The 72,089-nt window shown below is 40.9% G+C and overlaps 3 protein-coding genes across 3 annotated transcripts in view; 2 read left to right on the top strand and 1 right to left on the bottom strand.

Annotated features, from left to right (window-relative positions):
- wnt2bb (wingless-type MMTV integration site family, member 2Bb) overlaps window positions 1-22,268 on the top strand; it is a 22,302-nt gene extending 34 nt beyond the window's left edge. The window contains exons 1-5 of the mRNA XM_056260852.1: window positions 1-794; window positions 4,319-4,539; window positions 14,928-15,205; window positions 17,367-17,631; window positions 21,088-22,268. The exon at window positions 1-794 is cut by the window's left edge and continues 34 nt beyond it. Coding sequence (XP_056116827.1) covers window positions 436-794; window positions 4,319-4,539; window positions 14,928-15,205; window positions 17,367-17,631; window positions 21,088-21,317 — 1,353 coding nt within the window. The 5' untranslated portion in view covers window positions 1-435 and the 3' untranslated portion in view covers window positions 21,318-22,268. The remainder of the gene's footprint in view (window positions 795-4,318; window positions 4,540-14,927; window positions 15,206-17,366; window positions 17,632-21,087) is intronic.
- A 14,073-nt stretch (window positions 22,269-36,341) lies between these two features.
- capza1b (capping actin protein of muscle Z-line subunit alpha 1b) lies at window positions 36,342-44,721 on the top strand. The gene is made up of 10 exons (XM_056260851.1): window positions 36,342-36,477; window positions 39,707-39,770; window positions 41,302-41,353; window positions 42,010-42,073; window positions 42,385-42,591; window positions 42,720-42,799; window positions 43,448-43,526; window positions 43,612-43,683; window positions 43,762-43,824; window positions 43,903-44,721. Exons 1-10 carry the CDS (start codon window positions 36,439-36,441, stop codon window positions 44,041-44,043), a joined length of 861 nt encoding a protein of 286 aa, XP_056116826.1. The 5' UTR covers window positions 36,342-36,438; the 3' UTR covers window positions 44,044-44,721.
- Window positions 44,722-45,720: 999 nt separating this feature from the next.
- cttnbp2nlb (CTTNBP2 N-terminal like b) lies at window positions 45,721-70,216 on the bottom strand. The gene is made up of 5 exons (XM_056260850.1): window positions 70,098-70,216; window positions 63,665-63,772; window positions 53,003-53,233; window positions 49,241-49,348; window positions 45,721-48,690 (listed from the first exon to the last, which is right to left on the bottom strand). Exons 1-5 carry the CDS (start codon window positions 70,101-70,103, stop codon window positions 47,383-47,385), a joined length of 1,761 nt encoding a protein of 586 aa, XP_056116825.1. The 5' UTR covers window positions 70,104-70,216; the 3' UTR covers window positions 45,721-47,382.
- Between the last annotated feature and the right edge of the window lie 1,873 nt (window positions 70,217-72,089).

Genomic DNA, 72,089 nt, shown 5'->3' with positions numbered 1-72,089 from the left:
CTTCCCCGGGGCTCCGGTCTCTGTGAGCTTTACCCAATAAGAGCGGAGAGACGGCGGGCTGTCAACATTCCTATCGCCCCTCTCTCTCTCTCCCCCCGTCGCCCACCCCTTCGGTCTGCAGTTCGCACAGTTCATCGCCCCGGTTTATCTCGCGCAGTCTGCTATCAGCGCTCGCAGACTCCAATGGAAAAACGGAGAGGCGCGTGTTTCACAGCCCTGCCTGAACGCAAAACGTGGGGAGAAAAAGTGGAAAAGTTGGCACTCTTGCTGATCAAATTGCACCTCACCGAGACTTCATCTGTTCTCAAGAGGAGGTGAAAAAAAAGAAAAGAAAGCGCTCTCTGAACCTGCCGTCTGGCTTGGATTATTTCTGCTGCGGTTGCCAGATCTCGGGGAATACTTTTATATGGCACACGCTAATATCCGGGCAGATACATGATATCCGTCCGTGCATCGTCCGCACGGAACTCCGTACATCTGTCCAGCTATCAGAAATCCAAACTTCAGCAGGTCCTCGCAGATCTAAACGTTCTTTACACCCGTTTCCTACAGTACAGAATCGTGTTTTCTTATCACCGCTGGAGGACACGCTCAACTATGTTTGGCTGCGGTAAAGTTCTTGGGTCGCCCCGGATTCTCAACAGATCTACCGCTGCTCCCGGGGGCTCGGGATTAAGACACATAATCAGAAACAGCGCAGGCTCATCCTACGGTCCCCGTGCGTCCTCGAGGTTGTGCTGCGCGTTCCTGTTACTCCTGCTCATCCTCACGCCGCGCGTGGACTCGTCCTGGTGGTGAGTAGAGTCCAGCATCCCCGCGCGCCGCCGCTGGCGCACACTCGCGCGCAGAAACCGAGCGTTTTTTTTCTGCTCCCGGTGATCGAGCTGCTATCATTTTGGGAGACTGGACATTTGCAAATGTCTGTTATTTGGATATATAATAGCTAGTGTTTTATTTAGTGACAGTTTTGAATAACAATGGTGTAGGTGTGCAATAGTCTGTTTTTACATTAGGATAATGAAAAACAGAGTTTTAAACCTTCGGGCAATGTTTTTAATTATATGCGTTTTAATGGTAATTTAAAGTATAGGGCTGGCTTGGTTCAGAGTGTTTGACTTAAAGCAATTTCTGTCGTTAGTGTTTAGGGCGAAATATGGTGAGGTTCGTCTCGCGCAGCTGAATTGCTTGGCAGCCCTAGTTTGCCAACAATCTTAAATAGGCCTATGCATCATATCCAATGTAAACATAATGAAGTGATAAACAAAGACAGTACGGAAATTTAGTAGCTACGGATCCTGACGGAAAGTGCTCGCGCAGCTGTTGCTATGGTTATCTTCTCAGGCGAACGCGACTTCTGTTCGCGAGCGTCTCTTTAGGGCGGTCTGACTCTGAATAACTTGTAGTCTAACTTTTGTGGTTTCTAAAACACCGTTTTTGTTTGACAACGCTGCTGAAATATGAATAAAGTTATACTTATCTTCGAAAGGATACATACTTTTGAGACCCCCGACCTTTTGTTTTTATTTTCTTTGGGGAGGTTTAAGCTTTAATTATGGGGTTCAGACCCCCCAAACTCCCCATAATTCGCACCCTGTTGTTGGACAGAGGTCTGGACTCGGAAGATGGCAGTCAACTCGAGTAGCTACTAAAATTAACACACACGTTGGTGCAGGAACGCAGCTCCACCGCCCTCTCCACCAAGATATTGGCATTTAAAATGCAATTATTCTAGAAACACACAAATCGTGCATTTCGCCTCCTCAAAATATAATTTTAAATGCTCATGAGGGATGGGGGTTTCCCCAGAGCTTGTGCTTATAACAGGCCCTGCACATCATTATATCAGAGTTATGGGTTGGGTTTTCATGGTGTGCTTGAGGTGTGGTGCCAGCCAATAACAGAAGAATAAATTAAATAACTGCAATATGTGTCAGGCCTCCTGCTTAGATGCACACACACACAGTGCAGTGAGTCTGAGCAATCATGAAAAAAACAGCCACATGCTCACGTATGTAGTTAAGGAGTGTTTGGGTTTTATGTATACTTAGAATATATATGCATGTGGTTTCCTGACAAATGTTAATTTAATGTTTTTGCTCAATATGCCTACCAAGTATAAAACATGCTGTATTCCAGCGCTCTGCCGCTCTCTGATGAAGATCATGTTATGTTACATACTGGACCCCTAAAAATTGCGTCAGTCCTTACTAACTGCTCAGAAATCAGTTTGATTTTAAGTTTGATTTGAACGGAAACTAAGAAAGTAAAAAATAAACCCGAGGAAAGCAAGTCCTTTGCTACTATCGTTGTGTAATAAGTCAGGCTGACATTCCCAATGCAAGGCACTCACCAGAGCCAGAGAGAAGGGGATCTTTTGCTCCCTCTTTCTCTCTCTGTGATCTGCTCATCCATCACTTTAAACAGACAGAGCAGGAATCCTCTTAAGCTACTGGGCGGCATGTTAGTGTCTCATACTAGTGAACTTATTTCACAGACACACACACACACACACACACACACACACACACACACACACACACACACACACACACACACACACACACACACACACACACACACACACACACACACACACACACACACACAGATGAACCCAGACGTAAGCCTGTCCTGGACTTCCACACAGATTTTACAGTAAGATGTGTGTGTGTGTCCTTTGAAGTGAACTTCATCTTTGACCTGTGAGCTTTTGTACTGGGTTAGGCATGGTCTTCCACCCTTGTCCACAAAAAGTTAATTAATTACTTAAATCATTACTTTTAAATCATATACATTTGCAGATTGGCTATCTATCTATCTATCTATCTATCTATCTATCTATCTATCTATCTATCTATCTATCTATCTATCTATCTATCTATCTATCTATCTATCTATCTATCTATCTATCTATCTATCTATCTATCTATCTATCTGTTTATCTATCTGTTTATCTATCTGTCTAACTGTCTGTCTGTAGTTCTATTGTTTTATCTACCGTCTATCTGTAAGGCATTTAACCTTCAAACTTAAGCTTTTAAAATGTGTTTTGATAAACTGCTTTTAGTTAGAAATGACAGTTATATGAATTTCTTTAAATTCTCAACTCATTTCTGAACGGCACACAAGCTAGTTTTTTAATCATCCAACCATATTGCAATTGGCATAAAGAATGTGATTAGACCAGAAAAAGACAAAGATGGGGAGATGCAGAGAGATGGAGAGAGGGGAAAGGACAGGGAGGAGAGGAGTTTTTACCACTATTTGGGTAATAGAAGCAAACAATTACTAGTTGTACATTCTTTACCCAGTCAAGCCTAACTACACACACACAGACACGCAGTGTAAATGAGAGCAGATTTTACTGTGTTTTTACAGCATGTGGTTGTGGTAGTGGTCCTGTGGATAATTAATAACCACCAATGTGTGAGACCAGCCTGGTGTGTGTGGGTGAGCGTTTCAAAACTCAAAGTATCGAACGCAAAGCGCAGGGTCCGATAAAGCCCTATAATCACAGTCAAATGAGGCATCGGAGTGGGAGGAACACAGTCATTATAAAAAGGTTGATCAACATTCACAAATATTTTTCAAAAAAACAGTTAAAAAACTTCATTTTCTCATAAGAAATGCAGAATAAAATATTTTTGGCAGATTATAATATTTAGAACTAAATCCTCCTTTAGTCTGACATGACCGAGTGTGTGTTAGTGTGAAGGCTTGATGTGAGATACGGTTTGGGTGAGAAAGAGTGGGATTTTATCCCAGTTTCTGTTGGCGTTAGACAAACAGTTTATCGAACAGTGATGGATTGAAAAAATCAGAACAGGAGTGAAAACTATACAGAGATTAAAAGAGAGACAGAATGCATCATAATTCATTAAATCTCCTTCTGTTCTGATTACCTGAGTAGAATCAAGTATGACATCACAGCAAATGATAATTGGAGCTAAAACATAATACTTCATATAAAAGAGCAATAGTCTAAAAAAATAAAGATTAACTCAGAATACAGGTTATCATTGAGGCTCAAAAATGTATCCCAAATTGGTTGATGTTGAACTTATTATGCATGTGCCTTGGCATAAATCATAAATAATGGCTGGTTTGTAAATGTCTGTTTATGACACATGCCAGTTTGCCAAACTTCCCTCTGAAATTCTACTAATGAGTGGTAAGATTCTGGGAATGATCATTCTCTTTGGCATCAGGCAATGCATAATCACTGAATGTTTACTGATTCAGCACTGATTCAGCACAAAAACTGTGACTGATTGGTTCAGTAATTCAGGTTTTAAACCTCTGTGTGTGTATATTTCAGGTATATTGGAGCCCTTGGTGCACGTGTGATCTGTGACAATATTCCCGGGCTGGTGAATAAACAGAGACAGTTGTGTCAGAAGTATCCAGACATCATGCAGTCGATCGGTGGCGGGGCTAAAGAGTGGATTCGAGAGTGCCAGCATCAATTCCGCCATCACCGCTGGAACTGCAGCGCTCTGGACAGAGACCATACTGTTTTTGGAAGAGTCATACAGCGCAGTGAGTACTAGAAATGTGTCTGTGCGTTTTGGAGACAGAAGGAGTCAAGGTTATTATTATCGCTGATGAAGAAATAAAAATGCTAAATCTTAAATGCAGAGAATGACTGAAGTTATAATGTTAAATGTAGCAGCAATGTCTAGTTTATAAGTAATATGTATTACTGCATGTGAGAAATACAATGCATAACATTTGAATTTTAACGGTGAATTTTACATTTGAATTTGAATGAAAAAAAAAATAGTTTTTAGCCATTATTCATTATTATATTAATTCTAGGTTACACTTTATTTCGATAGTCCACTTTAGATGAATTAGTAGAATAAGTTGTAGTAGAATAACTTATAGTAGAATAAGTTGACATGGACTTGCAAAGTTACTTATAGTTAGTAGAATGTCTAAAGTGGACTATTAGACATTAAACTAATAACAATAATGACAATACTATAATATTATAGCAGTCAATGCAAGTAAATTTGATCATTATTATTGTTAGTTTTTCTTTTTTTATGGAAACTATCAAAACTATATTAACTCTAGTGTCAGTGATCTCACAATCCTGAGGGGCTGGATTACACAATGCAAGAAGACCTTACATCCATTACCACCTGCTGGGAAACAGATATAAGGGGCTTTCGCACCGGGTACTTATAGCAAATCAATTATAGGAACTAGCGAGAACTAAAAGTTACCCTAGGGCCATTTTTCTGGTTGCATTCGCACCGCCAATAGGAACTCTGAACCCTGTAAGCTGACAGACAGCGACTTCATCTAAGCGCGGCATCCAACAACATAAAGAACTCCACCACATAAAGGTTAAGAAGTGCCTGGACTTTGGCATCAGTCCATCTATCGCTGTTTTCCATGTTTGTGGAGTTAGTTCGTAGAGTTAATATACGTAAACTGTGTGTTAATCAGTGTGCAGTTACGTCACTGGTAGTTCCTATTGTGCTGGGTTACACTTGTCTACACTGGATGCGACCGTTGACGCGTCTCATCGCGCAGCACCGCAACAGCTAGTAGCTGTCTACACTGGACACGATAAAGCGACCGTTGCAAATCCATTTGTCCTTCCTATGAAAAGTCCTTGGAGTACGTCATAAATGGGTCTATTGTCTTTTTTGTTAGAACCTACTTTGAAGCAGGAGTTAATTTAGTCCCCTCCCCAAAAGGTGTTCCTATAACTAAAATCATACCCAGTTCCTGCGGTGCGAACACGCCAAAAAGTGGGTACTTCCGGCAATAGTTATTGGAACGTGAGTACCAGTGCAAAAGCCCCTACAAACTGATTCTCAAACTTTCTCTCTCTTTAAATATCTCTCTGTGCATCTCATATGGTAAATACCTAGATCAGCATTCTGCACTGTCACCACATAAATCAGTATGGATCAGAATAGGATAATGACATTTTAAAGCTTTTTTTGGGTTAAAAATTATCCAAAATACATATTGGAGAAAATACATAACCAGTCAGTGTTCAAAACTATCTGCTTCCCTTAGCTCGATTCAAATCGGTAAGCTTGTAATAATGTTTTTAATTTCAGTGGTACTGGTGGATTTCCGCGGGAGATTCGAGCATGTCTTTGTGTCATTACGTCACATCTGTACACATAAAGAAGGAGTCTCGGCTAGTAGGCTATATTGCGTGTGAGGATGCTGGAGGTAGAGATTTACAGCCTTTTCTCACAGCACTTGATATAATTAAACTTATCAATTTGATGGCGGATCCAGAAAGGTTCAAACGACAATCACCAGTGACAACTGGAGACTCACCCGTTGTAAAATGCAAAAGACTTCGTTCGGACTTACAGAAAAAAAGAGACTGCAACCGGACCCATGCGAAAACAAGGATAAATCGGAAGGACATTACATGTAGTCACGCAATGCTTGCTTACGTTGTTAACATTAACAATTTGAGAACAAAGTATAATTTGCACGGTTTTGCGTGATATGATAACTTATAAGCGATTTTTAGATTTAATCAGCGCGATTTACTGCATTGTCAGAACCAGAACAAAAGTGGATGTTTCTTACTTGTTCAGATGACATTTTCCGGTGAAAATTATTATGTTGGTCATACTTCCAAAAAGAATAATCTGTGATTCTGAATGCCAGTATCCACACAGGCGCGGTGACTGACAGCTGCACACTCTCCTCAAACATTGTGTTCATCCGCGCTGTTGAGGGTGTTGAAGTACAACTCACGTAAAGTTGATAATTCCGCGAATGACTGCAATTGCAGATTTTGTACAGAGATGGCGACAAAGAGGAAAAACGCCGGACTGCAGCTTTAAACAGTTATTCTCTTGGACATGTCCATCACTGTTTATCACTGAGGGATATTAATGAAACGACTCGGATCTCACAAGAAAATCCAGCCACATTCACACAAATCCCAGGCCAGGTGTGATAAACAGACATAACCCCACAGGATCACTTATTTCAGTCTGAACCTGAAGTTTACTCAAGAAATCTGCACTGTAAATGTGCTTTCTGTTTGGCTTTCATACAGCGTTCCAAAGATCCCTGTGTGAAAATATCACCCCTCCAGCATTCTCTATGCCTCTTTACCACATAAACAGGCATAGTGGATGTAAATGTTTGGAGAGATGATTCTGGCAGCCGGACAGACTCTCGCAGCACTGCGTGTATTCAGTTTATGAAATGGAATTAGAATTGAAGCGGTTGCCAAGAGAGGATTCTCCTATAAACGGCAACTGTACTATTAAAAAAATATATTTTTCTTTAGAGACTATCTTGCTGTATGAATGATGGAGCGATTCAAACATAGATATCCTCCAGATGTCATTGCAATACATGAGCACAGATCATTGAAACACATTTTAGCCGCAACAGGAAACTGAAAACGACTGCAGTGCAGCGTGAGAAGGACAACTTTACGTGGAGATCTGGGCAGGGGGTCCTACAATAAAAGACTCCATTAAAACACAATTTAAGTTCTGCGGAAGTTATTCATATTCACTAGCATATAAATAACTTCAAGGTATTTAAATGCTACTCCACATTTAGCAGATTTAAGCATTTACATTTTTTGTAAAATCTGTGAAGCTTTTGGTTTAAAAAATCTAACTTAAATCTATTGATATGTCCTCCAATGTGGCCCAATTATTATTAATACTATACTATTATTAAATTAATGTGATAACAGGAACATCTTACCTTTCACAAACACTTTCTTAGAGTTTCTACAAGAAATGTCCATTCAAAAGTTTGGCGTCAGTAAGATTTTTGTCTGTTTTTGAAAGAAATCTCTTATGCCTATCAGGGCTGCGTTTATTTAATGAAAAACTGAAATATTGTGCTGGGAAATATTGTGAAATATTATTGCGATTTAATATAACTGTTTTCTATTGTAATATATATAAAAATGTAATTTATGAGATTTTTCTGCAGCCATTAACCCAACTGTTGAAAACGTCTCGGTTACTGATGTAACCCTCGTTCCCCGAAGGAGGGAACGGGAGACGTGACGTCGACGTGACGGCGTTAGGGGATTACTTCAGGGAGCCCTATCAACTTCGAGTATCTAAAGAACAAGCCAGTGAACGTTGGCGTGCGTGATCGCGTCACGCACCCCACCCCGCAGCGCGGGTATAAAACAGGAAGCGGGCGCGCGCACACACTGTTTTTCGCTGAGGAGCCGAGATAGTGACGGCCGTACAGCGATGGTCAGCAACTGTGGCGGCGGGACGTCACGTCTCCCGTTCCCTCCTTCGGGGAACGAGGGTTACATCAGTAACCGAGACGTTCCCCTTCAGTCGCTCACGTTCGACGTGACGTCGTTAGGGGGATCACATGGAAAACGCCATCGGTTGCTGCCACATCCAGCGCCCTACGCAAGACTCTCAGACCCCCAACTGCTGGGGCGGAAGACCTGCGTAGAGGGAGTTCAACTGCTGTTCCATATACCCATACAGTGAACTCTTGGATAACACTGGGAAGCGTGCCTTTCCAGGGGAGAGGGACGCTGCAGAGCCACATCCTGTCTGAAGGGAGGTACCATGTGGAGAATACACATATGGACTGGCCGGTTGGGGCAGTACAACATATGGAATGTCACTGGGGTGGCTCCAGCCTAAGAAGGGGGAGGCTACACCAGACAGTGATGGCAGAGCGAGCTCTGCCAAGGGAAAGACACGGGCTCATCGCAGGGAGCTGGTCGTGGAAGAATACTCATATGGGATCGCCGCAGGGATCACACATATGGAACCCAGCCTAGCACAAGTTACACGAGCATACTAGCACTAGGCCTGGCGTCGGACGCTCCGCAATGTCCGACTGCCGAAGGGGTGTGGAGGAACTCACAGGGTTCGCCTGGGTGGGGAACTCGAATGGAGCAAAAAAGCGCACGTATCCGCTCCGTGGAGGGGAGTGGCGCAGCAAGCCGACACTAGAGCGAGAACTTCGGTGTTACCGGCTGGTTGAAGCGAGCACACAGGAAGAAACCGGCTCAACACGTAGGCTATAAAACCTAGCGAACGTGTTAGGTGTCGCCCAGCCCGCAGCTCTACAGATATCTGTCAGCGAGGCGCCGTGTGCCAGCGCCCAAGAAGAAGCGACACTCCTAGTGGAGTGGGCTCTCAACCCGGGCGGGCAAGGCACGCCTTGGGCTTTGTAAGCCAAGGCAATGGCATCCACTATCCAGTGGGCCATCCTCTGCTTGGAGACAGCATTTCCCTTCTGCTGGCCTCCGTAACAGACGAAGAGCTGATCTGAGGTCCTGAGGCTTTGCGTTCTGTCCACGTACAGGCGCAGAGCGCGGACGGGACAGAGAAAAGCTAGGGCTGGGTCTGCCTCCTCCGAAGGCAGCACTTGCAGGTTCACCACCTGGTCCCGGAAGGGAGTGGTAGGAACCTTGGGCACGTATCCGAGCCGGGGTCTCAGGATCACGTGAGAGTTATCTGGGCCGAATTCCAGGCACGATTCGTCGACCGAAAATGCATGCAGGTCCCCTACCCTCTTGATAGAGGCCAATGCAACCAGGAGAACTGTCTTACAGGACAAGATTTTTAACTCAGCTGATTGCAGAGGCTCAAAGGGTGGTCTCTGAAGTGCCAAAAGAGGGTCCCAAAAAATCCCAAGAGGGTATAGAGAGTGGGCGAGGAGGATTCAGTCTCCACGCTCCCCTCAGGAACCTGACGATCAGCTCGTGCTTCCCCAAAGACTTACCATCAACAGCGTCGTGATGTGCGGCAATAGCAGCAACATACACTTTAAGGGTGGAGGGAGACAGCCTTCGCTCCAACCCATCTTGCAGGAAGGAAAGCACGGCTCTGTTCGAGCAAGATCGGGGGTTCTCCTCGTGAGAAGAACACCAATCAACGAATAGGTTCCACTTCAATGCATAGAGGTGCCTCGTAGAGGGGGCTCTAGCGGAAGTGATGGTGTCAACTACCGCTGGGGGTAGGTCACCTAGAACCTCCGCGTCCTGTCCAGGGACCAGACATGGAGCTTCCAGAGGTCTGGATGCGGGTGCCACAGGGTGCCCCGTCTCTGAGAGAGCAGGTCCTCTCTCAGATGGGTGGGCCAGGGAGGGGCTGTCGCGAGGAGCACTAGTTCCGGGAACCAGGTCCGGTTGGGCCAATACGGCGCAACTAACAAGACCTGCTCCTCGTCCTCCCTGACTTTGCACAAGGTCTGTGCCAGAAGGCTCACTGGGGGAAACGCATATTTGCGAAGACCCCGGGGCCAGCTGTGTGCCAGAGCATCCGTGCCGAGGGTCCCCTCGGTCAGGGAATAGAACAACTGGGAGTGAGACGTGTCCGGGGCGGCGAACAGATCTATCTGTGCGGTCCCGAAGCACCTGAAAATCAGCTGGACCACCTGGGGATGGAGTTGCCATTCTCCCGGTAGCACCTGCTGCCGTGAGAGCTCGTCGGCTGCACGGTTGAGCAGGCCCGGAATGTAAACGGCACGAAGCGACCTCAGATGCTTCTGACTCCAAAGGAGGAGATGGCGGGCGAGTTGTGACATGCGGCGGGAGCGTAGACCACCCTGGCGGTTGATGTACGCAACGGTCGCAGTGTTGTCCGTACGGACCAGTACATGCTTGCCTTGTAGCGACGTTTTGAAGCGGCCCAACGCAAGATGTACTGCTAACAACTCGAGGCAGTTGATGTGCCAATGCAGTTGAGGCCCTGTCCACTGACCTGAAGCTGCATGCCCGTTGTGCGTGGCCCCCCAGCCAGTGATAGAGGCATCCGTGGAGACCACAGAGTGCCTGGACACTTGTTCTAGGGGAACACCTGCCCGCAGGAACGAAGGGTCCGACCACAAGCTGAGAGTTTGGCAACAGTGCGGGGTCACTGGAACCCGGCATGAGCCGCTCTGCCACGCCCATCTCGGGACTCGATCGTGGAGCCAGTGTTGGAGCGGTCTCATATGCAGCAATCCGAGCGGCGTAACCGCGGCTGCAGATGCCATATGCCCCGGGAGCCTCTGAAATAGTTTCAGTGGTGCCGCTGTTCTGCGTCTGAGCGTACTCACGCAGTTCAACACTGACTGGACGCGGGCCTCGGTGAGACGCGCTGTCATGTTGATCGAGTCCAACTCCATACCGCGAAAAGAGATCATCTGCCCGGGGGTGAGTTTGCTCTTCTCCCAGTTGACCCGAAGCCCTAGGTGGCTGAGGTGACTGAGCACCAAATCCCTGTGTTCGCACAACTGCTCTCTCGACAGGGCGATAATAAGCCAGTCGTCGAGATAGTTGAGAATGCGAACACCACGCTCGCACATGGGAGCAATGGCCGCCTCCGCGACTTTCGTGAAGATACTCGGCGACAGGGCCAGCCCGAAGGGTAAGACTTTGTACTGATATGCCCGTCCCTCGAACGCAAAGCGAAGAAACGGTCTGTGTCGAGGGAGAATCGAGACATGAAAGTACGCGTCCTTCAGGTCGATCGCTGCAAACCAATCTTGGGGACGGATGCATTTAAAAATGCGTTTCTGCGTAAGCATCTTGAACGGTAGCCTGTGAAGGGACCGATTCAGGACGCGCAGGTCCAAGATTGGCCGTAACCCACCTCCTTTCTTGGGTACAATGAAGTACGGGCTGTAGAAGCCGGTCTTCATATCGGCTGGAGGGACTGGCTCGATTGCGTCCTTCGCCAGTAGGACTGCAATCTCCGCCCTGAGAACAGGGGCACTGTCCGCCAGAACACGGGTGAACAGGATGCCCCTGAAAACAGGGGGGCGCCGGGCGAACTGAATCGCATAACCGAGTCTGATGGTACGGATGAGCCAGTGGGACGGGCTGGGAAGCGTCAACCAAGCTCCCAGAGACCGAGCAAGCGGGATCAACGGCACCACAGACGTACCCGGAGTGGGGCAGCGTGGCGGAATGCAGGGACCTGACTCAGGCGGCATAGCGGCCCGAAGTGGGGTCTGAACGTGTGGTGCAAAACGTACCTGCTTCCGTCGGAGGGCAGAGTGAGTGTGCGGAGGCGATACTGCGTCCAGGACACAGCCACTGCTGCCCGCTGGCGATGAAAGAGCGGTTCGGGAGTGACAAGGCATGGCGTCGTCGACTGCCAAGCGCGCCCTCTTGGGGCCCAGAGGTTTCAGAAATTGACCCGTGGGTCAGTGGCGGAACAAAAAGAAAAGGAAACAAAGGATTCTCCGCCCGGCCCTCCACCGGGGGAAGGAGTGTCACGTTCGCCATCTCCTGAAGAGCAACTTGATCCACCTCTGGGCCGCCCGTCTCAGGGTCGTTTGCACCGACGCTTGCCTCCTGGATTAGCAGCGGCCTGGACGGGCGGGGTCGGCTTCCTGCGGCTTGCTCCACGCTGAGGCCTGGATGGTGGCTGCTGCTGGGGCTTAGCGGGAGCGGAGGACGCTGTAGGAGGCCGACCTCGGCGACGAGTAGACGGAGGGGCTGCGGCCAGCGGACGGGTGGGAGCAGCAGCGGTCCGCCGGGGCAGGATGTGTCGAATGGCCTCCGTCTGCTTCTGTGCGGCCGAGAACTGTTGGGCAAAGCTCTCGACCGCGTCGCCGAACAACCCAACCTGGGAGAGAGGGGCATCCAGGAACCGATATTTATCGGTGTCCCTCATGTCCGCCAGGTTGAGCCAAAGGTGGCGCTCCTGGACCACCAAGGTGGACATCGCCTGACCGACTGAAAGTGCGGTTTCCTTCGTTGCCCGGAGGGCGAGGTCAGTTGCCACACGGAGCTCCCGGAGGAGCTCTGGGTCAGAACCACCCTTGTTCATGTCCATGAGCGCCTGGGCCTGGTGGACCTGCAAGAGCGCCATGGCATGGAGGGCGGAAGCAGCCTGTCCACAGGCCTTGTAAGCCCTCGCCGTTAGACCGGACGAGAACTTACAGGCCTTGGACGGGAGGCGAGGATTACCCCGCCAGGAGGACGCCGGACACAACTGCATCGCGACAGCCCGCTCCACTGGGGGGATCTCCACATACCCCTTAGCTGCCCCGCCATCGAGGGTGGCGAGGGGAGAGGAGCCACTAGAACGGCTTCGGGCACTATACGGTGACTTCCACGTCCTAGAAAGCTCCTCATGCACCTCCGGAAAGAAAGGCGCACTGAGAACCAGCACGGCCCGCCCCGAGAAACCAATCGTCCAACCGAGAAGGTTCGGGACGTGGTGGAGGATTCCACGCAAGCCCGACCTTCTCGGCGGCCCGGGAAAGCATAGCCGCCCATTCTGGATCAGGCTCGGACAACGCTACACACCCCGAAGGGGGCAACGCAGCCGAGTCGTCATCTCCAGAGGACCGCTCCCCCTCCGATGTTGCGATCGACATCTGATCGTCAGCTGGCGGCCCAAAAGAAAACGACTGGCCGTTGCGGAGAAGGACCGAGCCGTTCACAAAGGGGCGCCGATGGCAACAGCACATGAGAGGCGTGAGGGGCCCGCGGAGATTGCCTCGGCGGGGAAGCCCTCACGGTGATCCTCAGATCACCCTGGCCATGCGCCGAAGTAGGCCTATTCTGCGGGGCAGAATAAGCACTAGATCGGGGCATAGGCGAGGGGACTGCACCTCCCTTGAGGTAAGCGAGTCTCGATCTAAGTGCTGCGATAGTCATATTCCCGCAATGGGAACATGAACTATCCACAAAAGCTGCCTCAGTGTGTTGAATGCCCAAACACGAGATGCAGCTATTGTGGCCATCTGCTGGTGCCAGGGAACGACGGCATCCAGAAACGCACAACCGGAATGCCATCTTGAAAAAGACGCTTGTGTTGCTCTTTTAGTAAAATAAAAAAGGTTGGAAAATGCTCTCACAGTGCTGAGGCGCCCAGGGGTAGCCACTGTGTGAACACACACACACAAACAATAGTGCTGTGAAAACAGCAGTTGAGAGCTGCACTGCTCACGGCCACCGTTGATCGCGCCGTCACACCAACACTGCAGGCAGAGAGATCTCCTTTGAAGTCTTCAAAGCGCTGAATTATTTTAGACAGAAGTCTCACAGAAACTCGGCTCCGAAGTGAAAGACAGTGTGTGCGCGCGCCCGCTTCCTGTTTCATACCCGCGCTGCGGGGCGGGGGCGCGTGACGCGTTCACGCACGCCAACGTTCATTGGCTTGTTCTTTAGATACTCGAAGTTGATAGGGCTCCCTGAAGTGATCCCCTAACGTCGTCACGACGACGTCACGTCGAACGTGAGCGACTGAAGGGGAACTGTTTTTGTGGAAACCATGAAACTTTTTTCCAGGATTTTTGTATAAATAAAAAGTTCAAAAGCATTTATTTGAAATGAAATTCTTTTGTGACGTTGTAAATATCTTTACTATCAGTTTTGATCAATTTAACGCATCCTTGCTTAATAAAGTCATAAATGTCTTTACAAAACATCTTACTGACCCCAAACTTTTGAACTGTAGTGCAAATGTAACAAAAAAATATATAACATACCAAATATGTTATATATTGTAATTTTATAATTATAATGGAAAATGCATATTTATAACAACTATAATACACGTTTTAAAGAACACACTTTTGGTTTCATCGCAAAACTGGAGTCTGTCCATGATGATTTACATTTCTTACATTCAGTCAGGCTAAAGGAATCAGTGTGAGTGGCGTGAGTCCAAACATGCAGGACGCTTAGAAAAAGCAGGTTAAGGTTAGAAAATAACTGTGGCAGTTCACTATCAGACTGCTAACCTTCAAACAATTTATCCTAGCAGAGAATGGCCCACCCTGGAGGGATTAGGCCTGTACTAATATTTAAACCAAACACTCACACTGGGGCAAGTCACACCCCTAGGCAGGTCTCTGGTGGACAAATCAGAAGTGCTGTTTGGGATTATATGAGAGCGGAGGGTGTGTTTAAATGTCTTGAGTGTCTGATTAAGGACCTGAATGTGTTTGTTGTGGCTTCATGATTTTTGTTTTCACAGGCAGTCGTGAGGCGGCGTTCGTATATGCGATCTCCTCGGCGGGAGTGGTTTTCGCTATTACCCGTGCCTGCAGTCAGGGGGACCTAAAGTCGTGCAACTGTGATCCCCACAAGCGTGGCCGGGCCAGCGACGAACGAGGAGAGTTTGACTGGGGTGGCTGCAGTGATAACATCAACTATGGAATAAAGTTCGCCAAAGCCTTCGTAGATGCAAAAGAGCGAACAGTGAAAGACGCACGAGCACTCATGAACCTTCATAACAACCGCTGTGGCAGAATGGTGAGAACAGAGACTATGTGACGCATTCATGGTGATATAACTGTATGGTGGAAAAGTCGAACGAATGAAGCCAGTATTACAACCAGGGTTTGAAATTAACACTCGCCAACTCACCAAATGCGGGTGAAAATCCACTGTGGCGGGTAACGCATATCAACACACTGGCCAATTTGGCGGGTTATGATTCATAAATTATGTTCTATCACTTTGCATGGCATTACTATCAGATCCCTTTCCATAAAAAGAGGCTCAATCATTAGCAAATCAAAGTGTAAAGAGGGTCGCATCCTGAGAGAAACACTGCGCTGCGCCACGTCTTTAATTTTGCATCCGAAATCACATACTTCCCTACAATATAGTATAGAAAAACAGTATGTCACAAAAGTATGATGGATGACCTACTTCTGGTGAGATTCTGAAGTGTGTGGTGGACACTTAACTATCCCATGATGCCACAGGAGAGGATTTGTGAATGGCAGTGAAGCAATGCAAGTAACGCTGGTAGGTCACATGATAACATGGCGAACGTAGTATGTCCTAGATTACATTCATAATACACATATTCATACTATATAGAACATACTTTTTTAACGGTCGCAAAGTAATTACTAAAGTACCTTCTCAAGAGAGTATGTGATTTCGGATGCAGACATTGCTTTCTATTACCATACGCATACCGGCGGCACCACTCACCTGAGGCACGGTGCTTACTGTCTGGTGTGTTTCGCTGGAGCCCTAGAAGACAGTTGAGAGGCCACTTTTTCTAACCCGTTCTTATAAATGCTGCATGTCCAAGACTTTTGGGCAAAAAGCGCCCTATTATTGCTACGTGCAGGTAAACTCAAGGCAATTATGCGAGAAGTCGCAGAGGATTTTGTTTTTATTTCTATTTTATTTTATTTGAATGGTATCTGCAAACAGTGATTGACTGTCATAAAGCTGAAAGCAATACAATGATTCAGAATCATAATATATGTATATATATATATGAATATATACAGTATATATATATATATATTTAAAAATAAATCTAATCTGTGCCATTGATAATCTGGTTTATTTGTGCGAATTTTGTTTTGGCTAGGCGACGTTCTGAATGGCCGGTAACTTAAAGGTTCTCTAAGCGATCCTGGGTGACGTCACTTCTTGTTGACGTTCGAACTATTGTCAAACAAAACGGAGGCTAGCTAGACCCTCCCTCCTCCGCATCTCGTCTCCTCCCCCTCCCTTCCGTAACAATCATTCACATAAATTGTCGCCCTACTATTAATTTGATTGATCATTTACAATACATATTGATCGCTAGCTGCTACAAACATATGTTGTATTCACCAAAGTTAACGCTGACAGCATAGTTCTAGCTAATTATATCCTTGTGTGGGTTTGGCGAACATAAGCGTCAATTTAGAACAAAAAAAAAGAATTTAACGTTACCCACCTGTCCAGCAAAAACAGAGCAACCTGAATGTCGGACTGGAAGCCCTTCTGCCGGCGGAGTTCTCGCCATCTTTCGAATGCTTTACCGATGTAAATTCGGTACTTCGCGCGTACTTTATCCTTTTCCCTCTTCTTTGTAAGTGGATCATCGGAACGTCGTCCCTTTTGTCGTTTGTCGGCCATTATTCAAACTTCCCTCTTGATGCTTCTCTCTCCTTCACACACACCCTTCATGTGCACGCGCACTAACACCCCAGACCCACCCTCAAATACTTCTTGCCAGTGATTGGCTGGAACACTGTTTGTTATGTTTCGTGGAGCGGGTCGCCGCAGTTTGTTTTTGTTGCCGTTTGTGGAGCCTGTGGTGTCTACAGAGACAACTTTTTTTTTACAGTGTGTTCAAGGGACAGGCAGCTAGCGGATGAGGAGATGTTTGCTGTATGTGACAAAAACTGTTTTGGCCTAAAAAACACGTGACATCGCTTAGAGCACCTTTAACAATTTAGTTGCCAAATTGGCTGGTGAGTGAAAAAGTTAATTTCAAACCTTGATTATAACTAAACAACTCAGAATATAAATACGGGCATAAATAACACAAAAACATTGTTCTATGATATAACGTTCCTGTGAAACTCTGTTTACATTCTGAGGCTATTCTTGGCCACATGGAATCTGTTCATATAATTACTACTAGGGATGTTTTCTCTGTTTCTCTGTTTTACAGGCTGTAAAACGGTTTATGAAGCTGGAGTGTAAATGTCATGGAGTCAGTGGGTCATGCACTCTGAGAACCTGCTGGTTGGCAATGTCAGATTTCCGTAAAACAGGAGATTACCTTCGCAAAAAATACAACGGAGCCATCGAGGTCACCATGAACCAAGATGGGACAGGATTCACAGTAGCCAATAAAGACTTCAGGAAAGCCACAAAAAATGACTTGGTGTACTTCGAAACCTCACCTGATTACTGCCTCATGGACAAAGCTGCAGGTAAGAATGAAAACGAAAACATGAAATAACTAAATATTTAATACCTGAAGGAATTATCAGTGCTTACAAGACACTAAGAGAGTGTTTAAAAAAGCTAGTGAGCTCCCTCATTGCCTATTACACAGCACAAATTAGGGGGCAATTCGTTTTACATGTTTCTGTCATTTTTAATTAAATGTATTATTTTAATTATTTACATTTAATTTATTATTAATTATTCTATTATTAGTATTTGATTAATATACACACACACACATATATATATATATATATATATATATATATATATATATATATAATGATAATTAAAAAAATTAAATTAAGTTTTTTTATTATTTCTTTCCTTCATCAATACATGCTTTCATTGGCCAGATGTTGCCTTCTTCACAAAGAATATATGCATAAAAAAAGCTTACAATAAAGTTTGACCACAAAGTTTACAATAAAAACAGAAGATACCACACTTACGACTGGGATTATTAGTTAAATTGGTTAAAGAATTTAGAACAAACCAAACCCGGATGTTTAAAGAATATCACTACAGCGATGCCTTTCAAGCTGTATAAATACTGACTCATTTAGTAATAATGCAATTAGCACTAACCTATACTGTGACTCATGCATTACTAATGTCACAAATAGTTAACTCTGACTAACTGCTGACGCACTCAGCATCTTGGTTTTTGCGTAGACTTCTCAGAATTAAGAGTTAGATTATATACCAGACGTGCAGAATGCAGGAAGTGCTTAGACTGCCTGATGAATAAAGGTAAAAAAGTGTGATAAATAAAATCCTGTTTATGAGAGACAGTAAAGTGTTTAATGAAGTCTAAGCGGGTGTTTACACAACACCATTTTCAACTAAGAACTGAAAACTTTTTATGCGTTTTGGGGGCCTGAAAACGCAAACTTTTGAAAACGGGTTTCAAATTGCAAGTTTTTGAAAACTATACCGTTATCATCTCAGTGTAAACTACAAAAATGCAAATTTGTGAAAACGGTCATGCGCATTCCGGTTAAATCTATAGCCACATAGTTTTTCTTCACAAAGTAATATCGCCAACTGCTGGCCTGGCAGCATAATGCAGCGTTTTTAGTCGTTTTCGTCAGTCCGTTTGAACGGCTATTGTTTTGACAACGTTGTCGTCTGTACACGGAAAACGCAAAGGAAAAACGTTTCTGTTTTTAGTACATGGCTGTTGTGTAAATGTACCGTAACAGGCTGGCCACTGAATCGCCTGCAGACCTCAGAGGATCCTCACTCCTGAGATCCAGTATGATGGTAGTAAGCCATGTTCATTTTTACATGACTTGATGTGTGGAGAAAGACAGGTTTCAGTAACTGAGGTAAATTGACTCTCACACCTGCCCTGCCCTGCCCTAAACCCAACCATAAACCTTAAGGGTAAAAAGGGCAATAGAGGCTTTGACAGGGTCAGAAGAGGTGGGATGGGATTTTTTTTGCTCCGTTAATCCTTGATGCTCTGACACACACTTCTGCATGTATCATCTGGACTAGCGGCACAAGTCCCATGTTCAATTGATGATGGGTCATAAATAGACTAACTTTATGACTCAATTTTTTTTTTATATATATTTGTTTAATTTGTAAAATATATGTATTTATTAATTCATTTATATATATATATTTTATCTGTAGTGTTTCACAGGGGATGAATCTAGAAATGCAACTTCTATGAAAGCATTTTAGTACGTGTTATGCTTTGCCGTGCTGCAATACATTTTTTGGGGGTGGTGTGCCACTCAACCATACATTTTGTTGTATTCTGTTCCATTTAGCTGTTTTTGAACACAAGGACACATCTTATGTGAACACCCCATGAGAAATGTAGCATATTGGACACAACTGATAAACCTAATTATCCAAGGCTTCCCTAAACCTAACTAGTCGACTAATAGTTTAGACAACATATTTCTACTGGAAACATATCACGTCACACTGTGTTACTCTGCTTTTTTGAGAATACTACTGCAGCTCATGCATCAGTGTGATGGTTTGAGTGTGTGTTTGGGTCAGACAGACAGCTCACAGCTCAGTGATTTTAGAGGGTCAATGCGCTTACCCCCGAACCACCACCAGCATCACCACCCCAGTGGAATTTGCACCCCAAGGATACAACAGGCTCATTTTTCAAATCCCATTCTTTCAAAGCTGCCAGCACAACCATCACTCTCTGGTTCTCATGGCCGCAGGGCAAGCAGATTTCCTTTTTTTTTTTTTTTAAGAAAGAGACCATCTCTGTCCACTGTGTGTTTAACCTTGCGAAACAACAACATGCAGACTCCAAAACACCAATCTGATTATTTATGGTCGGTCTTACTTTCTTTGTGACTTTGCGTTACAAGACTGTTGGGTAGGATGTTTCATAGAAGGTTTCACTGTGATACCGTTTTGGACTCCTCAAAGAACCTTTCATGAACACTACTTAAAATAACCATTTTGTCTTAGTGGTAAGACCTATTGTAATAATCCAAAGAATCTTTTGTCCACTATAAAAAAAATAAAAAAAAAACTTTAAATGGAAAGGTGGATGTTAAAGGTTCTTCATGGACTCATTGATGTCAATAAAGAACATTTATTTTTAAGAGTATTTTTCTGTATTTGTTCATAGAAATTTATTAGTTATTTTATATCATTATTATTTTGCAGATGTAATTTTGTGTGTCCAGTCAAATGGTATTTTGGCTGAATTATATGACCATTAACTCTGTAAAGCCTGAAATAGGAAATGCTAATCAGAAAAATCACTTTAAAAAAAAAAAGAATTAGACTGTCTGTTAAAACTTTAGACAAAATATGTAAAAGAAAAAAAAACGTTTACTTGTTTTTTACGTAAAACTTTTGTTTCATTTTATGCATCATATTTAGTACGTCAGGGTTTAATGGTAATTTATTGATTACAAAAATATGCATTTACAAATGTGAATCTTTTCTCTTTATTTAATTCTTTTTTGTTCATAATAGAAACTTTTAACTGTACTTTTTGGTAGTCAAAAGGAATGAAATATGGTTATAATATAATATAAATATAAATGTAGAAATATATATATATCAAATATGCATACTAAATATATTAACATAATTTATATGAATAAATAAATGATAGTGAATAATAATATAACTAAAAACATTATGGTAGCAGGAACATTGTAATAGTGAAATTTTAATAATGAAAGATCAGGGTGCATATATATATATATATATATATATATATATATATATATATATATATATATATATATATATATATATATATATATATATCATACAAATGTAATTTTCCACTAATATATTTAAATTTGTAATTAATTTGATTCTATGATTCTATAAATGATTCTAATGCATTATTACTTTTTGGGATATGTTACACCACTTGATGTCCAATGTAAAATCTTGGTCTTGAAACAAAACAATTTCCTTTTTTTGCATTCCAGGTTCATTGGGAACTGCTGGTCGGGTCTGTAACAAGACATCCCGGGGGACCGACGGCTGCGAGGTCATGTGTTGCGGACGGGGCTACGACACCACACGCGTAAAACGCATCACCAAGTGTGAGTGTAAGTTTAAGTGGTGTTGCGCCGTCGAGTGCAAAGACTGCGAGGAGGCTGTCGACATTCACACCTGCAAAGCTCCTAAACGTGCCGAATGGCTGGACCAGACCTGAGACACCCCCACTTCCTCCCGTTCCTCAGGATTTTGTCCACGGCAATCTGGGATATGAAGTCCATCCCTTGCGATTTGTACCCCTCCCCCAATCCCTCTTCTTTGTTGCATGGCTTTATTTGAACTTATTTTGTGAAAGCACTACAACTGAAATCTACATTTCTCATGAGCGCCTTGCACACTTTGCCCGATATGGCAGATGTATCTCTCTTTCTTCTTCTCTCTCTTTTTTTTGTTGTTGTTGTTGTTTTGAATTGATCGGAGGATGGTAAAGGTTTAGGATTCAAGAACAACCTGTGCTGTAACGTGTTGGTATATATATATATATATATATATATATATATATATATATATTTTGTTTCGTTTTTGACGTGAGAGTTTTGTTCTATGAGTGTTGTTTTGTGACAAAAGGTGTGCTGCTTTTAAAATAATATTTTAAACTGACTCTGAGCCCATCAGATATTATCATGGCAAATAGCTGAATATGTACATCACATGTTATTGACAACACAGCCGTGTACTTCACATACATCACGTGCCCATACTGGACTACAGTATTTTACTCTGACTATTGGTACCGAATATAACATAACGAATGAGGCTGGTCAGAGGGACTCAAGAGGACAAAATGGATGACAGCTATGTGGGCTGCTCACTCCACATGGAGCCCTAACAGAGAGTTTCTCTGGAAGCTACAGAGGCGTTTGGAAGGGTTAGATGTAATATTAATAATATAAATGAGCATGCACTAAGGACATTAGCTAACAGTTGAGCGTAAATGACATGTTATTATAAAACTCATCATTGCCTGTGTAAACAAGAAGAATGGTGTTAACAGCTGTGACTGGTAGAGGTGTAAGCTCTCATTAGCTCTCCTGTGCTGTGGTACTTGTTAACTGTGTAATTATTTTTTCAGCAAAAGTTCATATAAAGACATTAAGTAAGACATAAAGAGTCATTTTATTTTGCTTTTCTTCCCCTTAGCCGTAAACGTCATGTGAAAAATTACTCTGGAACTGCAGGATAATGATGTCAAGTTCACTCCATAAAAATCCTCTAAGAATTGAGGACTGGTAAAATATCTACTTTAATATAATATTATATATATATATATATATATATATATATATATATATATATATATATATATATATATATATATATATTTATACTACTCTTCAAATGTTTGGGGTCAATACAATTTCTATTCATCAAAGAATCCTGAAAAAAAATATTAAGCAGCACAGCTGTTTTCAACTGTGATAATAATAATAAGAAATGTTTCTTGAGCACCAAATCAGCATGTTAGAATGATTTCTGAAGGATCATGTGACACTAAAGACTGGAGTAATGATGCTGAAAATTCGGCTTTGCCATCACAGGAATAAATTATATTTTAAAATATATTAAAATAGAAAACAGTTCTTTTAAATTGGAATAATACTTCATAATAAGGATGACGGTATACAGTATATCTACCTGCAGGGGTTAATGACCCATGCTAACCAGCCAGACATTGACCCCTTGGTTTAAATCAGACTTTGCATTAGGGTATCTTAAGAGAGATCTTAGACATAAGGGCTGCTTAATAAAAGGGCCTCCCTTTCTACGAAACGTGACCAATGACCAACCTGAACTGTCCAATAATGAGCTGATTAGTTTAATGACAGGGCAGAGGCAGCTTTGAACAGGCCTCCATCACAGTGGGGCTTGTGTCTGCTTGTGATTTCAGAGCTTTTTCAGGATGGTTTGTTTTCTAATCAAAGCATGTTGTTTCCTACAATCTTCTCTCCTTTATTAGGTACAAGTCATGTTTTTAGAAGGTTTGCTTTTATTGAACTTTAAAAGTTTGATTTTAGTTGAAATTAAACAATTATTTGTCCTTTAAACCATCTTGTAAAAAAAAGTCATTCCAGGACTCTTTTTTTTACGAAGTTGCACTGACCGATAAGGCGAACGTGATTTCAACAAGTGCAACATGATCCTGGGTCAACATCTTTGTTGATCCTGGAACATTCCAATCAACCAATCAGATTTGAGGGACAGGTTTACAGTTAATGTCAAGTTTAGGCTTACAGCCAGGGTTAGGTGCTTCTACATCAGTGTTGACAGGGACATAGGATGACATCAAGCCGAGAAGACTAGTAATAATATTCACATTAATCAGATATTGGTCGCCCCTATACCCTCATATCAATATTAAATTTATTTCTAGACCACAGTTCCACTAGTGGGATTGAATGTGAGATTGAATAAGTGTACTCAATAATATCCACAATGGTTCCGGGCACCCAAATGGCTGTTCCCTCAAATAGTGCCCTATTTAAAGTCTCCAAAACAATGACAAAATTCGCATTTAGAAGACCAAACCCAACGTTGAAAATCAGGTTAATTGTCAGAATCCAACGTCAGATTGACGTCGATCTCCAACATTGGACAAACGTATTGTGTATTGTGGTTGAAAATGAAAATCGGGTTGACGTCAGAAACCAACATAAGTCGGGCTCTGACATCAACCCGAATTTCATTTCCAACCAAGATCCAACGTCTGTCCAAAGGTGGATGTTGACGTCAACCTGACTTTCATTTACAACCAAAATGCAACCCATGCAACCAAAATCATCCCCTGACTGACGTTACTACTTTCTACTCAAGGACCTTGACAGAATTGTAGTGGAGTAAAAAGTACGACATTTGTCTTTCAAATGTAGTGAAGTTAAAGTAAAAAGTTTCCAGAAAAAATAATACTCAAGTATGGATACTCAAAAAGTGTACCTAAACTCAAGTAAATGTACTTTGTTACTGTCCACCTCTGAGTGTTATTCACCTAGCATTTCCCTGTGATTTTAGGGATAAGTTAGGGGTAGGGATAGGGTTAGGACTAAACTTTTGGACAAAATATGTTGATCCAGGAACATGTCTTACTTGGCAAAATCACGTTGACTAACAGATAATGTGACTGTAGCTTGGCTTCGTTCAGCATGCACACAGGTCAGTCAGACTACATTTGCTCTCAGTACTGCAAAAGACAGAGGTCACACGGAACGTGTATTAAATCCTTCAAATATCCGATTACGCATAGTGTCGTATACTTTGACACATAGATAAAGACTGTATCTCGACTACGTTAAAAACCTGCTGCAGCTCAAACATATTGAATACGAGTGCTTCAGTTACACTGCTGCTTTGTTTACGTACATACTGCTTGTGTGTGCGTTCTGAAACAGGCCTAAACATGATGTTCTGTAAAAGTGAAAGTATTGTAATCTGTCAAACATTCAGTGTTTCCTGGGGAAGCTAAGTACAGTTTGATCTAATAAGGAAGCAGTTGTGCACAATAAGGTTTCTCAGATTGCTTTGAATGCGGACCATTATAACTAATCGTTACAGTACGATAATTCAAGCCTTTTAACAGTGGCCTTAAACACACTTAATATGACCCTAGAGGATCAGGGCGCTGATAGAGAGATATAGAAACAGAGGGATAGAGAGAGATCAGTGCTGCCTGCAGCCTCATGTCACCAGCAAATAAATAGGCATCATGGTATCTGACTAATGCCACCGATCGGGCCCCGCTGAGTGGTCTGTTTGGGTCTGCCCTAATTCCGCTGGCGGGTGAGAGGGTGCATGACCCTGATTAGGATCCAGGTTGCAAACGATGATTTATTAAACCAGGTTCAGAGAAGTTGGTTACAGGCAACTCTCAAAACCATTTTGGGTTTGCACGGCATGCACCGGCAGCCACAGTTCTGAGAAGAGTTATTTTTTGAGGCCGAATAAAAGGTCAAATGAATGATCTCACAGCGTTCTACTATTCACCTAATCCATCAGATGAAGAGAACTCAGGATTTAAGTTCTCTTAGATGATTTTAAAGTAAATTATATCCGAAAGGGTTTCTAATTGGGTTAAATGTATTAGTTGGATGGATGAAGATGTGGAAAATGATACAATCTGACATGTCACATTGGGTGGCCAGTGCCCTCATAACTCTCTGCTCTGTATATACGTATCAAAAGTTTGTGGTCTGTAATGTGCAAAATGTGCTGTAATCAGACAGATTGATTGTTGCTAGACAAGAGGCCATTGTTGTCATGATGTCAAATAATAGTGCAAAATCTTAAACACTTTTCTTCATCTTATGCCATAACTTTATTGTAACTTTGATTTATTTTAATCAATACTGTAGTCTTAGCATAGCGAGCACTGTTTTCTAAATTTTTCACACACACACACACACACACACACACACACACACACACACACACACACACACACACACACACACACACACACACACACACACACACACACACACACACACACACACACACACACACACACACACACACACACACACACACACACACACACACACTTGTTGTGTTTTCATGTTTTATGGGGACTTTCCATAGACATAATGATTTTTATACTGTACCGACTGTATATTCTATTCCCTTACACTAACCCTATCCCTAAACCTACCCATCACAGGAAACATTCTGCATTTTTACATTTTTAAACAACATCACTTAGTATGATTTATAAGCTGATTTCCTCATGGGGACCAAAAAATGTCCCCACACGAACAAGGATTTCGGATATTGCCATCCTTGTGGGGACATTTTGTCCCCATAACGTAGGGTTTACCAGGCCACACACACACACACACACACACACACACACACACACACACACACACACACACACACACACACACACACACACACACACGTGCACACACACACACACACACACACACACACACACGTGCACACACGCACACACACACACACACACACACACACACACACACACACACACACACACACACACACACACACACACACACACACACACACACACACACACACACACACACACACACACACACACACACACACACACACACACACACACACACACACACACACTATACTGTACAAAGAAAGGTGAGGAAAACATTTGATGTTAAATGATATTTTAACATATATAAGACCATGAAGGAAGACAGAAACCAAAAGCTCATTCCTGTACTCATAGAGAAATGGACAGAGATGAAGGGAATGGGAAAAGGGGGGAATGAAGAGAGGTGAGGAAAGAGAAGAGAAGAGAGGAGTGTTGGGTTTCTGAGTGGCCTGGCGGGCATTTTTATCAGCAAGCCTGATCTTAATCTGAGCAGAAAAGCAGCCTTCTCAGAAACACACACACACACATTCATCTTCATTACTTCTCCTGTCACCTTGTGCTGCTCCAGTGCATGCTGGGGTCTGAACGAGACCCAAAAATCCAGTCAGGACACTGCTAAAGATGCAAACGCACATACATATACACTTGCTCTCAGACTAAAAGATATCAGTATCACAGACCCCCCACTATCAGTGACACCAACTCGCCATTTGTCCATCTGAGTGCCTGCATGTCATCGGATTTTACCATACTCAATTCCTCTCTTCCTTTCTCCATACATCATTCCCTACCTTATTCACCTCCTTAGACTGACATCAGGTGAAGCTCTTCATCAGGTTAATAAGAATTAATGCTGCGAAAGAATCTAAAATAAAATTAAAATAAAGTGGATAGAAATGCATATGTAACATCATGGGAACTTTTCTCACATATATTATACACAATAGTACTCATACACACATACATGCACAGACATGCTAATTCAAGCATATGAGGGCTGCTTCATATCAAGCCAGAAACACTGCATTAGTTTCCTCTGGGGAAATTGAGATATTTAGTGTGTGTGTGTGTGTGTGTGTGTGTGTGTGATAGAAAGATATAGAAAGGTTCTAGGTCTAGGAGGAGCAGCTTTATGGTTTTACCTATGTTTATAAGATTGCAGAGGAAGGCCAGAGGGAGTGACCACAAAACAGAACATAGAGTCCATTACGTGGTACCATATAAAAAATCCCCCTGAGTCAGCACTCAAGAATGCCTTCAACTGATCTTCACTCTCTGTCTATCTATCTATCTATCTATCTATCTATCTATCTATCTATCTATCTATCTATCTATCTATCTATCTATCTATCTATCTATCTATCTATCTATCTATCTATCTATCTATCTATCTATCTATCTATCTATCTATCTATCTATCTATCTATCTATCTATCGTTCTATCGTTCTATCTATCGTTCTATCTCTATCGTTCTATCTATCGTTCTATCATTCTATCTATCTATCTATCTATCTATCTATCTATCTATCTATCTATCTATCTATCTATCTATCTATCGTTCTATCTATCGTTCTATCTCTATCGTTCTATCTATCGTTCTATCTATCTATCTATCTATCTATCTATCTATCTATCTATCTATCTATCTATCTATCTATCTATCTATCTATCTATCTATCTATCTATCGATCTATCTATCTATCTATCTATCTATCTATCTATCTATCTATCTATCTATCTATCTATCTATCTATCTATCTATCTATCTATCTATCATCTATCTATCTATCTATCTATCTATCTATCTATCTATCTATCTATCTATCTATCTATCTATCTATCTATCTATCTATCTATCTATCTATCTATCTATCTATCTATCTATCTATCTATCTATCTATCTATCTATCTATCTATCTATCGTTCTATCTATCTATCTATCGTTCTATCGTTCTATCTATCTATCTATCTATCTATCTATCTATCTATCTATCTATCTATCTATCTATCTATCTATCTATCTATCTATCTATCTATCTATCTATCTATCTATCTATCTATCTATCTATCTATCTATCGTTCTATCTATCTATCTATCTATCTATCTATCTATCTATCTATCTATCTATCTATCTATCTATCTATCTATCTATCTATCTATCTATCTATCTATCTATCTATCTATCTATCTATCTATCTATCTATCTATCTATCTATCTATCTATCTTTCTATCTATCTATCTATCGTTCTATCTATCGTTCTATCTATCGTTCTATCTATCGTTCTTTCGTTCTATCTATCGTTCTTTCTTTCCGGTCCTACTGAGTGTTGACTTTACATCTGTTTACTAAAAATCTGGTTGTACTTTTTTTTTTCCCCAATAGAAAACTTTAGACATTTTATTACTGTAACTTTGCAAGTACGTCAACCAACTCTCATTAGAGTACTGTTAGGTTAGGGGTTAGAGTCAGTAGAATAAGTTATAAGTTGACGTACTTGAAAAATGTCTGTTTTTCCATCAAAATAAACTGATAGCAGACAGTCTATACCAATACTTTATTTATCTGTCGGTGACATGCAGTTGCAAAGTTAATTGTAGTTACTGTAAATGTCTAAAGTTGACTATCGAAATAAAGTGGTAATAAAAGGTTTGCACTCACTGACCATATGAGCATGATAGGAATTGGAGGCCATACATTCTGCACTGATAAGACATTTTCTTATTGTTGATGAATGATTTGTACCGAAATCCTGCTGTTTTTCCACAATTGAAAATACTTTGTATTGAATTAGTCTAATCTTCAAATATTTCGTAAGCTATAGTACAGTATCGTAAGCTGTGTGCATCTAATTAGGTTTATAATGATATTCTGTCTGTCCCTCGGAACTAAGCATAAATCAAAGTGTTGAGCATTCTCTGTAGTTGTTCTGAAACTATGGAATAACTTTCCCTTTCATATTCAGTCGACCCCGTTAGTGGAGATTTCTTAAATCTCCGCTGAAAACACATTTTATTTCATACTGCCATTTGAATTGGGGAATCTTGATCTAATTTTAATTGCACTTTGCATGTGAAGTAACTTTAAAATGTCTGTTAGTGTATATAGTCTTGCCATTGTAGCCACTTTTCTATTTGTAAAGTACAGTAGTAGATAAATAGAACTAAGTTGATTTGATGTATTATGTTATTATGTTATATTGATTACCTGATTACATGTATGAATGAATGAGTGCTGACTCTGCTTGTTGGATTGAGGGTCTTCGGGTCAAATGCATGAGATTCCAGCCCTCTGAAAGGTATGAGTGCGCAAGAGCGAGAGAGAGAGAGAGCAGAAGGCTGGGGGATCATTCAGGTGCCTTTGAAGTTGCTTAGTGACTGTGCGTTTAAATGTACCAATGCTCTCTGAACACACTTAAAAAAATTGAATGGGATTATGGGGTCAGGGTCAAACTATTAAAATATGGACACTCAAAAACCACCTTTCCTGTTCACTTGGTTTCACAGGTTGTTCAGACCAGATCATTGATACTGTGTATTGTTGTTAATGGGAGAGTCGCTCCGACCGGAACATTGAATCAATGAGTCGAATAGCAAACAACTGTATAAGATACAGTATGTCCAGTTTGCTTTGCACAATGAATCATTCAGTGTGTTTTGTGAACCAATCTAACAGGTTCACCGAAAATAATGATTTGATATGTAACATATTCTAAAGTTCACAGTCACATGCCACTTTTCCTGTGAGCTCAAAAAAGGGGATGCGAGTGTATGATATTACTGTAATGACATCACCACAACTATTTTCTGACAAACTGACGGTTGCAACACTCCCCAGTCTCCCACTTGTTTCAGATCGTTCAGAGAACATTTAAAAGTAATGATCCCATAATGTTTTCAAAATGATCAAATGGAATGTTCCCTTAACGTTAATTTTTTTACATTTTAAAAACTGGACGGTTTGAACAATAAAAGAACATTCAGAAATATCATTTTCATGACTTAATGGGAATGTAAGCAAATCGTTCTTATAAAACTTTTCTGTTAGCTGGCTCGGAGAGCGGTCTCGATTTCTCCCATTTGAAATATTAAGGAACAATATTTTTAAATAAAATGTAACAAATTAAAAAATGATATTATGCTTTAGAATGCAGTGAAATAAAATAAAAGTTTTCCAATTTGAAAATACTCAAAGTAAGAATAATTTCTATCCACCACTGAAAATGACCTTGTCATTTGAAAACAGGTTGTTCAGAGAAGTAAATACTTTACCATAAAAATGTATTTTCTTTCTTCCTCAAAATTAATGCAATGGAATCGTTAAGGAACATCATTCAGTCGAATCAGAACCAGATATTTTCAATTCCTACGATTCCCATCGCAATGCTAACAAACCAATGTGCACACAAAACACGTACACAAACAAACACACCCTTACACACATTGTAACAGCTGACTTCTTCTTTTTTGCTCCTTGGTTTGTTTGACATTTCTCTCATCCTCGTCTCAGAGCTGACATCATCTAACCCCCCCTCGCCCTCGATGGCAAGGACACTCCAACCAAAATAAACAGGCATGCCAGGGACACCTTAACGGCGCTCCCTCTCACAGCACTTCACTTTGACTCTCAAATCACATTTCTCAAAAGTGTTTAAACTGTAGGGGTTTACTCAGCCATAAACAGACTCCTAATGTGTTTACATAGCCATATATTCTGCCCATCTACAGCTGTTAGAGAGAGATGGCATGTGTGGGGGGCTAGAAAGAGACAGAGAGAGTGTGGCGGATGACTGACGGAGATGTGAAGAGAATGAGATTAAAACACCTGTACATCTCTGACACAGGTGTGAAGACCTACTTTTATGTCTGTGAAGCCATTGTAAGACTTTTTTTTTTTTTGAAATAGTGCGAGTTAGAGAGAGAAGAGAGAGAGAGAGATGTTTGCACATGTTTGAAAGTCTCAGTAAACATTTCAATAAACACATTCCCTCTCAACTAGAGCAACAGGACATCACAGAGATGTTCATCTGCAATATCACAACATCTCACTGTCGATAATCGTTCTCACTCTCTCTTTCTCCCTCTTGACCCCCCACAGGTCAATCGGGTATCTTTTTAATATTACAGTTGTTTCTCAGATAAAGCAATGAGATTAAATGGAGAGCAAATGGAGAGGCCCTCTGGTCTCTACAAAGTCTCACACTGTGCTCAGATTCACCAAGAGACCAAAGTTTGAAAATGAAAAGTCACCGAATGAAACCAAACTTTCTCACAAATTCTTCTAAGACCAAGTCAACAATTGACTCATTTGTTTTTGTTCTTTATTTCTCTTGTAGGAAAAACATCTGAGGCTAAGTTGATATTTAAAATACCTGAGAACATACTAAAGCCACTTGAGCACTGAAAGAACAAATTCTGAGCAATAAAGGAGTCTTGTTTTTCTGTTTTTCTCCTCGATTCATTCAGTATCTTTCCCAGTACTTTTAGAGAAAGAGATTTAAGAGTTCCATCCTTTTTATTTCTTCCTTTTCTTGCTTTGTTAGACTTTTTCAGCACCCAGTACTTCCAATTTTTTTACAAGATACATTGCATAAGAAATAGACAAAATGTGTGAGAACAGCACATTTGCTCAGTGAAGACCAGTGTTGTTGTTGTTAACTAAAACTGAAACTATTAAATATTTTGGAAATATTTTGGTAATGTTCTGTGGGAGAAAATGCCTTGTTGATGCCAGAGGTCAGAGGAGAATGGCCAGACTGGTTCGAGCTGATAGAAAGGCAACAGTATCTCAAATAACCACCCGAGGTCTGCAGAAGAGCATCTCTGAACAACAAACAACACGTTGAACCTTGAAGAAGAAGGGCTACAGCAGCAGAACGCCACACCGGGTGACACTCCTGACAGCTAAGAACAGGAAACTGAGGCTACAGAACAATAGAAGATGGGAAAAAACGTTGCCTGGTCTGACGAGTCTCAATTTCTGCTAGGACATTCTGGTAGAGTCAGAATTTGGCGTAAACAACATGAAAGCACGGATCCATCCTGCCTAGTATCAACTGGTGGTGTAATGGTGTGGGGAATATTTTCTTGGGACACTTCTTCATACGGATCTTCTATTCCTCATACCTACTGAAATACAAATCTAATGTTCTTGCCATTCAGGTAATCTGTCTTCATGTCTCATAAAGGTCTCTGAAAGATGCTTTGATTTCTTTCATAGATTTTCAGTTTTTCTGTATTACGTGAAGATTACATAAAGTGTCATAAAGTGACCAAAAAAAGTCAGATAATGAATCACTTTAACTTTACAAGAGTTTTCCCTGGAGTTTACTCAAAACACCATCACCACCTACCACACACACACACACATACACAAACATCCCGACACACACCTGAACGTGCTGATAGCACTCTTCTCCCCTTAAACACCAGCAGCAAAAACAAACGCTGCAGGGTGTTGTGATGCTTTACCGTCAAACAAACCTGACCTTCTGTCCCCCTTCTCTGTCTCTGTGTTGCTGTCTGGGTTTAGAGGAATGATAGCCTCTGCGTGAGGGATTTTTCACTGTCCTCACTGTGTGTGTGTGTGTAAGTGCTAAAGACTCTTTTCAGTCGTAACCAGAATTCCTCAGTGGAGGTGAATCAGTCTGGTTGTGACACAGCAATCGTATAGGAGACCAACAGTTGATAATAGCAGTTATTCCCATCACATTTAAAAGCAAAAAGTAAAGTCTGTCATTCCACAAAAAGATCTTGTATAAGCTGTGTTTGATCCGCTAAGGCACAGAACACTCCATCTGGATAACTGGAGGTCTCCATGGACTCTTTGCCTTTGTTTTTGTGTCTCAAATGCATGAGCTGCCAGTCTTGGTTTGAGATGTTTAATAAAATAGAAGGTAAACCCTTCTGGCAAAGCAGAGGCCCTTGACAGCATCTTGTTGGTGCAATCTGTGTTGGTGGGACCAGCTTTATGTCACCTCAATGTCTTTAAATTCAGAGAGAGAATGAGACAGAGAGAAGTACAGCGACAAAAAGATAGCCAGAAGGCTTCACATCAGCACTACTGCATAGGCTAAAAAAAAGTCAAATAAATCATACAATGCAAAAATGCATGTGAGAGAATATAAAAATAAAATAAATAAAAAACACTTCAAGCAATGGAACAATTTAAAATTGTATGCATTTTTAGTTTCTCAGGAAAATGTAGCCTTTTAAAGGATCTTTTTTAAAGTGAATGCAATAAGAAACTCTATTCTATTCTATTCCATTCTATTGCATTCTATTCTATTATATTCTATTATATTATATTGTATATATTATATTATATTATATTATATTATATTATATTATATATTATGCTTTTTTTTTTTTTACGTATGATTCCCAGTGTCTATATTTTTGTGTATTATTTCTGCCCAAGCTGTTAGTGCATTCTTTTGGCAATAATGTATTGGGGGGAAAAAGTTGGTCACACTAAGCACTATTTTCTCCCATCCAGATTTAAATGCAAGCCATTTACAGATTTCCCTGAAGAGTTTAAAATGCATCTTTGGCACTTGCACGTTGTTTGTTAAAGCAGCCTGACATGGAACACAGTGGCTCAATCATGGGCTCAACCAATTGTGTGAGTTTGGGGTGGGGTTTGTATGTTTTGACAACCAATTGAGTACAAGGGCAGTGTTCAAGGAAACCTGCTTGAAAATAGTCATAATTTTTACCAATAATAATGGACCCCGAAATCCACTATCTCCTCTGCTGTGAAGTAACAAAAGCTTCTCAGTTACAGCACATGCGTGTGGTTTGGAAGAAGTCTCTGTTTGATTGGATCACAAAAAGGGATAATACCTCCACATATCCCTCCACATCAAAGCGGGAGGCCTTAACACCTGTCACATCACATCAGTGGCTTTCCAAGTATGTGTGTGTGTGAGGGGCAGAATCTATCAGGGCAAAGCAGGATCAAAGGGAGGTAAGGTTACTACACGCACAGGTCGTGGGAACACACCTCACTTCCTCACCGCACACGCACATACAAGGATTTTAACTGCAAAGTTCAGTGCAAGGGAGACGAACACAAGAAATATAAACCAATAGACACTAACGTTGGTTATGATCAAAGAGATGACACATTAGTGATGGATGATTTTCTCTCTCACTTCACTCATCCCTCATTACCCCTATTTTGCTGTGTTGTGATGATAAGGCTTTAAAAAGTTCACACACACACACACACACACACACACACACACACACACACACTTGCATGAGTCTTTGTGAGGACGTTCACTGATATAATGCAATCCCTAGCCCCTTTCCCTAACCTTAACCATCATAACGAAGTGCCTAACCATAACCATAACCCTAACCTATATAACCTAATTCTAATATTAACCCCATAATGAAGAACAGCCCTCTCAAACAGCCCTTTAAAGGGGTGTCAGAACACGAGGACCGGCCAAAAGTTGTCCTCACTCTGAAGGTCTACACCTCAAATTGGTCCTCACAATGATAACTACAAGTAAACGCACACACGCACATTTGTTCCAGTTACAGTTTTGCGGTCTTCAACTGTAATTTTTATGGGAAGGCCCTCACTATAAGAAAATATTCCTCTCTGTATCCTTTCACTCTTTTTTTTCTGTTCAGATATCATACGTCCATGCTTGAAAGCTGTTTGAAAGGTTGTGGAAAGAATTTGTAAATCTGAACGATATGTTTGCCTTTGCTTTGTTTAATTCTGCTCTGTTAAGAATCATATTTAATCTGTACGGTTGAAATATTGAGGCCCTTTATAGTGCTATGTAGCTTAGGTATGAGATAAACTTTTTTTGCATCCAGCCTCTGGAAAATAAGGAGTTCACCAGAATCTGTGGTTTCAACAACAGGACATGACAGAGGAGATGGGAGAAGAGGAGCAGAGAGAGAAAGGGGAAAATAGGGGCGTAAAGACTCTCCAGCCGTTCTCTCCAGGCAAGCGCATTAGTTCCAGGACGTTAAAATGAACTCCGATGGATCATCCTCTTACTGAGATCGACTTTCATAATGCCCTGTTTACATTTATATGTTCATTACATTTATGTTTTTGGCATACACTCTAAAACCACTTACAAAAATTGTGCATTTATTGTGCAGTTACTTCAGGTGAAAAAGTTAATAGAAAAGTCCTCTTTCCCTATTTATCGGAACTTGAACTATTTATCTCTTTTTGAATTAGTGAATGTTGAGGTATGTAGGCCTACTATGTCAAATATCTTCTTGAGAATAAAACGCCCCAGATGTGCATGTTGTTGGCCTGCAGTGATTTCACCACTATGGTTTTAGTTGTGAAGGCGCTTCCCACAGTAATGGCGCCATCTGTTGGTCAATAAAGTTTTTTTCTTCTTTTATTACATTGAACAGCAGTTCAAATGTTAGATAAACACTGCTGTCTGCAGGACAGCAGAAGAATTGAATCTGAATGTTCAATTTGTTTTACTGTAATACTATTTATTATTAATATTACTGGATCATTAGTACAGCCTAATGTTTGTGTAGGCTACCTGCTTAACCATTTTGGGGCCATGTATTTTTGTAACTTGTGTGTGTAGGCTATTTGTATGCTTTGACCAATTTGTATGCAGATCAATAAAGTACTTTTAACATTAAAATCGAATGGAAATAAAAATTGGATACCTGGGTAAAAATTGGATATTATAAAGCTCAAGTAATTTATATTTCAGACAGTAGATGCAGTGCAGTTATATATTATATAATAAAATGTACTATTTGTTTTTTACACACTTTTTCAATAAAGGATAATACAACTTCTTTCAATCAATTTGGTGTTGTTTAAAGTAAGCATGAAACGGAAGTTCCAGTCTTTTCTTCCCTATTTTGATATAGTGAAACAGCTTCTCGAAAAAGAATGTAGGGCACAACTTGATTTTGTCCATTGGGAATTTATTGGATTGTGATTTGCTATGTTGCGATCTCATGTGAGTGACAGGTTGTCCCTCCCTCGTGCCAGTAAACATAAATAAAATACTGCAATATTCCATACAAAAATAAGAACTGTCAATTTTTGATTACATGTGGCTTTAAAGAATCGGTTGAGTGAATGATTCAGTGACAAAACATGCTCACTTGTCTCCACCTACTGGCTTAACATTGTAACATGCAGAAGGACCACTAAATTAATAAGTGAATGTTTTTTTTTATAAACTGATTCAAAAGATTCAAGTCATCGATATGAATGAATGAATCCCGGACCCCATTAATAAAGTGCAACTTTAAATCTTCCTTATATCCTCTCTTCATGTCGATTGTCAGACCGGAGGCGAGAGCAGGAGCTGCGCGAGGCGGTGGCTCGCACTTCGTTTTGCCCTATTATGGTCACGAGCGTGACAGCGCGCGCTACCCAGCATGCGCCGCGGCGTGAGGCTCCGCCACAGCCAAGATGACCGACTTTGAGGAGCCGCTTTCAGACGAGGAGAAGGTAAAAATAAACAATAAGTTACCTTTAACAAACCACTCAAATACATGCGCTCGTATGTCCTCATATTAAAGCACTCCGCTTGCAGAGGGTTGAATGGCTGCTCCCCGGAAGAAGCGCGAGGCAGTCTAGCCGGTTAGCTATGTGCTAATTTGTGAGGAAGTGAAATCGCAGCTTTGCACTCTCGTAAAACACAGAGACCTGACTTAATAACAGCGATACACCGAACAAACAACCAGAATTTTAACAACTCTCGTTAGAGTAAAAATGGCCGTGTTGTTTTCAGTGGAAGTGTTGTGAGCGTCAGCTGTTAGCCTGTTAGCAAGCTGTCAGAGGGAGTTCAGAAATAGATGTTAGCAGATCCACCCACTCCGAACCGAGCCGATGGGCTTTAACGGGCCGTGCTCCGGTAGAGTTACACATGTGTGGGACAGCAGATGCCAGATCCTCCTGACACGAAAGCCATCTGAGCCGAAAACATCGGCCGGATGAAGTTACGACCGCAAGGACGGGTGTGTTTTGGGGTGGAAGTCTGCAATCTCTGCGGGTTTGAGTGGATAGTGCATCATCATTTATATAAACTGTCATCATTGATACACTGTGTTGTTTCTGCAGTAAAACACAAAATGAGATGTTAGGAGAATGCGAGTCTCGGTCACAGTTCACTTTTAATCGCGTCTTTTTGCATTTATTAAAAGTGAATGGTGACCGAGGCTGTTATTCATATGTTCTGTCACTTTGACAGTAGTTTTGAGTTTCATATGGTGCAGGCCAGTGGTGACTGATTTTATTCGTACTTTTTTCCCGGTTCTGTCTCTGTCAGGAAAAGCTGCATTTAACCGCCACATTTTCTTTCCCTTTAATACATGTGGTCATTTTCTGTATACTGTCAAAGCTTTGAGTTCCAGGCTCAGCTGACTTCCCCAGCCAGACCACATGAGATGGTAATTAGAAAGATTACCAGGTGCTTCCCTTTATGTTAACCTCTTTCCCTTCTCTTCATTATTTAATATTTCATCCCTTTGGTGGTCAGAAAACTGCACTGCTCATGTCAGTGGGTTCAAAAGACATTAACTGTATGGTTTGTTGTTTGTGTGATGATCAGTGAAAGTTGCTTTGAATTGAATGTTAGTTCTGGTTATGTGAATGAATATGGTTTCAAAACAATTTTTAGAGACAAAGTTTACCCAAAAATGAAAATGGTCATATTTTACTCTCAACATGTCTCCCCAAACCTGTATGACTTTTCTTCTTTGGAACACAACAACAATTTTGAAAAATGTATTTATTTTATGTCAATACAATGAAAGTCAATGGTGTCCAATGTTGTAAAATAGTGAAATATTACAATAGTAATGTTTGTTTTAATAATGATAATTATTACTAATATGTATATATATATATATATATATCAGTGTTTCCCCTACCATTGTTTTGGGGGGGCGGCCCGCCCCCCCCAAAACGACCCCCCGCCCCCCCCCCCTAAATTGCTGACGAAATCCAGTCATAAAAAAGAAATTTACTGTATAACGCGGAATTTCATGGAATTTGTCAATCTTTTGAGGAATAAATAGAAAGCAGGACAGTATACACTTGAAATCAAATCGCGATGTAGACAAGTGTGTGTGGATATTAAACCGCAAAGACAATTTAAATACGAATCCTGCTTGTTGTGTGTGAATGAATGGTGCCGCCGACGCGCAGTTTCATTTACCACACACACACACACACTGAAGCACGTGTGACGCTTGCGCTGTTTTTTTGCCTATTTGAAGACACAAATGCATAAACTTCCTCTCCAGGCTCTAGATCCACTCCGAAAGTCACTACGTGATCATTTAACCGCTTCATTTAAGAAAAACTATCATTATGACATACACACAGAAACTCAAAAGGTCTTCACGGCAACCCGTCAAAATAAAAGTTCGGTTTAACTTGACAGAAATATATTACCGTTGTACAGTAGAATTTAGATATGTCCCAATGTAATAATACGGTACTTTACGATGGCCTACCCCTAACCCCGCCCCTAAACCTACCCGTCACTGGGGTTAAGACCAATCAGGGACGATGGCCTACCCCTAACCCCGCCCCTAAACCTACCCGTCACTGGGGTTAAGACCAATCAGGGACGATGGCCTACCCCTAACCCTGCCCCTAAACCTACCCGTCACTGGGGTTAAGACCAATCAGGGACGATGGCCTACCCCTAACCCCGCCCATGGTATATGGTGGGGTCCGGATAACAGGAAAGTACCAATAATACTAACACTAATCCAAATAAATTATCATCAAAACTGAATTTAAGGAATAATCCATGTTTTAATTTTAACAGTAAAGCTCATTGTGCAGCACGTTATTTGACAAAAAGTTTATTTAATTTCATATGATTAAAATTGATGATAAATGATAAAATTTGTGTTTTATGTCTTCATTTTATTACCAGAAAAAACACAACACAGAATTAGTGTGAAATTTTTTTTCATATTTTTTTTTTAAATGTTGTATACGTTTAATGATTCATAATACACTATTTCAATTAATTAGACATGCTTTTTGATTGCTAAAAAAATTACACCACGTATCCATAACACGCCCGCTCCGCAACACTAGCAGCCCCCCCCCCCCCCCCCCCCCCTGAAAAAAATCCTAGGGGAAACACTGTATATGTGTCGTATTGATAATCACACAATCTTTGGGCTCTTTTAAAAATCACATTTTAATTTTAATTTGCTATTGCAATATTTATCAGAAAAGCTTTTTTTTTTCTGCCTCCAAATCATCAGCCAATCGCTGACTTTTATTATATGGACAAGAACTGTTTAAAAGGCATTCTTCAAAATATCGTATTTTAGTGAACTATCATTTTAATAGCACACAACATATCTGATGTATAATTGCCCTGGTCTGAAACACGAAGACATTTAAGCTAAGTTTGAGATTATGTGAAGTTGGTTTGAGTGAGATGTTTATGGACATTTATTACTGTGGGTGATGTGGTTTTGAAGTATTAACAGTGTTTAAATGGTAAGTTGTGCTTTTTTGGAATATGTGGATTGTTGAGATCTCAGCAGTGTGTGTTATTGAAGTGTTACAGGGTTTATGTATGTTGTAATTTGAGCTCTGGAGTCACCCGCTAGAAACTGGCTGTGATTCAGTATTGCTGAAGCCACCGTGTTTCAGTAAGGCAAATATGTGCCCGCTCGTAATTTATTATGTTTTATTTCTGCAGGTCCGCATCGCATCTAACTTTGTGACCCACGCTCCCCCTGGAGAATTCAATGAAGTCTTCAATGGTGAGTGTCAATTTAAGCTGTTCTGTTCTGGGACCTTTTTCAGTTACAATATTGGTCTAAAGTGGTAGTACATGAACACATGCTCTAGTTTTTCATTATGCTTTTACTACTTGCTGATGTGATCTGAAGTGGCCTGTTGCATACGATATGTGTATACTAACATCAAACACACACTAGTACTACACGCTATGCACATTTACACTACTAAGTTTAGGGTCAGTAAGATTTTGAATGAAATGAATACTTTTGTTCAGCAAGGATGCATTTTATTGATCAAAAGCAACATTAAAGACATTAAAAATGTTACAAAAGATTTCTATTTCAAATAAATGCTGTTCTTTTGAACTTTCAAATAAATCATAGAATCTTATTAAAGAGGCTATATGTAACTTTTTCCCAAAAATAAACGTAACAATAGCCTTTTCATTTGACCATTTATGACTCAAATATCTCCTGATGAGCATACTGACACCTTGTCCGCTCACATTGGGTGCACCTATAAGCCTGTATTCTATTTTTCCTATTTTCTGTCGGGTCGGATTTCCCCTCGCTGTCTGCGGATGTGACGTCAGGCGCGTTCATGTTAAACGTTTCAGACCACTCTGCCACCACCGCTAGTCAGCAAGTAGCCTACACTCGCAAGCAGTGCAATGGATTTTGCGATTTTTTGACTGTTCTTACCTCTGTAAACATAATGTTGACCTCCTTGCAGCAGATGACTTGTGAAGTGTGCACGTACGAGCGCTGCGAGAGCGAGCAGAAAGGAAGAGCAGTTCTGTTTTTTGGCCACAGGTGTCAGTCGCGAGTTTAAATTTCAGAAAAACGCATATAGCCTCTTTAAAAAGCATGTCTTTAACATAAGAAGAAATTATTCTTAAGCACCAAATCAGCATATTAGAATGATTTCTGAAGGATCATGTGGCACTGGAGTAATGGCTGCTAAAAATTTGCTTTTACATCACAGGAATAAACAACATTTAAAAATATATTAAAATAGTACTGTATTTTGTCAAAATATTGTACTGTATTTTTGATCAAATAAATGCAGCCTTGTATAAGAGACTACTTTCAAAAAGAATTAAAAAAAATCATACTGACCCCAAACTTTTAAACGTTAGTACTGTTTTTATACTGTACACACTATACTACAAGCCTGACAGCAGACCGTGTGCGTGATTTACAAGATTGTTATCTCCAACTGAAGCTACAATCCCAGCATATCTCCCTCAAACTTGAGCTAGTAGCAATAACAGATTTGATTCTTGACATCATCAAACAACATGGGGGGAAAGTCTTATGATCATTTTTACTGATTTGCACAGAATGGGTAAAAAGAGTTGAAAAATATATATATGCGATGGTGCTTGGGGAGACATCAGAAGCTGTTTATTTCTTTTTGCTCCCACTTCACAACGCATTGCTCTCTTGCAGTTTAGTTGGCTGTTCCTCATCTCGCTCATCGAGACCATCTCAAAACAGCTTTATATTACACCAGGTTTTTGCTTGATTTTTTATCTTTTTGTTTTTGTAGATGTGCGACTTCTCCTCAACAATGACAACCTCCTTCGGGAAGGGGCAGCACAGTAAGTTATTTTGCAGATCTGTGTGTCTCATGTTATAGTGGCAAGAAAAAGTATGCGGACCTCTTGGAATGAACTGTTTTTTGCAGTAATTTGCCATAAATTGGTATCTGGTCCTCATCTAAGTTAGAACAATAGACAAACACAATGAGCTTAAGATGATAAAACAAAAACAATGAAGCCACCCTGAAATTATCCTGTAGGATATTTTGGCAAACGACTGATGGATGCATAAACACTTTGCGATTGCTTTGAGTGTCTTTTGTCAATCAAAGTAGCTCTACACTACACCTTCAAACTCATTTCATTAATTGGTCTCCAGGTGTGCAAACTACTGACTCCAATTAGCTTTTGTTGAAGTAATTAGTCTATGGAATCACTTTTTCTTCCAGCACTGTGAATGTTTAATGGGTGTGTTCAATAAAGACGCGAGAAATTAAAATTGTTTGTGTGTTATCAGCTTAAGCACTTTGTGTTTGTCTATTGTTGTGACTTAGATGAGGATCAGATCACATTTTATGGCAAATTACTGCAGAAAAACAGTTCATTTCAATGGGTTCACATACTTTTGCCATTGTATGTCCAGATGCATCTGTGTGTTTAAAGTTTGTGATTATAAAGAGGATTCATGCTGCATTGTCTCTTTCTCTGTTTCACAGTGCCTTTGCTCAGTATAATATGGATCAGTTCACACCTGTCAAACTGGACGGTAGTGAGGAGTCGGTAGGTTCATGATTTGATTGCAGTTCAAACTCTCAGATTCAGTTTAGGTTTTGTAAATGTGCATGTACGTTTGGTTCCTGTGCTGCCCTAAGACTCTGTGTTAGTTTTGAATTGAGAGCACACTGTTGACACATTATTTATTCAAGCTGGGTGTAAACTCTGCTCTCTGGAGATCTGTGTGTACTTTGTATGTGTGATTTGGGCAGGTGTGGTCATTGTACTGTGAGTGTTTGCTGCTGCGTGAGAGTGGCTGTAGAGCTCTGTGTGTGATTAGTTCTGTCTGAAGAGCAAGGCACATCCTGTTCCTGCAGGTTCTGATCACCGAGCATGGAGATCTGGGTCAGGGACGGTTCTTCGACCCACGGAAGCGGGTTTCATTCCGTTTCGATCACCTCCGAAAGGAAGCGAGCGATCCTCAGTCTTACGAGGGAGAGACCGGCCTCCGGTCCTGGAGAGACGCCTGTGATGAAGTGCTCAGTGCTTACGTGAAGGAGCACTATCCCAGTGGAGTTTGCACGGTACACATGTTTCCCATGGGAATCTCAACAAAATAATATGATTTCTGTAACATATACATTTATGCATTGCAGCCATTTTTTGTGAAATCATGCTCCTTTGGACACATGTTCTAATGTTTCTGCTGCAGGTGTATGGGAAAACTGTTGATGGTCAGCAAACAATCATTGCTTGTATTGAGGGTCATAAGTTTGAGCCCAAAAACTTTTGGTGAGTAATGTTCAGGGATTTATCTTCTTATAGGTGACTTTCTGGAATACCTAATTCTTATTGTTCAATCAAAGCATTTAAATATTGTCATATAATGTGACAACTGATTTCATACATAACTGTTTAATGTTACTTTACAGTCTCTTTCATCTCGCATAATAAATTAATTTAAACTCTTATCAGTATTTCATGTATTTTTATTTATTAATGTATTTACACCTAACATTCAAAAGTTTGGAGTCAGAAAAAAAAAGGTTTTGAAAGAAGTCTCTTCTGCTTACCAATGCTGAATTTAGTTGATTAAAAATACTGTAAACAGTAATATTGTGAAATATTATTAGAATTTAAAAATCTTTTGATATATTTTAAAATTGAATTTATTCATGTGATGGCAATTTTCAGTAGCAATGCTGAAAAGTGGTACTGCTTAAAGTTATGTGGAAATGTTATACTTTCCCCCAAAGATTCTTTAATAAATAAAAAGTTCAAAAGAACAGCCTTTATTTGAAATGGAATACTTTTTTAACATAAGTGTCTTTACTGTACAGCCATCAGTCACTTTTGGGAAATAATAGCTTCAAAAGCTATAATGGTCTGATTGTACCTCGATTCTCTGATGATCTTATCATCTTGTTATTCTCTTGTCAGGAATGGCCGGTGCAGGTCAGAGTGGAAGTTCACCATTAGTCAGTCATCAGCTCAGGTGGTGGGAGTTTTGAAGATCCAGGTGAGACCTGACAGACTAGAATAGTGGGGATGCGAAGAAAGTTTGACGGTGAAGAGTTTTTGATAAATAATTTGGTTTCCTACAGGTGCATTATTACGAGGATGGTAATGTTCAACTGGTGAGCCATAAGGAAGTGGAGGAGTCCATTGCAGTGACTGTAAGTAAAAAAAAAAACAAGTTTATGTTTGGTTAATGTGTAAGATTTCAAAGTAAATTCCTGCCTTTTTATCTCTAGAATGAATCCCAGACTGCCAAGGAATTTGTAAAAATCATTGAAAACGCTGAAAATGATTACCAGGTGAGAATTTGATCTGATCAACATGTGTACATGTAATTTTTTTATGACTTCACATCCCTAATAAATGCTTTCCTCCAGACGGCTATCAGTGAGAACTACCAGACAATGTCGGACACCACCTTCAAAGCTCTCCGCAGACAGCTGCCGGTCACTCGCACCAAGATCGACTGGAACAAGATCCTCAGCTACAAGATCGGCAAAGAGATGCAAAACGCTTAGAACCACCCCGGTTCCCTTTCCTTCTGTTAAATTGCAAAGCCGGCTCTCAGAACACCACATGCCGTTCGCTCAGTGTGAAGAAGTCTCCCAAAAATGAAAATTAAAAAAAAAAAAAAAAACTGTTTAAAAGAGGATGTAATTTCATTCAACTTTCTGTCATTAATGGACTTCGATGGGTCTCAGCTGTGGAAGAGGTTTAAATGAGAACTTGAGGGAATCGTGGATCTAAATTATCGGCAGTTATTGCTTTTCTCTCATTTACCCGCTCGCAAGTCACTCAAAGAGTTTGTATTGTTTTGACTTCTTTTTTTTTTGTGAACTGTTACAGCTGCAATACATGTGCAAACGGTTTTGTGTTTTAAAACAGTGGATAAATTATGCCTCACTCACTGTATTTCCAAACCCCAGTCAGGCGACAACCCCCCCTTCCTTCCTCTGCCTACTGACAACCTGGAGAGATGAGATTTCCTGCTGTCCCGTCCTCAACTATCCAGGCTGTAACAGGGAAAATGATGATGTTGGGAGAGGAGGGGAACGGGTTGTGTGTCTGGGTTTGGAATGGCCATCTGTCTTAACTGCTTTCTCCGTATCTTTCTCTAACAGTGACTCACAGTCTGCTAAACTAAAATGGTTTAATAACCAAAAAAGACTAAATAAATAAATCCATGGATAACCCTCTTTTGTGGCAAAGACATCCAAATTAAGTCTTGATGTTTATATTTACACACCAGTTGAATTGTTTTCAGATATAGTGGTTCAGACTGTCTGTTAAAGGTACTTGTGATGCATTTAGGGTATCCACAGTCTGCGACAAATCCAAAACCCACACAGTAAATCTGAGTCTCTCTGTCAGCATGAGTACTGACTGAGCTCCGTTGCATGTTTCTGCCACACTGCTTTCACATTGACTTTAGTCTTGTTTGTCTTTATTGTTCCATCAAAGATCCTCTGTAATATACACGCATCATGTAAGACTGGCATATCTCTGTCTCGCGTAACCTTAATTTTTTTCAGATTTTAAATCATGCAAAAGTAATGTCTACTCACAGTAAATGGCAACCATAATGACTAAATGGTTACTGCTGAACCTTTTATTTTGTAAATCAACTGTTGTATCTGTAGCTTAAGTCTGTGCAGATTCCACTTTTTTTATTTGTAGTGATGTTGTCCTGTTGATATATATTCACAGTAATCAATGTATATATAAACAAACAGAGTAAACTTCAAAAAACTCTTTATTAGCTCAGGGAAATAAATTCACTCAACACCTAACTAGCTGGAAAAATCATCTGGAAAAATTCAACTAAATTTATCAAACAGTATTTTCATACAAATAGCTAAAAACTCAGAAACTGGTCTTTGCAAGTCCCAGGTAGAAATACAAAATTCTGGTTCAGTTTCGTAAAACAAAAAAAACATTCCAGTAGTAAAAATCTAAACTGCTACTTGAAAAGGTTTCAATACAGTAGGAGAAATGGTGAGGTATTTAAAAACAGAAAAGTAAATGACCATAGAACAGCTGAAATCTATGTAAGAAAGGACAGAAACATGCATCACATTTACTTATAAAAGCATACTTTGTTCTTTCGTAAGCAAGTTAAGACTCTATGCTGCATTTATGTGAGCAATACCTTCATGCCAGCAAGATTTTTTTACACAAACATTAAATAATTTCTATTTTCATACTAGTTACATTATAAAGGTCAAAAGAGGACACAGGTAAGACAAAAAGTCATTAAATTATGACATTAACTCATTTGTGCTTTTGCCATGGTTAATCATGTAAACTGGTGCTATGGTTTCTACCAAGTATTCAATTAAAATTAATTTTTTAAATGCAAGGCTGTCCAGCATAAACATAATATTAAGAGCCATGATAGAGCAATATATATATCAAGGCATGGTTATTAGACCCAGAAATGCATTCTTAGAACATTTTGACTTGATTCTAAATATTGTTTACAATCATTTAAACCATGTCTGTGAATATGTGTGGCATATAAACAAGCATTTTTAACCCACATTTATAGAGAATGTATTTGGTTTGGCTGATGTTTAACACCACCAGATGGCAGCTTCCTGAGCAGCACTTCAGATTGACACTAGAGGACGATGTAGTCATGGTGCGATACAGTAGGACAGAGTTTTTTTCATGACCACTTCATATTAGTTCCTTAGAAAGTATCTCCAGTAGTAAATTTCGACATTGACTGAAGAACAGTAACTGCACATCTTATCATATGACTGCTCGACAGAAAACCAACAGTTTATACATTTTACCATAAACAATATATAAACATCACACACTCACAAGACAGATTGAGAATGTTCTGATTAGTAGCCAAAGACTGACTGATTGGTTGAAGACTTGGTCAATCAGTATTGCATGTGCTTGATTTCATAACATATTTTTACTGTATATACTTCCATTTCTATCTGTGCAGGTCATTAGGAATGGACTAATTACAACAAATAACATTATTTATTAGGATAAATAAAAATCCTTTTGTAAAAAATAAACAGAATAATATATATATATATATAAAAAGATTAAAATAGTATTTAAATAGATTCAATCTTATAGGAGTAGAATTTGACAGGTTGGTTAAGTTGTGTGTGAGCGTTAGTTACCTTTCAAAATTTGACAGGATGGGTTAGGCTCACAATAAGGTTTGTTCTGGGATACCAATGTTTTTCAATGGGGCATCACCTCTGAGTGCACTTATACAGGACTGCGTCTGAGAGACCAGTCTAATGTAGATAAAGCAGGAATGTTAAATCCTGCTCCTGGAGGACCACTTTCATACAAAGTTTACCTCAAACATGGTTCAACACACCTGCCTGGACATTTCTCACAATCCTGAAGACTGGTTCATGTGTTTAATTAGGGTTGGACCCTCCAAAAACAGGATTGGACACCCTTTGGGGGTAGCCAACCATGCTTCTAGAGATCTACATTTCTGTTTCCTTTCTGAAAAGTTCAGTTCCAACTCAACCTGCCTTTAAATCTTCAAGTAATTCTAAGCTGGTTCAGGTGTGTTTCATCAAAGTTAGAGCAAAATTCTGCTCTCCAGGATCAGGGTTGGCTACCCCTGCACTAGACCGAAGGTTTTCAATCTTGGAGTATTGTACGTAGCACTGAACAATTTGGATGTCTTTCTTATTTAAGAAAGTTTCCAAGAACTGAGTCAGATAAAGGAAACATCCAAAACGGGGTACTGAAGGACAAGAATCGACAACTACAACACTAGAAAATTAGGGTGAAAATAATAAAAGAAGAGTGCTTTAGATGCCATGGGAGTGGATAAGGCAAAGGACTGGCTCTGGACTCTAGGCTGGTTAACTAGATGATGACACGACCAATTCAAGCTCTTTAGCATCTTCCTGACCACTGGTGAGACCACAGCTCCCAGTGAGCTCAGGGAAGTGGCTGGCCCTGCCAGAAGGAACCGGTGAGTTAGGAGACTGGTTGACCCCCTGCTTTTTGGGAGGAACAGGAGGTGGATGAATCTTTTCCGTCCTCGGAATTATCGGTGAGCGGATCCCCGGTGAGAGAATTCCTGGGCTCTTCCCTGTAGGTGAGGAGACCGCAGCCAGGTTGCGGTAATCAGTGCCAAAAGGTGAGCTGTTGGACGGAGGGAGTTTACTTGCCACTTGTTGGCTCGTGAACCGTGACAGCACCTGAGTGACTGTGTTGCGGGCAATCTGCTTTGCAGTAGAATTGTCTGGAGGCGGAGGAGGAGTGGCGGCAGTGGGAGAGAGGTCTCGGGGCGAGTGGACAACAGTTCCTCCGTGTTGCTGGTCTACCTCAGCTTGTTGCTGAAACTTGTGGCGTGCTGCTTGGAATCGTTGGTTTATACTGGCCTGGTAAGAAGAGGGATAGGTCGGACTAGAGCAACCTAGAGAGGCCAGACGCTTGGTCAGTACAGGGGAAGAGCAAGGAGATGAGCTAAGGGAGGATGAGGCAGGACTGCTGGGGGAGAGACACTGTAAGGCACCACTTGCTCCAGGGAGCATTACCCCATTGTCCGCCAATCCCCCTTCCTTACACCTCTCTTCGCCTGGAGACTCCGGTTCTCTTGGAGTGTGTTGACCATTTTGTTTGTGTTGAGGAGATGATTTAGATGCAACAGTTTTGCCATCGACTTCTGTTTGACTAAGAGAAGGCATGATACCTGAAGGTGTGATATCTTTCTGTGGGATTTTTACCTTTTCTTCATTATCCTTTTCCATCCCGGCCTTTTCTCTTTCTTTAATTTCATCCAACTCTTTCTTTAGACTATTGAACTGTTCCAAAAGCTTGTGATATCGTTTTTCTTCCTTCAGTAGTTTCCCTCTCATCTGCTCGTGCTCTGTATCAAATTCAGCCAGCTTTTTCTCAGCTCTCGCCTCTATCTGCTGAGCACGAGCGTGTTCGCTTTCGAGCTCTTGCTTTAGGATTTCGATGGCACTGCTCTCCTGTTCCAGTTGGCGGCTGAGGTCTGCAACACGCTGGCTCTCCTCCTCTGCCCGTGCTGTAGCCTTCTGACATTCTTTAGCCAGTGTCGAGGATAACTGCTGCTGCTGTGCTAAATCTTCCTCAGCTTGATTTGACAGAACTGACTGCTCACGTTCTAAACGCTGGACTTGAGCCCTCTCAAACTCCAGCTGTGAAGAATAAAAGCAAGAGATGTCACTTTAAAAATTCAAAGAAGCTAGTAGAGTCAGAAGGAATAACATTATACTTTATAGACAGCTGAAAATATACAGTACTATTGTTTTAGACCAGGTGTCTAAACCACTTCAGGCCCCTATGAGCTGCAGAATGTGTGAGAGACAAGGCCAAGCATCCAGAGAAAGACAGTGTGTGAGTTTGTAAAGAAAACCCAGGGCAGGGCAGGGCAGGGCAGGGCAGGAAGGGCTTTTTACATAATACTGCAGTCTGTACTTTGACCATAACATCACCTTATCCTAACCCTATAAAAACACAAACAAACAATGGATTGTCTTCACACACACATAGGCGGACAGACTCCATAAAAACAATGGAGCCTTTCCTCTTTAGAACAGAGACCTGCACTAACACTGTTACACAACAGAGACACACAAAATCTGCTGGCACAGTTAGCCATGGTTGCTTTTATTTTGCAGTTTAAGATGTATTTATAATGGTACAGTGTGTGCATGTGTATATGTGTTTTTGGCGTTGCCTGGTTACCTGTTGTAATAGTCTGTCTCGTTCCCTCTCTAGCATGGCAGTGATGTCATCATCCGCAGCAGCGTCTTGAGCACGCCGTCGTTTCTCTTCTTCTAAATCAGCAATTACCTGCAGGCATAAACATATTTAACCACCGGGACAGGACAATTATTGTATGACTTCACCATCTTATTAATAATTGCAGTAAGAATAAAACTTGTTAAAGTTAATGATGCTAATTTGAGTCACATTAATTGAGAAAATGACTTATGACTGATTAAAATTGTCATTATTTACTCACACTGCCAAACCTGTATGACTTACTTTCTTTTGTGGAACATAAAAGAACATTTTTGATAAATGTCTTTTTTTTCTGTCCATACAATGGAAGTTAATGGGCACCAAAACAGTTTGGTTACTAACATTCTTCACAATATCTTCTTTTTTTTTGTTCTGCAGAATTTTCAAAATCAGAATCTTTTAAGAATGTACTGGAAAGTATACATGTTATACAGTTTAAACATAAATATGCTAAAACTTTATTTTAAAGTGTCATTGTTACATGTAGTTACTATTGTAATAACTATAAATGATGCATAATTACATGCATCTAACCCTAAACCAAACCATAATCCTAACCCTATAGTAAGTACATGTAGTTACTTAATACTACTCACTACTTATATGTATAATTACAGTGCAACAAAGACACCTTAAAATAAACTGTAACCAATATATATATACACTCACCGGCCACTTTATTAGGTACCCCGTGCTAGTAACGGGTTGGACCCCCTTTTGCCTTCAGAACTGCCTCAATTCTTCGTGGCATAGATTCAACAAGGTGCTGGAAGCATTCCTCAGGGAGTTTGGTCCATATTGACATGATGGCATCACACAGTTGCCGCAGATTTGTCGGCTGCACATCCATGATGCGAATCTCGCGTTCCACCACATCCCAAAGATGCTCTATTGGGTTGAGATCTGGTGACTGTGGAGGCCATTTTAGTACAGTGAACTCATTGTCATGTTCAAGAAACCAATTTGAAATGAGTAGAGCTTTGTGACATGGTGGAAGTAGCCATCAGAGGATGGGTACATGGTGGCCATAAAGGGATGGACATGGTCAGAAACAATGCTCAGGTAGGCCGTGGCATTTAAAAGATGCCCAATTGGCACTAAGGGGCCTAAAGTGTGCCAGGAAAACATCCCCCACATCATTACACCACCACCACCAGCCTGCACAGTGGTAACAAGGCATGATGGTTCCATGTTCTCATTCTGTTTACGCCAAATTCTGACTCTAACATCTGAATGTCTCAACAGAAATCGAGACTCATCAGACCAGGCAACATTTTTCCAGTCTTCAACTGTTCAATTTTTGTGAGCTCTTGCAAATTGTAGCCTCTTTTTCCTATTTGTAGTGGAGATGAGTGGTACCCGGTGGAGTCTTCTGCTGTTGTAGCCCATCCGCCTCAAGGTTGTGCGTGTTGTGGCTTCACAAATGCTTTGCTGCATACCTCGGTTGCAACGAGTGGTTATTTCAGTCACTGTTGCCCTTCTATCAGCTCAAACCAGTCTGGCCATTCTCCTCTGACCTCTGGCATCAACAAGGCATTTCCGCCCACAGAACTGCCGCTCACTGGATGTTTTTTCTTTTTCGGACCATTCTCTGTAAACCCTAGAGATGGTTGTGCGTGAAAATCCCAGTAGATTAGCAGTTTCTGAAATACTCAGACCAGCCCTTCTGGCACCAACAATCATGCCACGTTCAAAGTCACTCAAATCACCTTTCTTCCCCATACTGATGCTCGGTTTGAACTGCAGGAGATTGTCTTGACCATGTCTACATGCCTAAATGCACTGAGTTGCCGCCATGTGATTGGCTGCTTAGAAATTAAGTGTTAACGAGCAGTTGGACAGGTGTACCTAATAAAGTGGCCGGTGAGTGTATATATATATATATATATATATATATATATATATATATATACACTCACCTAAAGGATTATTAGGAAACACCATACTAATACTGTGTTTGACCCCCTTTCGCCTTCAGAACTGCCTTAATTCTACGTGGCATTGATTCAACAAGGTGCTGAAAGCATTCTTTAGAAATGTTGGCCCATATTGATAGGATAGCATCTTGCAGTTGATGGAGATTTGTGGGATGCACATCCAGGGCACGAAGCTCCCATTCCACCACATCCCAAAGATGCTCTATTGGGTTGAGATCTGGTGACTGTGGGGGCCATTTTAGTACAGTGAACTCATTGTCATGTTCAAGAAACCAATTTGAAATGATTCGAGCTTTGTGACATGGTGCATTATCCTGCTGGAAGTAGCCATCAGAGGATGGGTACATGGTGGCCATAAAGGGATGGGCATTTAAACGATGCCCAATTGGCACTAAGGGGCCTAAAGTGTGCCAAGAACACATCCCCCATACCATTACACCACCACCACCAGCCTGCACAGTGGTAACAAGGCATGATGGATCCATGTTCTCATTCTGTTTAGGCCAAATTCTGACTCTACCATCTGAATGTCTCAACAGAAATCGAGACTCATCAGACCAGGCAACATTTTTCCAGTCTTCAACTGTCCAATTTTGGTGAGTTCTTGCAAATTGTAGCCTCTTTTTCCTATTTGTAGTGGAGATGAGTGGTACCCGGTGGGGTCTTCTGCTGTTGTAGCCCATCCGCCTCAAGGTTGTGCGTGTTGTGGCTTCACAAATGCTTTGCTGCATACCTCGGTTGTAACGAGTGGTTATTTCAGTCAAAGTTGCTCTTCTATCAGCTTGAATCAGTCGGCCCATTCTCCTCTGACCTCTAGCATCAACAAGGCATTTTCGCCCACAGGACTGCCGCATACTGGATGTTTTTCCCTTTTCACACCATTCTTTATAAACCTTAGAAATGGTTGTGCGTGAAAATCCCAGTAACTGAGCAGATTGTGAAATACTCAGACCGGCCCGTCTGGCACCAACAACCATGCCACGCTCAAAATTGCTTAAATCACCTTTCTTTCCCATTCTGACATTCAGTTTGGAGTTCAGGAGATTGTCTTGACCAGGACCACACCCCTAAATGCATTGAAGCAACTGCCATGTGATTGGTTGATTAGATAATTGCATTAATGAGAAATTGAACAGGTGTTCCTAATAATCCTTTAGGTGAGTGTATATATGTATGAAAGAAAAAAGTTAACTGATAAATCAAAATAAATAATACACTTTCATTATTGGGTGAACCCAATATGCATTTCTTGTTTTTATAAGAAGTATATTAGAGAGAAAATAAAGAATGTTTAACCAGATTGGTTTGTGTTTCAAAGTATCAAACCCTGTTATTCAGAGATCCTTTAAATAAGACTCACCCAACGCACATAACAGGGAGAATAGTTGTGTTTGATTTTGGATTAATCTTCCATACAGTGTTTATGAAATAAATCAAATTACTTTCAAAGAACTGAACGAACCAGTCCTGTAAGTAGCCAGCCCTTAAATACACACATCTTTAATACATGCACTCAAGCTCTGTTCCAAGAAGTTGTGAGCTAGTCTGTTGTCTATATAGGCATCTACCTTCAAACCCAGAATCCTAACAATTGTGTAACCTTCCAAAGTGACCTATTGAAGTGACATAAACGACATTCCTCACTACAGTTTTAATGCCTACAGCTGATTTAGCACTACAATGTTGTTAAGCTGGAACAGCCTTCACATTAGGATCCTAAAAATACAGCCTAGGTATGTAGCTCAGGACTCTCTCTGCCTCTCACCCGTCGATGTCTCCTCTCTGCAGCGGCTAGCTGTTTCATCATTTTCTCCTTCATGTTGGTGCAGTGGGCCATCACTAGCTTCAACACGCCCAGCGGGTTCAGACACACGGGACTCTGCCCTCCATCATCCTGAGCCTGCGACAGCTCGCGGTCCCTCAGCAGCGCTATGAAGGGGTCACGCAGGTCATACTGTCCATATCGCTCCTGAACAAATGCATCTCTCTGTTGTGCCTGAAATAAATGCCAAAGATAAAAAGGAAACGATAGGAATAAGTAGTTTTCACTGAGGTGTCTTGATGGGCTGAAACACACTGAAAGTTCATAATACGACTGATTAATATCTTTCATTATGTTTGCATATAAGCCATGTGTTTTTTTATGAGGAACAGAAAGAGAGCAGGATTTCTAAACACCGTGATGCAAATACAGCTGGTCACTATCAGATCCATTTTCATAAAACATAATCGCAGCCCTGACCCCTCCTCTACGGGCAGGTGTTAAACCTCCCCTGGGCTGAAGGGATTGAGAGGGGGCTCACGGCACAAAAGGCCCAGCTGTAGGGGGTGTTGTTCACTACTCATTGTGCATGTGTGCGCTTGTGTGAGGGCTGGGGGGCAGTGTGACTAATTTAGGAGGGATGGGGTGGTCTTGCTAAATAGATCAGCAGATGGGAGACATACACACAGAAACACAGAATGAAGGACTGGAATAGACATGTGGTTTATGTTCTGGGCGACACACATGCTGCATACTACTCATTTCTTCATGCTGTTCTTCTGTCCACTACACTCTTCTGTTTTCAAATCTTACCTGATTCAAATGAGTTGATTGCCCTACTCAAAATATATGGATGAGAAAATAACTGATAGAAAAAAATAATAACAAAACAAAAAAATATATATAATATATTGTTTTAACCTTTATGTTATGTCAGATAACTGATAATCGGTTGATATTAAAATTCTATAGGATTTTGTCTAAATATCAATAGATAGACAAAATGTTCTATAATTTGTTTTTCGTTTTGAGATTTGCTAAAAAATAACTTTTATTTACATTTGTTATTAATTTATTAACGTTAAAATTATACATTTATATTATTATAAATAAAAAGATTAAATTATAAAGTCACATTGAAATGGAATAAGCAATTCATTTACAGATCATTTCTTCCATATTATGACATACATTCTAGTGACACAGATTATCAATTATTATCAGCACTTGGTTGTATTCATCTGTTGTTGATTGGATGGAGTCATTTCTGAATGAGAGCTCACAGATGACTGTAAGAGATTGAGTTATACATTGTGATGAAAAATTACAAAGGTAAAATAAAAATAGAAACACAAAGAATAGCTCATAATAAGATCAATAACATGCATTTAGAAAGTAGATAAGGTGAATTTTCATTTCATGCTGACTTTAACTTTACATGATCATTCGGTCACCTTAATGTAAAAATAGAGGAAATGACCATCGAATGCAAATGTACAAATGATTATACAATATTAGTCAATTCTGATTAATAAAAAATATCTAATATGTTACTATGAAATACAGGCAAATAATCAACTCATAAGGATAATGTTTACAGTACATGACACATAATTGGAATTTTCTTGAGCACACCTTTGTGTCCTTCTTAAACACACCAACGCAAACATAAAATCTCGACTTTTATCTGCTAGATCACAATGCATGTGGGAAAGAGAGTCATTTTAACCAACCAGACTTCAAAAGACCTCAGTTTCCGCCCTTTGCTAGTTATTATCTGCTGATCATTCAGTCTGGGACTCAATGTCTTTTAATAACACAGAGAATCAGAGGGTGTGGTATGTACTGGGTGTGAACATCAATAACCACAATGACCATTCAAATACAGGCTGTTGTTAACACTCTCTGTCTCTCACTCTCTCTGTGTTGAGCAGAAATTCATAGTCTACTGTATGTCTATGATGAAGCTGTGTGAGTGTGTTAAGTGTGTCTCAGACCACCAGGTCGGAGAGATTATTTGTTTAACATCAGCCTTAAGCAGCGCTGCTTACTACTCCACATCATTACAGTAAATTACAGTCCATTTCCAGCCCCGGAGGCCTCAATCTGTGGCCCTGCTGGCCTCTGAGTGACCTTATCCAGAGATCAGAGACACGCACACACACACACACACACACACACACACACAACTAAAGGAAAGAGATGAGACAGCGGAAAGGCACACATCGCTATTACTATTACTCATACTATGGGTTATGGATTTGTACAAACCTCTAATACACTAGGGCTGTGTATTGGCAAGAATCTGGCGATACGATACGTATCGCGATACATGGGTCACGATTCAATATATTGCGATATATTTCGATACTGTGCATAAGGCGATATATTGCGATTTTTTTAAAGTAGGACTACAATTTTAGAAAGTATTATTTAAAAAAAAAAGACATGATGTGCATAAAATTCAAACAAGTTTACTTTAGATAAACAATTCAGTACACAGAAAATCAAACTGCCAGTTTGGGATTGTGGTTCACAGGTTCTTAGTGAGCAAATTTGTATATGCTCAAGTAGGCCTTAATAAAAGAAAATACATAGCCCCTGTCACAATACATAACATACACACATGTGTGCAATCTGAAAAAAGAAAAGACATCTGTCTATGTCAATAAAAATAAATAAATGCTTGCACTATTCCTAGTACACAGGGTACATCCAACACGTTTTGTGTTGCAAAAACACGAACACAATTCAAGTCAAGTATATTTATATAGCGCTTTTCACAATTGTATCAAAGCTTCACAGTATAAATCAAAATAACATAACAATGTTTGTTTCTTAGTGGAAAAAACATCCACGTTAGGTAGGGCTGATCAATGGTATTAATGATTGGTTAATTAATTTGAATATCCCCAATTCCTAAAGGAAACATTGAGGAACAAATATATAAATAGTCAGTTAAAGAAAATACATAGCCCCTTACTGTGACATCTAGGCTAATGCATAACACATAAGGTGCAATCTGAGGGGCAATCTGTCATTAAAAAAATGCTTGCACTATTATTCATACAGGGTACATCCAACACATACCGTAAAACTTCAAATAATAGCGAGTCCCATATAGACGCCGGTCTCTTTTACACGCCTGATGTGGCGAGTGGCGACAGGTTTGGGTAAATAAAGGCCAGAGTCAAATAGAGGCGGGGTCTGTTTTTTAGTTTCGGGTTGTATTTAATCTTTTAAAACCCGTCAAATCGTCCGCTTTTTAGCGGCTGCCAAAACAAATTTGTGTCCCGCCAAAGCCTTTTTTTATCGGTGAGTGATGTAGAATAGAAAGACTGCTGCGCTTGACAGGACGCAAACGAGCAGAGAGAGAGAGAGAGAGAGAGAGCGCCCCGGCCGCGCGCACGCACTCTCACGTCTTCAAACAACACGCGCGCTGTCTTGCTCTCTCTCCCTCGCGCATATTAATCAAAATCATAGACACTGTAGGCGAGGACACTAGTGGTGCGTCTCATTCTAGCCATCTAGTAGTAGGGATTTAAACACAACATAAACGCGAACCACGGCAATAGTATGAATATTTTTGCACGTAAACTAAAAAAAAAATCGATATTGCGTTTTTGAAAATCGATACAGTATTGCAAAATAAAATATCGCGATACTCAAGTGTATCGATTTTTTCTTACACCCCTATAATACACCAATTATTAAACTCATCCTGCACTATTTGTGCTACAGACCTAAATGATACTGGGAAATTGTGCAGGTTGTTAAGCTGAAGATCTGCTTTTACTTTTTTTAAGTGATTATGCCTTCAATATTGCATGGTGGACGATAAATTGAGTGAAAAATGACTAGACAAACAAACAATGAAGGAGAGAACATGATAGACTCGGATATAATCTTTTGACGTGGGCAAAAGTGTAAGGAAGCACCCGGACACCTCAGCAACCAAAGAGCATTGTCTTGGCAACCAACATTTTGATATACAATACCATTCAGAAGTCTGGGGTCTCTAGGATTATTTTTTTTTAAAAAAGGACGATGATCAAAAGCGACAGTAAATGCATTCATAATGTTACAAAAATGTATATTTCAAATAAATGCTGTTCTATTGAACTTTCCAATGATATGAAAAAAATGTGTCATGGTTTCCACAAAACTATTACGTAGCACAACTGTTTTCAACTGTAATAATAATAAGAAATGTTTCTTATGTACCAAATCAGAATATCATAATGATTTCTGAAGGATCATGTGACACGGAAGACTGGAGTAATGATGATGAAAATTTAGCTTTGCCATTAAAGGAATAAATTACAATTAGATTTTAAAAGTATATTCCTTTCAGTCACTTTGTCTCTCCTCAGATCCAACACAGCAGACTAGACAAACACCCACATAAACAATAACAGTCTACCGGGACAGAGAGCACTACACACACTAGCGACTGCTTTTCCCACCAGAAATCCAGCTGCTATATTTAGCCATTGCAGTCTCTCAAGACGTTTAGTTTGTACATTAGTTACTCATTTCACTGCTTTCATTGTACATTTACTGTAAATTACTGGCATAGTTGCCTTGCTTACAGTACTACCCTATACCATAATAGCTCTGCACGTAAATACAGTTTTAGGAACTTCCTGTGATATAGCTGATATAGATATGGTTTTATGCAGCAGAACCACAAAGGTTACTTGAGTCGGCACAGTTCATTTCTATCGCAAGACAGTAGCCAGATTTTAAAAGGATTAGTTGTTATTTAGAGCTAAAAGTCCCAATGCTCATCCAAGTTTAAGAGCAGGGGCTTATGGGTATACCCCCACAATGCAGCATGATTCATTATTTTATATATTTTTACTGTAATTTATTGACTTATTATTGTGTGTGTGTGTGTGAGATTAGTATTGACTGTGCAGGACAGAGCAGGATGCTGTTTGTGCTGTTGCTGTTTTTAATCAAGCTCTTGCTGATCTGAGGTGCTTACCGTCGGAGACAGAGAGGAATCAGGAAACTTCCTGAAAGGAAGTTCACACAGAAGGAATCTTGCACCCCTCTAATCAACACACAGACACACACTCCAGGCGGGTCAGAAGAGCAAAGAACCCCATTGGGTCTTGTGTGTGTGTGTGTGTGTGTGTTTGGAAATTACACATTTATAAGGTAAAACACTGGGTTTGACATCCTCCCTATTAGGACAAAATAAACTGGTTTGTTTAGTCTGTCTGGACTGTGATTTTAGCATGGAATTCCCTATTCATGAAATTCCCCTTTCAGAGACCTGTGAACAGACCTGATCTTTCTTTATACGGCTTAGATGATGAAACGACGAGTGAGTCATACTAACGGTCGTTTTTCAGTTTTAACCACCAGCCCTCGGGATGTTGGCTCCTGCATTACATCAGAATGAGCCATGGGAAAATAACTCAAAAGGAGGAGCAAAAAGTGCGCTGCTGTTTCTGGAGCAATTCAGCTGATCTGGAGGCTTCCAGAACATCTAACAGGTTTGATAATCTTCTCGCAGAATTCACTGCTTCACCACTGCCTGGACAGAACTTTCTGAGAGCAGTGAAGTGACACACACACACATACACATGCACACAACGCAACATTGATCAAAGACTCAAGAGCCCCAAGGGCCTCTCATGGTTCCCTCTGTGAATAAAGCCCTCACTGGCCAGAAAGCAAGTCAAATGAAGCTGAAGACACACACACACACACACACACACACACACACACACACACACACACACACACACACACACACACACACACACACACACACACACACACACACACACACACTTAGCATCTTGCCTAGGGCTGAGCAGTAAAACCTAAGAGAGAGAGAGAGAGAGTCACAAACATCTTACACACCAAGGCTTTGTTCAGACAGGAAGCAAAAATCTGATTTCAAAAATCCGCCTCAAATCTGCTTAGTTATTTATAGCAAAAAAAAAATGTAATAAATGTGATGTTTATGAACCTATTTTAAACCACAACCATGTGTTGTTTGAAATCTGACTTTTTCACTATGTAGTGAATAGTAAATGAGTCAAAAGGTTTTGGACATTTGCAAAATGACCTAAAGATTGAATATGAAAATCAAATCAGATTTGTGTGCAGTGTAAAAAAAAAAAGCCAGCTCGCATGTATAAGATGTTTGTGAAAGATAAGACCGTTACTGTTGTGATGTCTGTCTGTGTTCCCCCTGTCTTTGTGCACTTGGTTCAGTCCTGTTCCCTGCTTTCCCGCTCACCGTTATCTCTATTAGTCTTCCCAGGTGTCCCCGATTAACCACGCCCCCTTGTCATCTTGTTTAGTTTGTTTGCCCTTGTATTTAAGCCCTGTGTTTCAGTCCAGTGTGTCCTCCGCCGTGGACACGCCCACAGCCTGCTCCGCCGTGGCCACGACCTCAGCCTGCTCCGTCATGGACATGCCCACAGCCTGCTCCGCCCTGGCAGCCTATTCGCCCTGCTCCGCCCTGGCCGCCTGCACGTCCAGCTCCGCCCACATTCCATGGCCCAGGTCCGCCCACGTTCCATGGCCCATGCCCGTCATTGCAAGGCCCTGGTCCCGTTCCCTGCGCGGACCTGGCCCTCCGTCCCTCCCCCGGGACCGCCGGGTGTTCCCCCTGTCTTTGTGCACTTGGTTCAGTCCTGTTCCCTGTTTTCCCGCTCCCCGTTATCTCTATTAGTCTTCCCAGGTGTCCCCGATTAACCACGCCCCCTTGTCATCTTGTTTAGCTTGTTTGCCCTTGTATTTAAGCCCTGTGTTTCAGTCCAGTCCTTGTGAGTTCTTGATGTTGTAATATTGATGCTGGTTGTTCTGTTCCTGAGTCCTGTTGTTCCCTGTCTGAGTCCTTGTCCAGTTTGGAGTTTGTTTAATAAAGTGTGCTGCAAGTGGATCCTGCTTCTTCCTTGTCTCAACCACATCGTGACAGAAGAACTCACCGAAAGATGGATCAAGCAGTTGCCAGCAATGGAGTGCTAATAAGAATGCTTTCGTCAATGTTTCAAGACGGACAGCCGATAGAGTGGTATGTGAGGGACTTTGTGAATTGCTGTCATTTGGGATCCTTGGATGACACCCAGCTCTTGGACCTGTTCTGGAGCGGGCTGGATGCAGATATTGCTCAGCGGATGCCGGACGACTATACCGGCTGGACCCTAGAAGGGTATATCGACCTGGCCCTTTACTTGAGCGGTTCAGCTTTTACTGTGGGCTTGGCCGATGAAACACCCCGCAAGCTCACAGTACCCCCTGAGTCAGTTCACGTCAGCCACGTCCAGCCAGAGCTTCACGTCAGCCACGTCCAGCCAGAGCTTCACGTCAGCCACATCCAGCCAGAGCTTCACGTCAGCCACGTCCAGCCAGAGTTTCACGTCCAGCCAGAGCTTCACGTCCAGCCAGAGCTTCACGTCCAGCCAGAGCTTCACGTCCAGCCAGAGCTTCACGTCCAGCCAGAGCTTCACGTCCAGCCACGTCTGCCCAGCCAGAGACCGTTCACGTCAGCCACGTCTGCCCAGCCAGAGACCATTCACGGCAGCCACGTCTGCCCAGCCAGAGACCGTTCACGTCAGCCACGTCTGCCCAGCCAGAGACCGTTCACGTCAGCCACGTCTGCCCAGCCAGAGACCGTTCACGTCAGCCACGTCTGCCCAGCCAGAGACCGTTCACGTCAGCCACGTCTGCCCAGCCAGAGACCGTTCACGTCAGCCACGTCTGCCCAGCCAGAGACCGTTCACGTCAGCCACGTCTGCCCAGCCAGAGACCGTTCACGTCAGCCACGTCTGCCCAGCCAGAGACCGTTCACGTCAGCCACGTCTGCCCAGCCAGAGACCGTTCACGTCAGCCACGTCTGCCCAGCCAGAGACCGTTCACGTCAGCCACGTCTGCCCAGCCAGAGACCATTCACGTCAGCCACGTCTGCCCAGCCAGAGACCTTTCACGCCACCCCTGCCCAGCCAGAGACCGTTCACGTCACGTCAGTAGGACCCTGGATGGGACTATGAAGGCCGCACCGCCATGGCCGCCCGAAGGGTCTTCTCCGCCGTGGCCGCCCGAAGGGTTTTCTCCGCCGTGGCCGCCCGAAGGGTCTTCTCCGCCGTGGCCGCCCGAGGGGTCTTCACCGCCGTGGCCGCCCGAGGGGTCTTCACCGCCCTGAACGCCCGAGGGTCCGACAGCTCCGCCCTGGAAGCCCGAGGGTCCACAGCCTGCTCCGCCCTGGTCACGCCCACAGCCTACTCCGCCGTGGCCTCGCCCTCAGCCTGCTCCGCCGTGGACACGCCCACAGCCTGCTCCGCCGTGGCCACGACCTCAGCCTGCTCCGTCATGGACATGCCCACAGCCTGCTTCGCCCTGGCAGCCTGTTCGCCCTGCTCCGCCCTGGCCGCCTGCACGTCCAGCTCCGCCCACATTCCATGGCCCAGGTCCGCCCACGTTCCATGGCCCATGCCCGTCATTGCAAGGCCCTGGTCCCGTTCCCTGCGCGGACCTGGCCCTCCGTCCCTCCCCCGGGACCGCCGGGTGTTCCCCCTGTCTTTGTGCACTTGGTTCAGTCCTGTTCCCTGTTTTCCCGCTCCCCGTTATCTCTATTAGTCTTCCCAGGTGTCCCCGATTAACCACGCCCCCTTGTCATCTTGTTTAGCTTGTTTGCCCTTGTATTTAAGCCCTGTGTTTCAGTCCAGTCCTTGTGAGTTCTTGATGTTGTAATATTGATGCTGGTTGTTCTGTTCCTGAGTCCTGTTGTTCCCTGTCTGAGTCCTTGTCCAGTTTGGAGTTTGTTTAATAAAGTGTGCTGCAAGTGGATCCTGCTTCTTCCTTGTCTCAACCACATCGTGACAGTTACCTTGCAAAATACAAATACGTGTGTAATGTGAATGCACACACACACATCACCAAATGCAACTCACTTTCAGATGAATTTAGCTTTTCTCCGTGCTGTTTTCAAAGTCACAAACTAATCTCAGAGTCCAGTGCAAACAGTCAGCAGTTGATCAGCAGGTCACAGTGAGACACCAGACCCCTCGTCTCATGTTTCCATCTTTCCCACACACACCCCTGAGCTCATGAGAAGCTGCTGTTCTCTGTTATTAACACTGCGTTAACTCTTTAACTAAAGCATCAGAAAGAATAATTACAGGCCTATTAAAACACACATACTATATATATCTAGAGGGAACACCATATGCTTCTGTTGTGTGTCGGTTTGAGTACACACCAAAATGAACTACATTTGTTCTAGTTTTGAGGAGTAAAGACTCAATTGAGCACAGCTGATTTAATTTGCGTGCTTATCAAAGCATAAAATGAAATGGAAGATGGAGTAATGATAAAGAAATATGGGCATTGTGCTAACAACTTTCTTCAGGGGCACTCAAATTAAGTGTCAATAAGTTCTGTTTTTTAAGGTCAGTGTGACATAATCAGGCACTAAAAAACTGAATAAAGATTTACTACAGAATTCAGAAATGTTATTATACGTGACAAAAGACACCATGATTACATTTTTATTTATTTAACATTGTTTACAAAATGTTCATTTATAAGTAATATGTTATGTCAATATATCTATTTTTACAGTTTTTCAAAAATGCTTACACAGTTTTTCCATTTCTCTAAACTCTACACACAAACCACGCACACAAGCAAAAGCAAACACTTCATTCAAAACTATTTGACACTTTTGACTTGTTAGAGCTGCTTTACAGCAGAATTTAAATTTGTTACTATTGTGAAGCTGCAGTGAAATAATCTATGTGTGTATGTGTGTGTGTTTTACAGGAATAGCACTGCCTTCCATTGTTCTCCTCTCTGCCTCTTTCCTGAGTACCCCCTCTGACACACTTCCTGTGGTTCCTGACCACCAGTCCACACCAAACACTGATCATATACTGCCTGTTATATAACACAAATCTATACACATACAGAGCTAAGAATGGGCAGCATGTTAGAAATACAACATTCAAAATGCTTTCTCCTTTCCGAGCTTAATATGCAAAGTAAGCCAAATAAGCTATTTGTGTTGTTTTCCCCCCAAAAAGTGTAACACAGCACTTTGGTGCTATAAAAACACGTTCTCAACCAACACAGCTCTGCCTCCATCCCAAATTTAAGTTATGGTTGAGCCAATGTTGCTATCTGTTTGTAGGTAGGGTAAATGCTAAGGAGATTGAAACAGCTAGCAATGTGCTAAAATATGTTAGCAATACCTAGCAAAATAAAATAAAAAACCCGTATTAACATGCTAGTTAAAACATGCTTACAACACCAAGCAAAATGTTAAAAACATTTTTACATTTGCATTTAGTAGACACTTTTGTCCAAAGCGACTTACAAAAGAGGAAATTAAACATTTGGTCAAAAAGCCAAAAATAATCATTATATACAATGCCAGGTTCATTAGACAACCATATTAGGAAGCAAGCTAGAGAAGAAATTTTCATTGGTCTTTCTGACTTTGACTTTCTGCCTGCCAATTTTAAAGCTTTTAAAAGTATTTTAAACATTCAGAATAGGCTTTGTCAAGCCAACATCATAATTTGTCTTGTCAAACTTTGCTCTGGTTATTTTTCCATTTCCATTTGGTGACGCAAGTGGTGACACGCTTCGCAGTGTGTGTGTGTGTGTGTGTGTGTGTGTGTGTGTGTGTGCTCTTACCCTGAATGAGTGTATGACTACATCCTGTGCTTCCAGTTCTCCTTCCAGAATGCTGAGCAGCATCAGAAGTTCAGCTTTACTGAGAGTCTCCACATTCATCCTGCTGCCCTGAAACACACAGATGAATTTTGTATCTGAGTCCTGAAGCAAAACCACAGGCCTGGCCATACAACTCAACACACAATGTTTTAGCAGGTCATGTATGACACAACTGTACTTAGACCAATGAAACAGGATCATACCACACACGGATCAATTTTTCTGGCCTAGAAACGCAATAATGTTCCATGCATTTTATCAGTGAGTTACTCTTGATCTGAAATGGCATTTGTGTGAGTCTGGCATTCATGAACATTAAAACACACACAGCAGTGTTCAGCATCTCTGCATTGTGGCCTGGCTCTCTGTCAGACCACATAAATGCAGGAAGCTATTAGCATATCAGCACAGAGGTCTCCAGTGAACGAGCTCAACTGCTGTACTGTAACAGATTCCCTCAGTCTATTAACACACACACACACACACACACACACACACATACAAGGACAGAGGGAAGCCCGCCAAACACCCGAACACAATCTGTGCGGTCGCTGATTTATAAAATATCTGTTTAATTATGTTTATTCTATAATTACTCCCCTAACCCACAGCTGAACACCATCATAATCAAAGTCACTTAATACAGCAGTATTGTTAATTGCTTAATTCTGATTGGTTGACTCATGTTCCTCAGGTGTAGATTAATTTTCATAACTACACAGAAAGGAAGTACTTCCAGGTTTGACAACCACATTACACCTGCGCATAATTTTGCCACATTGTTCCCGGATATATGCTCCTAGATACTGTATATCGTTCCTCACACAAGAGCGTTTTAGGGATAAAAAATTAAAGTGTCTTGAATAAAAGTGGTTAATGTCGTAATGGTTGTATAATTAATGATGGACAGCTTCACATTGTGGCTTTATTAGCATCCCCCCCCCCCCCCCCCCAATAATTTAATGTCCACCATCAATTATTTGTCAAAACACATGAATAATGTAAGATTTTGTTTTTTATTAAAAAGTCTTGACTTCTATAGTATGGGGAAGAAGAAAAAAACTACGGAAGTCAATGAGTAAATGATGACAGAATTTGTATTTTTGGGTGAACTATCCCTTTAATATTTTTGAGGAAATTGTGATATAAAAAAAAGTCAGGACACTTTGATGAAAAGAAGGTTCAAAAGAACAGCATTTATTTGAAATATTTGTTTGTAACATTATCATAATATAATTATCTTTACTGTCAGTTTTGATCAATTTAATATGTCCTTGCTGAATAAAAGTAACCCCTTTTTCAATAAGTTTTGAATAAGTATTTGAAATAAAAGTACATGTTAGAAGGGATAGCTTACTGATGTATATGCATGAATCACACATTTCATTTTTATGAAATGACAAAACTTATCACAAGAACTTTCTCAATCAATCCTAAAATCAAGAACCTAGATGTGAGTCTTAAGTAAAGCATGGTTTTCTCAGTAAAGTTGGCTTTCTTAGGGTTTTTTCCTCCTAAGACAATCTAAGTAATGAGATCACTTCCTGATATGATTCAATTTGGCCCAACGTTAATGTGTTACTAGGGTGGCTGCAACAAGTAAGTTTTTCTTTTCCTTCTATTGAAAAGAAAGTCACACAGCTTGACCAGACTTAATATAATCTCAGGGCAATGATGTCATCCAGACATTACTAACACACTGCGGATGTGGGCCAGTTTGTAGAACCAGAATGTGTGTGTGTGTGTGTTAAATCTGGAATGCACCTTGATGACTCAGTGATAAAGCTGTCAGTGATCCAGCCTGAGAGTGCTTGTGTGTGTCTGCTTACACACTGATTTGATACGCCCATACCTATTTGCGTTAAACATGGATACAGAAACTCAGTTGTTTGCTTAAGAGTTCCATGTTTATTTTTTATGAATATCAATGACTAATGCTTTGATAAATCTCTACATACAATCGCATGCAAATTAATACACAAACACGACAAAATCATATTTTCAGTTTGTGTGTCAGTTAACCCATTATTTACATTCATTCGATCTAAATAGGAAACAGACTGCATCAATATTCCCGAAAGAATCTTCATCATGCTGCATCCGGTAAAAACACTATCAGTGCAGATCAGATGTGCATCCTGCTTTCATTCATTTCCTCTCAAGAGAACCTGTAAAAACCACACACTTAGGCTATATTGTTTGTGTGAGAGTTTGACAAACATAGGTACCGGTATGTCAAGAGAGGATTGAAACGCTGAGCTAACAAGCAGAAGCGAACAGATCTTGAAAATATTGAAAGTATTTTTAATACAATAGGGTCCTTTCATCCATTTGGATAAGGAAATACTGTCATCATTTTATTAAAGGGCAAAAAAGTCTGAAGCATCATGCCCATTCAAACTGAGTGTGCACATGTGTCCCTTCAGATAAATTGATCAGATTCAGTGATTTATTTTTAAAAACACTCAATTTTATGTTAATTGCATGGTTAAGACAGAAAACAAAATAATTGTGTAATCGTTTTTTTATTTTTTATTAAGGTGCACGACTAAAACATCGGAGCACAGATCACTCATTCACATGTCAAACTGGGTCACCTCAACAAAAGCATGATTTTTTTAAGTTGAACACAAAAATCCACACAAAAAAAAATCTGCTGATCACATCAAGTTCAGTTGAACTTTTGCTTGCTTTATAACACATATCAGGTCAAGATTGGAACTAGAGTTGTCTCTAGCACACAATACCTGTACCACCAGACTACCACATCTTATGCCCATAATTTGAACTAAACTACTGTTAAAAAGTTTTTTTTTCTTATGTCTTATCTATAGTATACTAGAGTATGTATACTATAGATATACATCCCCCCCCCCCCCATGACACGGTTTTCTGTCTAAAGCAACCTCTGACACTATGTCACTAAGACACTATAGTGACAGGCTGTAAATATCAATTACACAAATACCACATTTGACCAAGAACTGCAGAAAAAGGAAACATAACTTTAAACTACAGCAATCAGAAAGAGGAGAGACGATTCATTTCAGCTACGACAGCCAAGATCTGACATACTGAAAGGAGACTGAAATTTAAGCCATTACTTTATTCATGAGAACCAGATCAGTCTGATTTGTGAACAAATTATTTAGACAAGTTGTGTGAAATAGATCAACTGATTCACTTAAAAGATTCTGCGCACAACAACGATGAGCCACAGACTGACCTTGATAATGTTACAAATTAAATAAGTACACCAATCCTGACTGTTCGAAATCAGCAACAGTCGCAGTGAAAAACAAGACTATTTAACAGTATAATGTTTCACAGAGAATAATAAAGCTATGAGGGAGCAAGAGAGTGTGTGAGAGAGACATATAGAGAAAGTTACAGGCTCTGTAGCCAAAAACATATGGCCGGAAAATTTACCCATGTAGATTTCACAACTAGTTTAAGGTGGTTGTGCGAATTGTGCACAACTGGTTCAGGCGATTCGTTTAAAAAAAAAAAGTTGGGTTGTGCCAACCCAAAAATGGGTCAAAAATAGACAAACCCAAGCATTGGGTTAATTTTTTTTTTTTTTTTAACGACCAAAACTTGGGTTGAAACAACCCAGCGTTTTTTAGTGTGTGAACTAGATTCAACTGATTCACTGAAAATATACGACTAAAAAAAATATGGACCAAGATACTTTAATAGTGCTCTTGCTTCTTTTTAATGCTTGAAAACATCACTCTCATTGCTATAATTTCGTGGAAAAGAGGTAATGACGACTAGCACATCTTCAAAATGTCTCATTTTATGTTCCACAGAAGAAAGAAAGTCATACAGGGTTGGAAAGACATAATGATAGTTATTGATAGAATTCTTATTTTTGGTTGAACTATTCCTTTCTTATGTAAGAGGTAGGAAGACAGACCTTTTCTCTTCCCTCATCTCACTGACAACTCACTAAACCTCCGACTTAACCCACAGCTGCTGAGGGCAAGCCTTAAAAGAAACATCAGACTAATGTCAGCTTGCTTAGTGAATCATTATCAGTAATGAGGGAGCGGGACATGTGTCAGACGGGAGTGTGGTTAATGCCGCCACTCTGATGCGTAACCCCATATTAAACCTGCACAAGCCCAGTAAAACCATTATCTGGCAACAAAACGCAATCTCTACACAGCCACAAAGAGTGTGAGAGGGGGAAATATAGAGAAACCATGGATTACAGAGACCGAAAGGAATTCCAGGAATTCACACCCCACACACAAATTAATCAAATATTAACTGAAAGAGACTCCAGACGAGACTGTGACGCGTCGCATACTAATGCATCTCCACTATATTAACAGCAGATCCAGCATCTTCTTCTGTCAAGATAGCCTACATCTTTTCTAATTCAAGACTCTGACTCTGAAGCAGTAACAAAATAACACCATGCCGGATGATTTCAGAAGGAGAACTATGCATAACACTTGTATAAAAGCAACATGCAGTGATTTGGCACGTTGGTAAACCTGACCTGTTCACCCTGCTCTAATGAGGTCACTATATCCTAAACCCTAAACTCAACCCTTTCCCCAGGCTAAGGAGTCAAGCTGGGCTGAAACGCTTTGATTTTCACTGAGCGTAACTTCCTTGTTGCTGTAGATTTGTGGTTCTGAACTAAATGTGTACAGTGGGACTCAAACAAACCACCCAGTGGTTACTAAGGTGGCAAACCACGGCTTCAGACTGTCATTGACATCATTGCTTAAGAGATTTTTTTTTTCCAGTGCACCGCTTTACCTACAGCTATCTAAGACCAAAATCCTCAATCCAGGATGTTATGGGGCAGATTTATTCACAAATTGAAATGGAAGGAAAACTGTCCATTAACTAGATACATTAGAACTAGAGGAGAATCTGCAAAACGAGGCACGCTCTTCTTTGGTGTAATTACGTCCTGACCCAATAAGAGCTCTTCAACCCAGCTCTCAAGTGACTGATTCTGACATGCCAGTCAAAACAGAGCATTTCACCGCATACAGGCTAGACCACATTTCTGCCCTTCACCCACTGACAAACACTTACTGTACATCTCTGCTCTTTAAAATCACTGCTTGTTTGATTCAAAAGAGCACAAATAATAAAACTGAGAGATCACATTCAGAGTAACATTTCACCAAATGTGTCCAAATCTCTGGCAAATGAATTCGATAGCTACAAATTATTACAAACATACCATTTTATGAGTTACACTGTTTTTTTTGTTTTTTTTTAGTACCAAGGATTCTAGGATCAAGGATAAACATGCACTATCAGATATATTTTAAATATTTCTAATTTTGCTAAATGCAGTTACATTTTGTTTTCTGGTGTTCTGGCATAAATACTTATACTTAAATGAGTGAAATTATCTAAAAATCACAAATAATTTCTTCACAATTGGGAAATAACAGAATCGTGACATTTTCAAAACAACTGCTGAAAACATAGCAGGTGAAATATGGAACGAGGATGAATATTGATGTACAGAAACTATAATATGTATATAAAAAACATGCATCTAGAACATAGTAGGCTATTGTTATTATTTTTTTTTACTATATTTACCTATCGCCTATTTCTCTTAAGTTAATATTTTATTTTACCTGTTGTTTTTAATATACACAAGTTATGATCTGGGGACACAGTAACATCATAATTTTGATTAAATAAAGAGAAAACCAATAAAATGATAACTAGAATATTTGTTATATTTTCAAAGTGGAAATATTGCTGTTTTGAAAAATAATGGCAGGTGAGATTTTGTCACATGTCTTAACAATCAGTTTGTGGTTAATCTTTCATAAGCTGCGTGATTAGGAATAAGAGCCATAAATTCAAGCACTGTTCAGCAAAATGCACTGCTGCGGTGGATATCAGATTTCCTGCGGGACACAAAGCTTTCCTTTCAGGGTTTAAAAAATCACCCTGGACATATGTACAATTTCACATAGCCTACTGCTAAACAAGCAATCAGTGCACTTCTCAAACATCTGAAGCACCAACGATCAGACGTGTGACATCAGACCGGGACAAACAGAAACTGGGACAAAATACTTGTTGTGCTACTTAGCATTTACTGTACATACTATAAAGATCACATACAACTAATTATCTAATGGTATATCCAAATTCATTAAAAAAAAAAAATCTGCGTGAGACTTACGTGCATGAGTACGAAAGAACACTGTGTGCAGCAGAAATAATGTTTATCATTTAAAACCGATGTTCAGATGTAATAATAATAGCGAGATAATGTTGGAAATCTGCCCTGGGATCTGAGATTCACTCTTCCACACCAGCATGCTCTAAATATCACATTCACACCCTCTACCCTTTCCCTAATAAGTCATAATTCCAGAAATATTAATTTTATTACCTTCATATGTGTTTTTGTTCGCTCATCAGTTCTCGCGATCACAATTATCCCAGTTTACGGAGTTATTTCTCACTTTCACTGCTGGCTGGCCGTGTTACTGTCCCGGCCGAAAATATGGACTACTGTCACTGACAGATCTTTCAGCCAATAGGCGGAGATCACGATCCAGAATGCTCCGTTCGGATTGGATGTTAGGCCACAGGGGGAGGAGCTAAGTAAGCGTCGGTTCAGTGTCTTTGTCTACGGTTGTTTGTTTTACATGCAGTTTATTGTAGTGATTTCAGCACATTTGATTTGATTTTTGAATCGAAATCTATGATTACATTCCTTCTTTGTGAGGGTCATTTTTTCTGAGACAGTATATTAATGGCAGGATTTTAGACGTCTACAATGTAAAGAATCTTTATAAAAACAAAATATTGATGAGTGTATTATTATATCATTAGCCTATTATAACTGTCACAATATTGTTGCTCTAATGTACGTATTACTCTAATGTAATCGGGTGAGTATGTTCTAATGCTGTCTAGACATTTGTAGTGGCATGGCAAAGGTGAGCAGATAAATGCGCCTTTATTTGAATTTCAGTGAGTGTTACTGTTAATGAGCTCCCCTTTAATCTCATCTTTGTCGCCCCCTCATGGACTCAAAGAGAAAATACACATCACATACAATGATATGAGAAACAAATAGATTTAAATAGTCTTTTTGAAATATCACTAATTATTAAACTTAATTTTAAGATGAAATTAACATGTTATAACATAATATATGAAGCAAGCTGGCCTTCCAGATTTAACTCTTCAAAACGAGGCAACAGACCAAAAAGAAAAAAAAAAAACAGCAATAAAAATCTATGGAGAATACTTGATTGTACATATAATGTACCAGAAAACAAAATTTTGCAGAGGCCTAAATATAAGATTCACTATGAACTTTGATTTTGTACAAAGATTCATGAGGAATCACTGTTTTAGCCAATTGTTTGACTCGACTTTTATAAGTTGGGAAAGTATTTTCATATTGTTTAAGTTGGACTGAATGAGTGCTTGTGGTTTGTGTGTGAGCTTGTCTGTCTTGTGTGGTCACCATGCTATTCTTCTCATGCATGAAATTATTTTGAACTGAGGTTCAATTGAGACTCACTGAAATGGATAAACAGATTAATTTATGTATGCAAATTAGATGCGTTTATGTACATAATTCCCCACTGCACCCAGGTCTCTGTATGTGTGCAATGCAAAAAGAGATTTGAAATCATCATTCATTACTTTTCTAGAAGTTTTTTGGATGCTTTTGGATGTCACAGTGGTTTTAGTCCATCTGTAATGAAAAAAGTAGCCTATTTGCAAACACTACCCTCTATTACAGAATAATGTGTGTTGCTCCACACTCATATACATGTCTTTTTACTAATTTTTCTTTCATTTTTGCCTTCAAAGCCATGATGGTACTATCGTTCGTTTTGTTTTTCATTTGAGACAGAGATGGTGTGAGAGAGAAAGACAGAGAGATATTCAACAAAAAAAATGATCTGGTCGTGATCTCCATTTAAAAAGAAATAAAAACAGACAGGAGACACTGCTGCTGCCAGTATCGATCTAACCAAGCCATTTGTCTGTCATCCTCAGAGCTTTTACACTAATAGATTCCGCTCAGGATCTTTAGCCCTGTGTTTTCACTCGCACACTGTGTCCCTATCCGTCTCTCTTTCTCTCTCTGCGTGAAGCTGTTTTTCTTCTCTTTCTCTCATATTACTTGGCTGTCAGGACATCACTATTCCACACCACACACACACACACACACACACACACACGCACGCACACACACACACACACACACACACACACACACACACACACACACACACACACACACACACACACACACACACACACACACACACACGCACGCACGCACGCACGCACACACACACACACACACACACACACACACACGCACGCACGCACACACACACACACACGCACACAC

This window comes from Rhinichthys klamathensis, unplaced genomic scaffold (assembly GCF_029890125.1).
Source record: "Rhinichthys klamathensis goyatoka isolate OS25496 unplaced genomic scaffold, OSU_Roscu_1.1 h1tg000180l_1, whole genome shotgun sequence".
Lineage (NCBI taxonomy): Eukaryota > Metazoa > Chordata > Actinopteri > Cypriniformes > Leuciscidae > Rhinichthys > Rhinichthys klamathensis.
The sequence above is the reverse complement of the archived record's forward strand: the minus strand, read 5'-3'. Positions and strand labels throughout refer to the sequence as shown.

What these genes read in the sequence shown, in the direction of transcription:
- cttnbp2nlb (XM_056260850.1), bottom strand. An exon ending in TAGTCATACACTCATTCAGG is followed by an intron (nt 53,234 to 63,664) that starts GTAAGAGCACAC and finishes CATTTATTTCAG; the next exon opens with GCACAACAGAGAGATGCATT. An exon ending in CAGAGAGGAGACATCGACGG is followed by an intron (nt 49,349 to 53,002) that starts GTGAGAGGCAGA and finishes TTATGCCTGCAG; the next exon opens with GTAATTGCTGATTTAGAAGA.
- capza1b (XM_056260851.1), top strand. Translation starts at nt 36,439, where the DNA reads ATGACCGACTTTGAGGAGCCGCTTTCAGACGAGGAGAAG. An exon ending in ATCCCAGTGGAGTTTGCACG is followed by an intron (nt 42,592 to 42,719) that starts GTACACATGTTT and finishes TTTCTGCTGCAG; the next exon opens with GTGTATGGGAAAACTGTTGA. An exon ending in AGGAGTCCATTGCAGTGACT is followed by an intron (nt 43,684 to 43,761) that starts GTAAGTAAAAAA and finishes TTTTATCTCTAG; the next exon opens with AATGAATCCCAGACTGCCAA.